General features: G+C 42.4%; 1 protein-coding gene across 2 annotated transcripts; it reads left to right on the top strand.

Moving 5' to 3' along the window:
* Positions 1 to 18,987: 18,987 nt before the first annotated feature.
* LOC6550937 (protein bunched, class 2/F/G isoform) lies at positions 18,988 to 48,638 on the top strand. Of its 2 annotated transcripts, none has more exons than XM_001976938.3 (6): positions 18,988 to 19,627; positions 25,078 to 25,128; positions 31,335 to 31,555; positions 46,256 to 46,430; positions 47,514 to 48,177; positions 48,335 to 48,638. In XM_001976938.3, exons 1-6 carry the CDS (start codon positions 19,060 to 19,062, stop codon positions 48,597 to 48,599), a joined length of 1,944 nt encoding a protein of 647 aa, XP_001976974.1. In that variant the 5' UTR covers positions 18,988 to 19,059; the 3' UTR covers positions 48,600 to 48,638. The 2 variants fall into 2 exon arrangements, with proteins under 2 accessions (XP_001976974.1, XP_026838587.1); XM_026982786.1 differs by having other exon boundaries at positions 46,256 to 46,445.
* Positions 48,639 to 60,948: the final 12,310 nt, after the last annotated feature.

The raw sequence follows: 60,948 nt of genomic DNA, 5'->3' as shown, positions 1-60,948 counted from the left end.
AGTTCTGAGGAACTCATTGGAAGCTTTAAAAATACTATAATTATTCATTTATTGAAACTCGCTCTTGTTTTTATTTAAAATTAGTGTGGTTCCACAATTGCGCTTCTAGGTAACACAAATTGAAATGTGTCTAGTTAAAGCATAAAAAATAAAGAAAATACATCGATCGGGGCTCGAAGCTCTTGGTAATGATACATGGCCTAAACACCCTCTTCACATAACTCCCACCCACTTCATTTCACCACCAATCAGTGCCATAGCCCCATACTGGATGTTCCGCTTCATTTGCTTTGCTGATTTCCAAGTTTTTCCCATATTTCAATGCAATTTTCGTTCTTAATTTCGGAGGAAGAATCCTGAGTTCGTCTTCGCCGTCAGTTGATTATGTCGCTGTGGGAATTGAGTTTATGATGGCAAACCACTCGCATCCATATGCAAATCTCGTTAGTTGAGTCCCATCCCTGCGCAAATCGTTAGCGTATCTCGAATGCGGGAAAATCGAGGTGGAAATTGAATTTCGCAACTTTTTATTTGGCCCTAAACACGCCTCCACAATGGCATATTAATTTCAGATGTGAAAACGCTTGCCAGCACGGCTTTTCAAAGCAGTGTATATCCAGCCAAGGGTCCTTTGGCCCCCACACTCACTCTCTATGTTTTATGGCCTAACGAGTTGCAGCATCTCATTCATTATACAACGATTTGCAGTATTATGGCCTCGTTTGCAGCCCCAACCCTTGGGGTTTCTACCGACCTTTACAGGGAGAAAAAATCTGGGTCCTTCTTCTCCAAAGAACAACGCCTCTTCATAGTTTGATAAGAAAGTGCTCCCAAACCAAGTTAGTAAACTAGAATTCTAATTTACCTTATTGATCAAAGTTATGACATGATTATTTTATATTCTGGCTTATGTGTTATGCATATGTATTTGTTTCTTTTGCTCTGTGTGGTGGAACTCATCAATTTAAACATTTTTTTTGCTTGTCCGGATGAAAATTTGCATTAAGTGAAGTAGTCATCAGTTATCAGCATCAGCAGCAAAATCGTCGTTATTATCATCGTCATCATCGTGATTATCATGATTATCGTGGGGCCACGCAGCGAATTTTGAATTGAATAGATGGGCGCAGTCTTGGGCTGCTCAAGGGGTTTTCCCAATAAGGGGCACTGGGTGGTTGAGTGGTTGGGTGGTGCGATGGTTGGGTGGTGCGGTGACGGCATTGTTTGCGCGAACGGATCTCAAAACCCAACCTCATTTGGAGCAGAAATATGCCAACCGTCCTCGAACATCCACCAGCACTCGGAATAATAGAACAAACTTTAGAATCGCGCAAAAAAACAAAAATGCAATGGAAATATATGGATAAAAAAAGGGGTTCGGCTTGGGGTTATGTTGTGCGCTTCAGTTGCCTGTTAGTTTCGACGCAAAATCAGCAACATTATAATCGTCCTCATTAACGGGCATCCTCGTTGGCGCTGTCGTTAATATCCTGGAAAACCTACCTCGTCAACTCATCAGCGTCATTAGCGAGGAGCAGCGGAAGGAAAGAAAAATCGGGCTAGAAACTGCGCTCGGACATAGTCGACTTGCGCATGCCCTATGGCGGCTCTGTAATTCGAATCCATAAAACAATTTAGAAAGACTAAAAAAAATATGCTGAAAACAGGAGCTGATAATGATTATTTCATTATAATGTATACATTTGGCATTGTATTTACATATTTCAGTTAGGGTTTCTCCATCACTGCTAAGTACTACACTCATGTGCATTGGCTGACAAATCAGTTCTTCTCAGCTTATATATATGTATATATAGGGTATACATCTAGCGTAGCCTATCACACAGCGATTTCTACAGCTCCCGATAACTTAACCGACCACGTCAAATCAATCCATTTCAATCCAATCCAATTCACTGCTACCTGGCAAGTTCGTTGAGTTTTCAATTGATAATACACTTGACTGAATCCAGCACATCGCCCATCCTCCATTCAGGATCCATTCCATCTTTCAGGATCCATTCAATGCCCGTTCAGACAACTGCACAGCCCAGCGAAAGCTCACTGAAAGAAATAAGGCATCCATGCTGCGTAAAACACTTTTGCTTGTGGATAAAATATTATGGAGAGATGACATAAGTTGGTGATTACTTTTCGATTTTTATTCGGTCTTATGTTATATCAATACTTAAGTAACTTCTTACTACTTACAAGTAGCTGATTAAATCTAATTTTATTAGATCTAACCATTAGTTGAATGGAACTAGGTAACTGATTAAATCTACTTTTAATATGTTGAATGGAACTTAGTAACTGATTAAATCTACTTTTAATATGTTGAATAGAACTCAGTAACTGATTAAATATACTTTTAACATGTTGAATGGAACTTTTTTCCGTGCAGCCGATTCGCAATTCCTCAGTCAGACAGTCAGTCGATTTGTCAATCAGTCAGTCAATTGGGGAACGCAATTTTCTATTGGCAGTCAGTGACAGGATGCCAGGATGCCAAAGGACGAAGCAGTTGGTGGGGAGGAGCGCTAGGGAATGGCGAAGGGAAAATAATATTTCAGCATTTTTACGCTTCCATTTATTATTATATTGTAGCTCTTAAGTGCACTTTCAAGGGGTTGTGTAAATTATTCAGCTTAATTCGGTGCTCGGTGTTCGGTGTTCGGTAACTTAACCCTCATGCAATCGGACAACCCACCCTAAGCATTTGTTGTATTTTTTTGCAATTTTTCCTTTGACTCGATGCGATTCGCTCTGGGTGCTCTTATTATATTTGCCATCGTTCTGTGTTTTCTCATATTTCGCTAATGGCTGCCTGCCAGGACTCTTTTTGTGGGCTGAGCGGTGCATTGCGCACAGGATGTCATTATGGCGCACAACTGCAATGGGGAATTATGTTGGCTGTTGTCCTCGACTTTCATCCTCCTCTCCTTTTTCCGCAAAAATTGAATGATATCGAATTTGTGATTTCGCCATTTCTGCAGGCCACATTTAATGGATTGCTCCGAACCAATTATCGTGATGTCAGTACTTGGCTGTACATCATTTAGAGGGAATCATGCTTAGAGGGACTTCAAGATGTTGAAAATGTTGATCTTTAATCGGCAACAGGCAACAGGTATTTTCCTGAGCTGCCGCGCTGCCTGGAAAATCAAATTTGGCATTTTCCATTATCGTGCCACAATGGCTTGCTGCAGCCAAATATTGGCAGCTCCAAAGGGTGCGAAAAGTTGGCCAAAAGCGGGTTGGGGTAGTTGTGTGTGGTGCCGTGTCAAAAGCAGTTAACGGGAAACGATTTAAGTGAGCCGTAGTTACACACTGGCATTTGTATGCGCTCGACACAAGTTATTAAATCGAATCAAGTCGCAGGTGCTGGCGTCATATTTATTGTGCAATCATCATAACAAAGGCGAATTCTCGATTTCGATTTCGATTCCAAATCCGAATCCGAATACGTCTCGGATTGGGAATTGCAATCGGATTTAACAGCCAACTCCTTCGACTGCCGCTGACAGTCGTTGGGAAATTGCAACCAAGCGAATATATATTTCTATTACTATTTCCATTTGGCATGTTGACACTTTAACTGTTGGCATTGCACTCGGCTTACTTGGACTGCGACGTTTTTCGGAAGTACAGTAGTGCCTGGCATTGGAATGGCGTTCGTTTTCAAACGTTCAATTAAGCGTTCAAAAGTTCAATTAAAAAGGTGGGAAATGCATATGATATTATGGTGCGCTTACACTTGGGTAAATTATTATGCTATACAATATTGAAATTATGCTTCAATAGATGCACTTACTTACAGCTGGAGATTGGCATTCGTTACGTTTAAAACCTAACCAGATGCCCCTAGAATTTGTATAGTAATGACGATGAATCGATGACAGACCGCAAACAGCGGTGCTACCCCCGAATTTGGAGTTTTCCCCGGGTTTTCCCACTTCAGAGGCGACTTGTCAGAATTGGTTGACATGTTTGTCCTTCGCCCTTCGTCGTTCCATCGGTGACGTGAAATGTTTGCACTTCATCCTTTTGTCAGCGCGATGGCAGCGATGATAAAAAGGCCCATTGTGCGCGGTATCTATCAGATACGCTTCTTTATGCCCCTTAATTTATTTGCTCACACGACAGATGTTGCATTCGATACATTTCCGCATAATATCTGCCTCGATTCGTGGAACAGCAAATTGCTTAATTTTATTTCTATTTCTACACCAGGTAGAGCACTTCCAGGTGCTCCAGACCCTTTGCTCCATCAGCAAAAATGTGAAAAAATATGCGTGGCGATGCTTCTCATTTGCATAGCAAAAGCATAGAGAGACCAAAGAAAAAATCGCCATCAAAGACATTTCCCATCGTAATCCGGCATTAATTCATTTACAAAATATGAAATTTCCATTTGTGCGTCGGAGGGTGAAAATTGCCGTTAAGCAATTTCTTTTCCTTTCATATGCAAAGAAATTGTATGCTTCTTTTTCGTTTTTTTTTAGGTGGAGCTTGGGTCGGAAGTGGGCGTGTTTGGGTCAGATAGTTGAAGTGAAGAGATACTCTGGAAATCGGAAATTCTTTGAAATGGTTTCTACGAAAGAAATCCCTCGGTCTTGGAAGCGATTGAGTCATTGCCAACTAATTGATTGAATAGAGCATTTGGCATCAACTGAAATAATTTAGCAGACAAAAGGCTGTAGCTACAACCACATGACAATCGACATTGCCACACATCCCCACAAGAAACCACAACTCCGCCAGCAGAAAATCCCCCTAATGCCCCACGTATAATCCGGGATATCCATTCTGGACAGCCTTGTTGACTGCGTTTGACTGGACCGCAATGAGTGTAAACAGAGCCGAAGGGAAAATGCTTTGGGTTTTTCCGAGCGTCCGCCGGGTTACACTGGGCAAAAGGAGAGGGAGAAGCGAAAGGACCATGGAGCAGGCGGGCAAGGATAACAACTTGGCCCATTGTCAAGAGGGCTCTAAAGCTTTTAGCTTAAATACACTTTGGGCCAACTACTTGGCGGTGATTTTTTTGTTGGGGGTGGCGGGTTGGAGTCCTGGTCGTCCTGCCATTGACATATTTGGCCGGCCTCGTCCTTTGCCGGCTGTAATTTAATTTATCGCTTTCATTGTGTATCGAGCAAATTGCAATGAACGACAATCGACATTAAATGCAACTTAACGAAATTGCCAACAAATCATTCGTCTTCCGCCCCCATTTTTGCTGGAAAGCAGCGTTTAATCGACGGAAATTAAATCAAATCGCTACGTGACGTGACGCATACGCAGCGTGGTCCAAAGGACATAGGCAGGCGCAATGGCCACACACACACACACACACCAGCAAGGTGACTCATTAGCACCAATACCGGCGAGGTAAATTAAACAACAGCAACCCTTTGCGAGTGTGCAAAAAGCTCCTCTTCCCTCCTTTCCTGTTGTACCTTAAAAGCTGCCAATTTGCGCAAACTTTGCAGTGTCCTTTTAGCCGGGACACGAACCTAGGGCTAGAGTATCCTCAAATTCGGGGACCTCCATTCTTATGGCTAAGCGATATTCCCTGAATGGCTATTTATCAAGAATGCGACAAAATTCTCTGCAGACTCAAAAATCTGCGCAAAGTGCTGACTAATAATGTTTAACTTTAGTTTGAACTAAAAAAATCTACTAGTTTTGTTTATGTATCTTTGTTTGCACATCCTTGATAAAATACGAACTAATCTATTTTAAATTAAGAAATGAAATACTCAGAAATAACCCAACAGAAATTGATTACATTTTCAATTGCCAAATGGCCATTTGCTAAGTGTTTCCTTGAGTTATTTATCTTTACCTTGCAAGACTTAAATATCATTATTTCATGCGCACAGATGCTGATATTTTATCAAACTGAAAATGTACGCGTAAAATAGGGTTTAAATTGATAACTAGCAATTTAAAGCGGATAAGAATCAGTCACCGACGCAGTTTCGTTAAAAGCAATTACAAAATAATGTGTTTTAGTTATAAAATGAAGTATTCCATTAAAATACTACGAGTTTTAACTATTCTCCCAGTATAGTATTCAATACGTTATCAAAAGGGCACTCACTATTAAGTTTCACAAGCAAGATTGCCTACATTGAATGCTTCAATCCAATTTTGGGTAGAACTAACCAGTTCTTAAAGGCAAAGCCCAGAGTTATTAGGCATTGCAGAAGGGCATTCAGTCAATCAGCCTGAGTGCGATTACCTTGATTGTCGCGAAAAAGGATAGGGATATGGCATAAGGATATGTTCGACTAGGTGTGGGGTCCTTTTCGTCTCGAGTGCTCAACCACTTCAAAGTGCAAATGCCGAGATGCACTCGAAGCCACCGAATCGCTTGATTACTTATTTAGCATTTACAATTTAGCATTTACACCAATTTCCATCGCGCCTTCGACAATTGTCTAATTGCAATCCGTGGATTCTGGAAATGCCTATTATGCAATCAGCGCTGCATCCGCATCTGCATCTGCAACCCAATCTGAATATGATTTTCCTTTCAGTCGGCTGTTCACGCCACTTGCGCATTATTCAAATTTTGCAATTTTCAAATGAAAAACAAAAGCAAAGGCGTTCTATTCAAAAATGCAAAAAAACACACAAAAAAATAAACAGCAAAGAAAAGGAAAAGAAATGAAAAGGATTGAAATGGTATGGCGAGCAGTCGCCGTTGCCGCAAATCCTTTTATGATAATTTCTCAAGAGTGTCGTCCTTTGATCAAGCAAGTGCCCATTCAAGCATGAATGTGAATATGATTTCCAACCACACACACCCATGAGGATTTAATAATTCGCTAAGCGAGATTAAAATTGCCAACTGCAGCCAACGTCCGCCGACCATGGGCGCAAATGCCTTTTCTGCTGAAAAATGCAGAAATTTACAAAAAATCCCTACTAAGATAGTGTGTACAACTGAACTTCCATATATAAGTTGACTTATTTAGTTTTAAGTGCTTATCCGTGAATTGGCCATTCAAAACTGAACTCATTACATGTAGCATCCACATGCACCTTCCAAATATCCTTTATATGCCTGATAAATCGATGCCATTTCTATCCACTGTTCCGCGAAATCACCTGCCCATATCGAGGACTCGTTAGTAGTAGGATTTTCTTTTTGCACAAATATGCAAGACCGCCTGAGAAAACCCCACCCGATTGCCCCGCACCACGTGGCCCTCAATTTCCGCTGGCTCTTTTTGTATTTATTTTATTTTATTATATTTTGTTTTATATATGTACATTTTTTCGTTTTTGCACCGTGTCCGTGGCTCGTTTCCTGGGAAATCACTGCAATTAAAGCGTAATTGTTTTTACGCATTTGTCCACTCCACTCCAAGCCCCATCCCATTCTGCACCGACTGCTTAGCCCGGCTCGTGTCTTTTGAAGAGGCCTCCGGGGCATGGGGCTTTAGGGGGTTTTTTTTTGGGGGGGGACAGGGCAAGTATATGGCAGAAATTAATTTACAACATTCATAATGCACCGCCTGCGCTTAATTTTCGCGCATTTGGTGGGAGTGGCGCTGAAGGAGCAAAGTCTCCTCGCAATTTCCCAGCGAATGCGAACGTACGAATTCATTTGCATAATTTTTTAATACTCCATTTCGCCATTTCGGGCGGAGCATCGTTAGCTAACGAGGTGAGGATGTGGTGAGTCCTGGGTACTTTGCACTGGCTCCTCGGCTACCAGAGTCCTGGCGTGCTGGCTTCCTGGCGTTCTGGAGTCCTACTCGTAGAGTCCTAGAGACCTGGTGGGTGTCCTCATTATTATATTTCCCCGCCTCGTCGAGCACACACGTTTTGTAATGCCTCCATTTCCATTCCCATTCCCATACCCATTTCCAGTCGCATTCTCTCACTCTCCTCTCGGGATTTTTAACTCGTTTTGCGTTTCTGCGAGAACAAAAACCAGACCATCCAAATTAATGCAAAAATATGTTGATTTCCTTTGAGAAAAGCCCTTTCCCGCTCTGCTTGCCCGCATTATTTTTCCATTCTTTTTTTACCCATGTTAGCTACCAATTAGAATGCAGGAGGTGTGGATGCGCCGCAGCAAGGTGTGCATTCAAATTTGTGGAAATATTTAAAACGAATTCTATCACGCGTTCTAAGTAGGACACCCTCTCTAAATGTGACTTGTTCAGCTTTGATCGTTGGCTAACATTCTGAATAGATATTACCAACGTTTTGACTGCGGTGCGAGCAATTAGCCAGCGGACTTGAAGCTCGTTGGTTCGCTAATCCATTGCGCCCAATATCCAATAAATCAAACGCAACCAACTACAGCTTACACATCATTATGGACAATTATCCAATCAAAGAGGCGTGTGCAAATTGCTACCCAAAACGCATCAAATGAATTAATTCGATTGAGACCCATCATCTCACCAGCGGGGCGTATCACCCATGGCATATTCTAAAAATTTAATTGGTTCCAACGAAGGAGAACAAAATATAAGGGGGCAGACCCTCGAGAGGCACTTTCGCCCATCGTCGCTGCCTCGTTAAAAAAGGTGAAAAACTGTTGTAATTGTTTTTACAGAAGCGGCGGAAAACGCGGCCATAAGTGTGAATATGGGTGCGAGTGTGAATGTGAGTGTGAATGTGAGTGTGGCATGTAATTGGTTCGGACGGCTAAATGAACCATTTACCAATTAAACCCGATTGCCAGCCAAAGAACTGAGAACTCGAGAGCTTGAGAGCCATGTGCGAGTTTTCACCTGGCCTAGAGATGAGATGGCTTTGGGCCAGGTCCACATGCCGATAGTCGTGAATGGCCAGAAGCATACATAAGCATAGCTATGTGTATGAATAAACTTAGAAATGAGTTATAAAATGTGCAGAGCAACTTAATACCCGATGAGCCAATAGAAGGCTTAGAAGAATCACGTTACCTTCTCTGAAAATTGCGCTCGTTAGCAGCCGTTGGGAGAAATGCTTTAGTCACGCTTGAAAACGCGGCAGGGGAGGGGGGAAAAAGTAGAATTGGTTCAGAAATGTAGGAAAAAACAAGGCTCTTTGAGGAGTTGTGTGTAAACGTTGCCAGTTTGCTGGAAAATCGCTGGGAAAAGGCGGAAAGCATTCGCAAAAGTTGCTGAGCCATCGGACGAGTGGAAAAGCACCTGTGCCTTCTGCTCCTGCTGGCTGTCTATTTTTTTTCCCCTTTTTTTTTGAGTTCGCCGAGAGGAGGAACTCAAGTGGCCGAGGATCCTTTGTGTTGAATGGCAGATTGGCGTTAATCATGCAATTAATTGGGCTATAAGTCAGCCTCCGATAGCCCGGGATAATGGATAATGTATAATGGATAATGACGGGCAGGTTGGTTTCAAGTGAAAAATGTGTCTAAGTGGCGTAGTTCTTGGCAAGTCATTACACATTGTGGGAAGGCAATGCAAATGCAATTTGGAACACAATTGGTCTGCAAAGTAAAAATGTTGCAACATTGTAAACTATTTGTGCAGTGAAATGCCATAGGAAATCACAAGAAAGCTCAATCATTTAAATAGATCAACAATTAATGGATAGAATATCGGAGAATCAATGTAGATTACTTTCCTTTGTGTTAATAATGTGACATATTTTAATTGGGTGTGTTGCTTCCCATTCCTAGAAAGTCTTAAACATCTCTTCACCCACAATACAATTCAATTCCACACACGAATTCCTCTTGAAACGCCTTCAGCTGTGGCTGCCTGATTTTCGGTGGCCAAAATCAATGTCATGGCCATTGTTTGTCCTGGCCAACTGTTGCTACCAAGGATTGTTGTGTTTTGCACCTCGGTGCCCAGGATGCTCGATCACACCTTCGCCGGAGAAAGGTCAATGCCTAATCCCTAATCCCGTTCCAACCTCCTCGCACCTCTCCTGCCGAAGGGCCCTATTTACATTGGCACTTCTCTGGATGGATTATTATCATAATTACTCGGCATCCTGGCGTGTTTGTTCTGCAGATAATATAATTACAAGTAATTTCTGCTGCCCATCGCTGCTGGCGATGTGATCACGATGAGCCCATTCTGCGGCAGGACAATGGCGCACTGGAATGTCCTGCCAAGTCCTGCCAAGCGACCTGACAGCCCGACAACTGTTGTGTCAATATTTTGACAGAAGAATGCCAAATGGAGAGTGCTTCTTTTTTGCACAAAGCAGGAAGAGCCGACGGAAGATGGGGAACAGGTCTCAAGGATCAAGGATCAAGGATCGCTCGCTGGATGAGTCAGCTGGGAAATATGCAGACTGTGAGTATTGCAAATAACTGTGGGGATAACAGTGTGAAATCTTCAGGACACTCAAATCAAGTCAAGTTTCGAAATAATATGTTTTAAGCAGTGGCATTAAATCATGTGTATAAGCATATGATTTATTTGTTAATAACTGAATGAAAGGATGTTGAGGAGTATACTTAAATGTTAATGGAAGAACCCCTTTGGGACCATATTTCACTGTACCATCGCATTCTTCCACTGAAAACAATCGGAGCACACACTCACACACACACATGCATTTATAAAGTGTCCAGGCACACAAACACAGACATTTGCATGAAAAGGCGATATAAGCAGCAAACTAAAATAGAAATTAAGAGAAACGGCGAGAGGGATGGGGAAAAATACGAAAAAAACATAAACACAAAGTGCAACTCAGATGGCGGAAATGAAAAGAAATTGCATATACATAAGTGTGCCTGTGTCTCTGTGTGTGTGATGCATTTTCCAGCGTATGTGTGTGTGTGTGTGTACATAATGAAAAAGTACTTCATTAAAAATCAAGTATGTGTTGATTTCCATACGAAAAACAACAACAGAGACATAAACCGACCGAGGAAATGCTAAGTACACGTACGTAATGCACTAGTGGGAGGTGGGCTGTGGGCGGTTGGTGCCACTCCCATCGACGAAGGGGCGGTGGCCATTGTCACAGGAAATGAGTTGAGCCATAATGCAGGAAAGGAACGGAGGGACGGGGCAACGGAAGAGAGGGAGAACTGGGGAAAGCCCTAGACTTTGGCTCAGAATTGAAATTAAAAATGTGTAAATGAAAAAATGAATAAATATGCACGATGGTGTGATGATGATGATGATGGTGGATGCAAGAATATAATTGCTACATTTCGTATTAAGCGCCCACTCCCGAACATGGAACCAACCCATCAACCACCCACTTCCGCTGCTGGGCAAATGGCAACAATTGAAAACTTTCTTTGATCTTTCGCATGGAAATTAATTTCTTGCGCCTTTTTGTTGTTGCTCAGCAATTATTATTCGTATTATTCGCAATGAGCCAGGCCAAACGCTTTCGTGGGGAAAGGGCTTTCGATAATGGAAGATTGGAGCACTCGATGGTCTTTCCAAATGGCGATGTGGATCAGAAATGGATATGGATCAGAAATAAGAGCAAGTACTTGTAGTGTGGCTTATATGTACATATATCATTTATTTTATACATGGCATATTGCGAATTTGAGAAAAATGTATCCAATTCCACTTGTCTTCCAGCGTTTCCATAATGATAATGATGAGGCTGATTTGCCCAGACCACATGCAACTTTTCTATAGACAGCCGCTCGTCGGGTGTGTGAGTTTTCATTACAATTATGCCTTGCTTTTCTTCGTGGCCTAAACCACGCCATTTTGTGAAACAATGGAAAATGCAGCCAGAAACCGCAGCAATTTGTGGCTTCAACTGAAGCCAGTGATACGGGGAAAATCTCGCATGCGGATTCGTATGAAATCCCCCTGAGCTGCACTGAAAAAAGGGCCAAGTATTTTAAATGCCCTAAACTATGCACACCTAATTATCTTGTCTTATCGAATTATCTTCAAGCTTATAAATTGTAGTTGTACAGAAGGTTTTTGTTCCTTACTTACAACAAAGTAAGTAAGTGTTTTCTAGCAGTGTTGCTCCTTGTTCTGCAGCCGCGAAATTTTGCAATTTGCGCATAATAATCATGATAATAATAATCGCACCCACACATGGTATTTTTTACCTCGGGCCAGGGCGTTGGCGCTTGCCGGAGAAATTCCACAAAAAATGTGGAAAAAGCACGGAAAAGGGGAAAATAATTCTAATGGGGGCGTGGTAGGCGTGGCATAGCCTGCATGCATGTGTGCGGTTGTGTGGGAGTGTCATTCGCCTGGTTAATTGTGGTGGAAATGGAGGGGGAGGAGGAGCATGGGGCATGTGCTCTGCTTCCCACTTGTGAGAATTGCGCAATTTTCAATTATTTCCTGGGGAAAAAGTGGGGGGAAAATGTGGAAAATGTGGGGTGGCTGCCGAGGGGCGGGCATGCATAGGTGGGCGTGTCATTGCAGACTTTTGCATAATTATAAGCTGCGATTCACCCGCAGCCTGCAAATTATAATTAATGTAAGCCATAGTGTGAGTGCCGCCTTTTTCAAATGCCCACCTATGGGGGGCAAAAATTATGCAATGGTCTGATTATGCAACTGTGAGAAAAGTGCTCAAAACCATTCGTATTAAAGCCTTCTTCAAGGATAAGTGCTCAAAATAAAAAGTATTTATGGCAAACCGAAAGTAACGCACAGCAACACATCCTATCTCATCTAATTTTATCTCAAAAATGTTCCACTTATGTCATTATGGTTGCCAAACTTGTTTCTATAACGAATTCCCATTTTGATCTACAGAATTTCATATAGTTTCATATATTTTTGCAGCTATAATTCCCTGCATTTTGGCATTCAGATTTATTCATTGTCCTTCGCCCTTGAAATCCGCACAGGTTCCTTTTCGATTGGGTTTCCCATGAATTCAATTCAGTTCCTTTGATTGCGAATGCGTGAATATTGAACAAACGAAGGCAACAAACAAAAAAGGCGGCAGAAACAGAAAATTAATCAAAATCGTGTCGAAAATTGTGAGTTGCATTCGGAGGCAGGTTGATTGAAAGCGCCTAGTGGGTGGTTTTTAATCTCTGGACTTTAGAATGCGATTCGTGCACTTTCTGCGCAAACAATCAAAACGCATTGCATTTTTGGTTTTGTTTGCATTGGGCTCGTTGCTGTCAATTGCCAACTGATTTCCTTTTTGTCTCTCGCCAGATGGTATAAAACCGAAAGAAATCCAAATCAAGAAATAATGTACACTTCTTTGTTTTATTACTCATTTCAATTAAAAGGCGAAAAGGTTCGCGGTTCCCTGTCGCATTTGGTAATTCCTTCTTTTGAAAACATTTAACTTTTATTCGCTTACAAATAGGCAAATTTCCAATTTGCAAATACCAATTACTGGACACTTGAAGTTTCCATTTTCTGTGCCTCTTTCTCTTACTTCAAATCCGGAATATTTCATTACTTGCATTCAATTTCGGTTCGCTCGTCCCGTATGCAAATCGCACTTTCAATGGCTCATTAGCAGCCAGCAGCGACAACTTCTAACAAAAGAATTTTCTCTCTCGAAAAGAAAAAAACAAAAAAAAAAAAAAATAAAAAACCAAAATGTTAAAGAAATAAGCAATGGACAGAAACGTTGGCAACTCTTGCCAAACTCCATGGGTCACAGCTTGAAGGCGAAATAATCAAATTTGCACGCGACTCTGATTTAAGAATTAACAAATAAAATGCCAGCAAAAATATTCAGAGTGAGGGCAGAGCTCGAATAATAAGTAATGATGGCAGCGGCGGAAACGCCTGCAATTTGCCACAATTGAAAGTGGCTGCCTTCCCCTTTTTTTTCCATACCATTCCGTTCCGTTCTGTTTTTTTTTACGCCCAGCAAGCTGCCATGTTTTCTGTGCTCGGAACTTTTTTCTCTGGTTTGCATTATAACACCGTGTTGTACACCCATTTTCAGGCGAATTGCGCCCCTTTTGGTTGGCTGCCAAGTACCGCCACCATCGAGGAACATCAAAAACCAGGCGTCTAATTGAAGTCATTCCCACTTCCACTTCCACATCCACATCCACATCCACAACCCACTTCCACAGCCCAGTCCACTCCCATTTAACACTCCCTTGCCCCCGGCGGCTGCTTTGCATAGCTGAAATGCTGAAGTCCCGCTCATACAATTTGATTAACCCATAAACGAGACGCGGGACCTTCCATCATCATTAGCGACCCGTCGACAGCGAGCTACACTGAGCCAATTGAGGGCCAAGTGCGATTTGCTTACCTATTTTCACCCATTTTTCAATCTCAGCGAGTTTTTATTCATATTTTTACACTGCGAATTTATGGTTCAATCTTACGGCCACCTATTAAAAGCCCATCAAAACAAAGTATCTGTATTCAGAACATGGTGTTTTATATACGCTCTTTATTAAGACAATTAGTATTAAACAAGGTGTGTATTTCTGATTGATGTTTGAGCAGGCAAATGCATTCTTCGTTTCACCACTGGTTTTCTCTCAGTGCGGCGGCCATCGGGGGTACGCGTACATTTTTGAATGCCACTGTAAACTCAGCGGCCAGCCACTTCTTCTGTTACACTTCAATTGAAATTCGGCCATTTTGGTTTTCGAATTTCACACCCCTCGCTCCCTTATTTTCGTTATTATTATTGTGTTTTTTTGTGTGCCGCTACTAATTTGCTTGGGCTCTGCGTATTTCTGTGTTGCCTATCTTCCAATTTGAGGCTACAACCACCGTCGATGGACAGAGTTGCCAGCACCCCTAATCACACCCCCTACCCCCTCCCCCCTCAGTCCGGTTGGGTTGTGTGTAGTGCAGTGTTTGCCTTTCGGTTTACTCAAGTGCCAACTCGAAGGCCTGTCCCATAAATTGGTTCGTCGTCATTGTCGAGCACACACTTCGGCCACTTCGGTAGCTCGCATAGCCAGATACAGGGCGGTACACTGAGAGAAACGGTTTCTGGGGCTCAAACGGGTGCCATTTGGAGTTTAAATGCCGAGTTTCATGCTTTCAAGCGCACAAAAATGCTTTAAAAAATAACCAATTTTTTACACCAGTTGGTGACGCCTAACGAGGGCTTGCGTTTTTCTTGATGTACCTCAAGAACATAAGCCCAGCCCAGTCGAAGAACTAGCGCCTGTCAGCGAGCATCCTCACGCTCGAGTGCCCTCGAATGATAAATCATTTTTCCCGTCGCTCACACAAATGATGATCGAGTATTTTCAACTTCAGCTCGTCTGTTACTTTTCGCTGGGCGGAAATTAGTGCAGATAATCCCATTAAAGGACTTGCATATCGTTTTGTTCATATGAGAGGATCGAGTGGCGGCGGTATTTATAAAACGGATATGTGTAATGATGGCTCTGAAAGTAGATTCATTTAGCCTATTTCGAATGTATAGTTTTGTATTATATAGAGCATAAAATAAACGAGGTAAAAGCCGTGGCATTCGACTAATTAAATAATTGGCGAAAACTTTCATTAATTAGCGAAGACACGAACCGACCGCAAAGCAAGGATTCGCTGATTGGCTTTGTGCAAAATTAGCCATAAACGCAACAGAGGCGCCCTCTGTGGGCAGCGCCCGCAAACTTTGTCTTTTCCCAAAGGCAGAAATTAATTTTCTCACGTTACCCATGCGAAATAAACAATTAAATAATTGAAAACTAAACTCGAAATAAGCAGCCCGAGCAACAATGGCCAGAGCCACAGAAATAGCAGCCACAATAACAATAATAAATAATAGTAATATGATAATGACGATTATAATTCACGGCTAATACCAAATGCCTCCACTTGTACGGTAAATGCAATTAGTATGCTCTATAAATTATTTGGTATCAACGAAAATATTCAAAACGCATAATTATGCAAGGGTCACTTTTTCTTATTTTTAAATATTTGTATATTTCTTCACTTATTGATAGCATTCATTTTCTCTTTGCATAAAAAATAAGTTCTCCTGTTTAGAAAAGGAAGTGAACATTTTTCTGATAAATATAACTTATAGGTATATTTAAAGGTATATTTTAAAACTTTTCAGAGTATTTAGACTTCGCCTTAATGCCAAAGTCAAAAACCCTCGGTCCGAAATTTTTCTCTGCTTTTTGGGCCATTATCGTTGTTATTATGCCATTGTGGCGCAATTAAAGTTTCAACTAATCACACGGCAACAATTGTGTGACAATAATATTGTCTAAAGCCCCTTGAAAAAACACCCCCGTTTCCCCGCGAAGATTTACCGAGATTTGTTCACACTTAACAACTTAATTACACAACAATGTGCTTGTTGTTATTTATGCCATTTGATTTATTATTATTTATTATTGCTTTTTTTATTCGACCAGCTTTTTTTTTGTTTTGTTTTGGCAAGCCTTATAGCGCCTGTCAGTCGGCCATCACTCCAAAAATAATCGAGAAACTCGCTGGGGGGAAGCCTACACAAAAAGTAACTGAACTTTAATTGTTCATAATTAAGTTTGTCCGATTCCGATTGTGTGCCGTGCATTGTGTGTGTGCCAAGACAATAATAGTTAAGTAAATAAATCTCGACACATAATTGACAATCGATTTTGGTAAACTTTCGCACTTGAGATCATAATTAAATCATTTGGCGGGCCACGTCAACTACCAGAAATGTGAAGAGCAACTCGAGACGAAATAAGGCACCCGGTATCAAAGTATTCAAATTTATATGTGAACATCTGAGTATATTTATATATGTAAATACATATAGCCTGGCTATGGCCAGGTAGTCGGGTTGTCAGTCCTTCGTTGGCACGTCAAAATATTTGCAAAACAAAAGCACACAGGTCCGAGTTCCTGGAAACTTGAAGGACATGCCAGAGGACCCAGTAAAAAAAGTAGAAGTAAAACATGACATCGCCAACATTGAACTGTAACCAATGGATAATGGCCAGGTGAAAACTATATGGTTCTCAGCGAAATAGAGACGAACTATATCTTCAATATCGGATTACCCATAATCAGCGGCGAAACTCAATACTTATTTTGACAGGATCGCCGGCGATTGTAATTGCAAGTTAATTAACAATCAAATTCCAGTAAATATACGAATTTCGCCTTAAGAACTCGCATACCCACTGAATGAATCATAATCATTCGGGGGCAACCTGCTTAAGAAAATATCGAATTACCCGCGAAATTCTTCTAGCACGCACTCCTCGCTCGCTGCCTTCCTTTCTTCTGCCTGCCGCCGTCTCTTTCTCACGGCCGTGCTGCCTCTCTTTCTTTCATTTCTAAATGCCAGACTGCGTGGCCCGACGGATATGCACACGTATGTATGTATGTACATACAAATGTACACATAATGTGATCGGTGCTATAGCGTTCCGTTGCGATCCGCTCCGATTTCGCTGCGATGGCCGTGTGAGCGTTGGCATTTCAATTGTCTAATTGCCGCGTGGGTTTCTCCATAGGGGGAGCCCACTGTGGGGGCGTGAGAAAAGCCCCAGAAGATCCGTTCGGATGCCATCGATCGTGGCTTTCTATTGTCCACTGCTTAATTTGTTTTTAAATAGAAATTAGTGTGCCTAAGCAGAATGTAATCAATGTGTATCAATACGTAAAAATTTTCTTAAAAGCTAAATACCAGATTAGTATTATGCATGGCAAACGAGTTTTCTATCTGTGTATGAGCTTTGTAGGCGATCCCTTTCGGGACCCAGATAATTGCAAGTCCCTCAATTGCCTGGCAGTAATTTGCAAGTCCATTACAAGCTCTACTTTTCCACTGCCGAAATCAAGCCGAACCATTTTCCGAATTTCGGGACAACAACTACTGCCGTGGAAGGCCGAGTTCCCTGAGAACAATAACCCACATACGACCCCAAAAAATCTCTTGAAATTCTGCAATGCTGCGCAGCAAGGACTCTCCCACTGGCACAAACACACACGCACACGACGTGGTGTAAATGCTAATTTACGCATTTCAATAGGACAAGTTTTTGGCGAAAATTTTAATTAGACTGCTTTTTTTTGGGAAGGGAAGGGCATTGTTAGGCGGCCGACAAGTGAGTAGTTTCTACGGCTGGAAACCGAATGGTGGCTCGTTTTTTGGGCCATAAATTGGCGTCCTTCATTGAACGGAGAGCAGTTGGAGTTCCGAGTTCGAGTTCGAGTTCGGGTCTGCGAAATAAATATATTTTTGTTTTTGCCTTTTTTACCGCCACCCCACCCCTGCTGCCGTCGCCCTCTCCCGCTCTTTGGCTCTCTGGCTCTCTGTCACTCACACAAAATGGGCGCCGCACACTCTGGCAATCGGGCACTAACACAACGAAAGGCAGCGCACCAATACACATATGTTTCGGCCAGAACTGGAAGTTTGTGGGAAAACTGGAAGGCAACGCGTGCGCGAGAGGAGCACGGCTAGCTGCTGCTTGGAAGGCACTTGCTGCACTGCTCACTCTCGCGCTGAATGGATGTTGCACATGCGCCATGTTGCCGAGGGGAAGGCCCACATGCTGCTGACTCTCTCGCACTCGCTGAGCGGCGAAGAGTGCGGCTAGCGTGCGACAGAGACCGCCCCTGAATATTTACCGTTGCGGGGCAGCGCAGTCGACGCGAGCTTCGCTGCCGGCGCTCTGCTGTTGCTGCCGTTGCCGCCGTTGCTGCTGTTGCTGCTGTTGCTGCTGCTGCTGCTGCTGCAGATGTTGCTGCTGCGTTTGCCATGATTTGAGGTCCTCGGAAGAGCAAAGCTCCGCTGGCCGTTTACCGTTTGTTAGCTGAATGCCTCCTTGGCCAAATCCAAAGCGAAATGCAAAGCCAAGTCGAAAGCCAACCACCAGCAGCAACATAACGGCAGCAACAGCAACAGCAACAGCTACAGCAAACAGAAACAGCAACTGCGACGACAAAACTCCTGGTGCACATTAACGCAGGCAACAGTTTAACGTGGAAATTATTGCGAATTTGTTGTGTGTTTTTCTGCGACGCGTGCCAGCGACAAAATCTCAAATCGCAAATCGCACTTCGCGTAGTCTTACAACATTGCCAACTTGCCACTGTTTCCACATACATATATTTTGTTGTGTTTTTTTTGTTTTTTTTTCGTCTTTGGGCTAGCATGTTGTTTTCAATCACTTTATTTTGACAACGGTCTAGACGCAAATCGAAATATTAGCAATTGAAAATGCCGCAGCGCTCGCCGTTCGCCATTCAGGAGCTGCTGGGCTTGGCGGTGGCAGCGGCCACGGAAGCGCCAACCGATCTGACAACAACTGCCGGTGCAACAGTGGCAAAAGAGCGTCAAACGCCGACGCCGCCAAAGACAACAAATGCCACAATGGCAGCAGCAACAGCAGCAACAGCAACAAATGCGGCCGAGGCCAATTTACCGAGTGGCTTGGAGCCACAGCCGCAGCAGCAACACCAGCAGCAGCAGCAGCAACAGCAGCAACAGCAGCAACAGCAGCAACAGCAGCAGCAGCAGCAGCCGCACCACCATCAGTACAGGGAGCACCACCAAATGACCATGGCGGCCGCCTCGCGAATGGCCTACTTCAATGCCCATGCGGCGGTGGCAGCCGCCTTTATGCCCCACCAACTGGCCGCGGCGGTGCACCACCATCATCAGCACCAGCACCACCCCCACCACCATCCGCACCACCCACACGGCGCCGTTGGGGGGCCACCGCCGCCGCCGCCGCTGCAGCACAACCACCCCCACCATCCGCACCACCCGCTGTTGCACGCGCAGGGTAAGCCACTGTCCCCACCCAACCACTCAAATTGCCTTTAATAGGTTGCAAATCGCAGAGCTTAATTGAATTTATGCATATACTGGCCGCAGGAAAGTTAATATTCTTTATTGAAAAGTGCCTTCGCTCACAAATATTTCCCAATAGCGATTTGAAAAGCGTTCTGTTCGCTGTGTGCCGTGCACATTTACAATGACAATCAAAGCTTAAGCGCAATTAGCAATCGCAACTGGTTTTGTCACCTGCCAGACGAACCAGCACTCGCGCACAGATACTTACACAGATTCGGATACAGATACAAATACACACATTCAATTCACACGCACACGCACACAGTGGGGCGAATCGGTGTCTGAAGTGCCGCCTAGTTAGCATAAAAAAGGAATTAATCAGCGGTCCATCGTCCGCCAAATCAGCTTTGCCCCACTGGAAACTGCGACACACCGCCCTCAGCAGATCCGCCGCACCACCGATCCGCCAATCCGCCTCCGAAACCACTCCACTCCAGAGCACCACCACTCAGCTTGAGCTGCTAATTGCACTGTGTGTGTGTGGTGCGAAGTGGTGCACTTTGGTCTGAACATCGCAGAAACGGGACACACTAATCTAATATTGTTTCTTTTCTGATATTATTGGAAAAGTGTGTTGGTTTCTTTTAAGAGGCAGCGGAAATTTGATTTGCTATATAATAAGCGTGAGGCGCTTTTTGAGTAGGCTTCAAGCGATTGGTGCCACTGTGCGCTGCGCCTTTGTTTGGCGATCAGCACAGGCAATGACACACGCACACTGAAAGAAAAGCCCGCACACTCGCAGCGAACTCGAGTCGACCTGCTGTCTCCCGACTCAAAGCCCATTTGCAAGTGGCAATATCATCCGAAGTCGGAGCGACGACAGGGAACGCAGATAAACACAAGTGAAACAGGCATGAAAAGCTGTGCAGGGACTGCTACACGGTAAAAAACTGGGAGCTTTCGCTTTCATACTGCATTTGACAACGAGCTTGAATGTTGTTACATTTCAGCGGTGGTAAATTTAAATTTATGTATGAAAATATCAATTTATTTATGAATATATTATGTATAGCTTGGATCCCATTGATAACAGAACCAAATTTGTTTTCTCTGTGAAAAGAGCGAGGGCCTCCGATAATCCTGCAGATTCAAGTGGCAGCTGTTATTATTGTTATTATTATTTTAATTAGCGCTGAAATATCATCGTCACCACCGATTTCCAATGCTCTGCATTCTGATTCACTGTGCCAATTTCACTGCGCACTCACGCAACTTTTGCACCATACGAGTATATATACTTATATCGAATCTGACTTCTTGATTTCAAATCTGTGTGTTTACCCCACACTTCCGGACCTTTTCGTGGGTTTTATTATTTTTATTTCGCATGTTGTGCGGCTTTCTTTTCCGTGTTATTTTAATTACAATACTCCTTTCCGTTTATCGCCCATTTCCACAGCTTCGTCGTAATTTGCGTGTAATAAATGTGGGAAAGAGCACTTGGCTGGTGCTAAATGCTTGTGGGTAGCATGGACTAGCGGATTGGTATGGCAATTTAAACTATACCCAATTGGTTAAGGTTGGCATGCCCTGCGATGGTAGTAAAAGTGGAAAGCCACTGGTAGAGGGTATGTAATAGTCGTGCTTATTAGTTCAGCGCCCATATTCTTAGCACTGCGTTCTGTTGTGTTAAGCGTTAAGCTTTCTGCTTTTCATTCGCGTCATCCTATTTAATTTTGCATATTTTCAACTCGTTCCGCATGTCGTACGAATATTTCGGGTATCCGTTGTTGATTTTATACCCATTTGCGTGGCCAGCTTGTCAATTAAAAAATCGCATCAGGTTTGCTCGGATTTCGGGCGGATTTCTGTGCGGATTTCCTGTCCAGTGCTGAGTATTTGGCGCCTTCCATTAAGTGCCTTTGATCTTTTACCAGAAGGGAAACCCAAATCGGAAAATTGGTTGCCCAACGACAATAAGAAAAGCGATTTTTCTTCGCTTTCGCTTTTCCCCCACATTTAATTGACAATTTTCACTTTGGCTCCGCGCGTCGCTTTGTTGTGACATTCGTTTTGATGTGTTTGCACACCGCCACACACACACACACGCACACACACACTCACACAGCGAGGCTACATTGCACATGTGTGGGTGCACTCGAAATTAACCATTTAGGATTTTCCACTTTTCAGCTCGGCATGCCAAAAACGTATGCAGATAATAAGTAAGTAACTTGGTACGGGTTCAACATTAAAGCTAGCTGAATTCATTAAGGCACTGCCTAATGAGTGCCTATTGGTTTACATTTAGTTACGAATATGCCACAGTAATATCGCAATATTCTTGCGCTTGATTATCGCATAAGTTGCACGCAATGATCGTTTCCAGGGGCAACGGATGTGTTGCAATCAATGACTCCAGAACTGCTAATTGCTGGCTGTCAGTCATGTCCATTGAAGAGCCAAGTATCCGAATGCGCCGCCCTTTGATATTTGAGCCACTTTGCTAATAGCCAGCCCCATTATATACATTATATATATGTGTATGCACGTCTCCTTGGCTGATAAAAATATTCTTAATTGTAGTTTCGCCTCGGACATTGTGTGCGGTCGTCTTTTGACTTTGCTTTGATTTTGCGTTGACGTAAATTAGAAAAAAGAGCGGGTTGAGAATGTGGCAGAAGTTCGGGAAAGTGTCGACAAACGCCCTTCGCTTTTTTGTGAGTATTTCTGTTTTTCTTCTTTTTTCGCCCTCTACTTTTTGAGCGGTGCACCCCCTGCTTAACCCCTTGACGGCCCGCAATTTGTGCAGTCTGCATTGTCCGAGGTGTGAAAATGTTCGGCGTCAGCGTTCCACGAGTGCAGTTATTGTTTCAGTTGTTGTTGGCTGCACTTTACCGCCTCCCCGCCCAACGCCACTTACATATTTCCTTCACATTCTTGTTTTTGGCACTTTGTCACACTTTTTCGCTTTGATTTTTTGCGAATTTAAAAGTCAATTAAAGCAACTTGACGAACGAAGTGCCGAGTGCCACTCAAGGGTTAATTTGTCCGTGCCCGTGCGAGTGTGAGTGTGAATGTGGGTGTGGGTGTGAGTGTGAGTGTGAGTGCAAGGGTGAGCTGTTGTGCGGGTGTGAGTGCCAGTTGATTCGCAGCAGTTCGCATCGAGCGGAATTAGCCGCAATAATTTCGAATTTTCTCAAACAGAACGCCATGCAATTCATGCACGATAATCAGCAATTACACTCGCAATAAATGCGATAGCTATGTGTTGGTGAATAGTAGTTTATAATTTATATAGACTTAGCCCGTTCGCAGCGCTGCGAGACGCATGTAAATGAATGCCTAATCGCCCGCTAATTTCCCAAACTTAAATAGCAAACACTCATATTCGAGTCCAGTTGCCCAGTGTATTCGCATTCGTATTCATGTATTCATAAGCTGGATTTTGTGCCCCGTCACATGGCAATCAGAGCCGGGCAATTCGTGCCCCAAAAGCTCAACTCACTTAGACTGCACAGCCAGCGACTTGCAGGGGCGCCATTTGTGGCCATTTTGGGGGGATTTTGGGGGGATTGGTGGACCCCTTGGCGGACGCCCCTGCACTGCGCTAATTTTATAACGCAAATAAACACGATTTGGCACTTGAGTTTCCTCGGCGGCCGCTTTGCTTCTTCAGCGGCTCGAAAGTGGGATTCCGCTACGGATTTGGCTTTGGATTTGAGTTTGGATTTGGATTTGAATTCGAATTCGTATTCGTATTTGAGCTCGGAATTTGGCCGCTTTCACTGTCCAACAGCAGCAACTCAAACAGCAACAATCAACAGCTACGACTGCTAATTATTCATGGCATGGCCATCTATCTGGCTATTTGGAGTGGCTACTCAGCACTTTTTCGTCTCGAAATTGTTTCAATTGTGGCCACGAAGTGATTCACCTGGCGAACCACTGGACTCACACAGCCGGATGCCCGAACGTTGCCCATTCACTTGTAGCTGCTGGGCTAATTGAGCTTACAGCTTTTCAACAGAAACGACATTTGATGGTTAACTGCACTTTTTTGGCTCATTACTGAAATTCGATAGTATTCCATGCGCCTAATTAATTCACTTGATTTTCACTCACGACATTCGAGTTGCATGGCGGCGAGTATACAGCTTGGAACTCCCAATCGGCTGCTGTGCATCATGACCTCCGGCGGATGGCGGCGGATGCTCACGACCCACACGCTCCACGATCGCCTTGTGCGGTCCGCCGTTGGCTCCCGATTCCCCGATTCCCTGAATCCCCTTTATCCCCGGTATTTTCCCATATTTTTCCCATATTTACCCCAAGTTGCAGTTCGCTATGCGACCCATATCAGCTATTGTCGTGCGTTAATCAGTTTATAAATACTTCGTCACTTGCAGTTTCCCACTTTTTCTTGTTTTTGCCTTGTTTTGTTTCAGCAATTCCTCAGCGCAGTAATATCGAATTTCAGCGACAACTGCTATTTCTCAACTGGCAGAGAGCTAATAAATGCGGCTGATTACCGCCGTAATAATCACCATCGCCATCACCATCATCGTTATTATTGTTGGCATATGTCGAGGTCTGGAGCGCTCATTGTGTTCTCGAATGCGAATGCGAATGCGTCACCGTAAAAAACAATTGACGTACTCAGTTAGCGTCCCAATTTCAGTTCCAAGCTCGCCAACCAAATCCCTATCCCTATCCCCATTCCAATCCCAATCCCCGTCCCAATTCCGATACCGATTCCCCTTCTGGAGCCCCGAAACAAAGCCAAAAGCGAACCACAACGAACTCGAACGAGACGAACGCCTTGAAACAATGAAACATCGAGCAGAAATTAGCGCGGTTGTCTGTCAAATTTGATTTTGCTTTGATATGTCACTCGCTCGCCGAAGGGCGGCTGGAGGGGGGTGTGTGGGGTCCGGAGGGTTGGCAGGGCCAGATAGGGGTTAAGACTGCAAGGAGTGCCTGCCGCGTTTTCGACAGCGAGGTCGCCGATTTGCATTTCTGAGTGCCAGCAGCACAGAGAGAAAAGTCCGCCAGTTCTCAGCGATCCAAAGCTTACACACTTTCCATCTAGAAATGAGTGCCTGTGGTCTTGCTAAATAATTAATAACATAGATGTACAAACCATTTCGTACTGTATAATTGTGATTTATCTTGGTTTTTTTCGCTGTGCATGTGCACAAACTCAAAATGCCATGTGCTTGCAACGCTGCGCCTCTCAGTTCTTTAAGTGTTAATTCGAAGGCTCTCGTCGGGCTAATAAATGCAAAAATACCAACGCGAATGCTGCTTGTACAGTATGCACTCGCTTTGAAGGCCCCAATCGACATGGAAAGCCATTAGCCATTAACATGGAAACTAATAAACAGCATTAACATTGTATAGTCCCATACTCATGTGTGACTCTCCGTTTCGTTGCAGGATTTCCGCAGCTTAAAAGCTTCGCCGCAGGAGCCGCAACTTGTTTGCCCGGTAAGTTCGCATGCTTAATTGCCATTCCAGGGGATAATCGAATTCGGGGGTAGCCTAAAGGTAGGCCATATATCCTGGACTCCTCGGACTGCAATCCTCTGGCGCAATCCCACAAAACGAAGGCCAAAAAAGCTGAATATCCTTTGACCAACAGAGGGCGTCAGCCTCGCGCTTCGCCCTAATTAATGGGCATTCCTGCGCTTCAATTTGAGTCATGGATGCTGCCGCCTTCAGGTCCTGCGGCCGGGGGCGTGGCCAAGGGGCAGAGGGCAAAGGGTGAAGCGCAAATTTCACATGTCGCGCACATAAATTCTCCAAATTGCTAATAAAATAAACAATTTAGCTAACGAAAAAACGAGGATAACACACACACACACACGCGCACACACACGCACACATGCGAGAGACAAAAGTCAAATAATGAAATTTCCATTTTCATTTTGTTGCATTCGTAACGGGCAATAAATATTTCCAACATACGCTTTTATACGCAATTTGCACGCGCATACATCTCTCCACACATCCTCGCAACCTCGCAACCTCACACATCCTGTCGTCCTGTCAGCCCTCTCTTTCGCTCCCTGGTCGTGCCATCTCTTTCCGCCTTAACCCTTTCGACGACGGCACACACGAACACAACTACAGGGGAATCGCAGAACAAAAGGCGAAAGAAATGCGAGGCGCACACATAAACTTGTCTAATAAGAAAGGATCTGCAAACTGGTTGAAAGGATGGGACAAGCGGAATGGGCAGGAATTCGAAGGGGGGTCGAAATGGCTTAGGGAAGCCTTAGAAAAGGGCTTCCAATCAATTGCAAGACGCTAAAAGTTGGCACAAATTGATCAAGTGCCTAAACCGAAAGCTGCTTTTAAACTGTCTTCCAAACTAAAACCCAAAATGGAAGGCTTAGTCTCGGCTTAAATGTAAGGCATCCTTTGATTGTTTTATCCGAGGCCCCACTTGGCGGCACTTAACTCTTTTTGCCGAGGTCTTGGGCCTACTTAATTGCCCTTTTGTCGCTGTTGTTGCTGCAACTGAAGTTGAAGTTGATGTGTCTTCCACTGCTGCTGCTGCTGCTGTTGCTGCTGCTGTTGCATGTTGCTGCCGACGATGTTGCTGCCGTGTAGTGGGCTCTTCTAAGACTCTAATCTCTGACTGGGCCAGGCAACACGAACTTGGCCACTTGGCCGCGCATTCTTTCCATTCTGTTTTTATGGGCGAAGTGCCCTGCTTAAGTCTTCCACTCGACGCCTGCATTCTTCCAGAGGAAAAGCGGTCGGGGGGCAGGGGGCGGCGGAAAATGCGGTGGAAAGCGGGCCGGCGGGGGCAGGCACTTTTGAGCCATTTGCTGCGAGCAGATTGCAAGACAAGATTACACAAAAGCCAAGGAAGAAGCGAAGCAGCCGAGAGACTGACAAGTAGGGCAATTTGCCTTGAAAAACGGGAGGTTGGGCTGGAAAAGTGTGGAGTGGAAAGTGGAGAGAGGGAAAGTGGAGAGCGGGGGCTGTTGCACCATCGTGTTGCACTTGTCATGGCTAAGATTTTAATTGGCATTTTTTCCCCCTTTCGTGGCATTGCCTTACCCCCCTAGAATCCTTTTTGTTCGAGCGTGTCTAAGTTTTATTTGCTGGCCATGTCGAAAGCAAGGCCCCCGAGAAAATTCTACGGCTTAATTGAAACACGCAAGACAAACACACACACCACACACACACAGCTCGCATGTGTGAGGCAAAACCAATCGCAATTCACATCGCACCAGTTGACTGAATACGTGAATATGTCAGGGTGATAAAACGCGCAAGATGGGTTAACACATGTGCATGTGGATGGGCTGGGGTGGCAAAGGGTTAAGATACAGCCGGTGAATCGGCCACAGAACAAAGTGAATTAGTCACAGAATCGATGAAGATATCTGCCCGCTCGGAAAATAGGTAGTAAGTTTTAGCAATACCAATTTGGAACAGCCAGATATTCATTTCAACTAAAAATACCCCAATTATTGTATTATTCGCAATTCCATCTTTATGTGCACTTGCCGTTTCTTATGCAAATTTCGGCGCTCGTGACCCCATCGACTTTGTCCGGCATTTACACCAAAAACCCGCTCCGAAATTGTCCGGCATTCGTGGCCGTCTAATTGCTGCTGTCTGCGTGCCGGCTCCCCCTGCGACCCTGGTGCTGTCTCTTTCGGCCAGGCTAGTGGCGTCTCTTTCGGTGCCGTCGGCCTTCTGTGCCTGTTCCTCGTAATTTGCGCACTCAATGGAAAATTGTTAATTAGATTCCTTGCTTGTCGAGTGACTGCTGCTTCTTCGGCACTGCATTGTTTCGCCACCAGTGGGAAAATCCACCCACTGGGCATCCTCGATGCCACCATTTAAAAGGCAGCGCACTGGTAGTTACCAGCCCCTTTGGGCGGCAGCGTTTTAGCCAGCTTTGTGTCAAAGTTGGTTAACGTGACGGGTGCTGCCACCAGCACCTCTGTGCTGTGCCCCCATTTTTCGCATTTTTGGGGTTGTCCGCTTTGGCTGAAACTTGGCATGGGAAGTAACCGAAAACACCTGCAAAGTTGTCTTAAGGTATGCAATTCCGTATCTGTATAAGTCATTCTTCGAATAAAAAGTGATAAAAAAAAATCTTGAAAAAGCTCAAAGACGCTCGCTAAAATAGGCGTGAAAATTGGCTTCGAAATAGCCAAGTTGGCGGCACAGCCTCTTAACCCTTTCCTCGTCTTTGGGCGCACTTTAGGCCACCTTTCCTTTCCTTTCCGCTTCGCTAACCCAAGCGAACTCAACGAACTTTAAGTGCAAGCGCTTTTCCTCCAGCAGCAGCAACAACAGCAATAAACAGTAACAACAATGTGGGAAAACAACAGCAACCATACTGCCACTAAAACTTTTCGCTCTTTCACTTTTCCGCGGAGCACGTGAAAATTGTGTTTTTTATTTTTGCTGGCCAGAGAAATCTGGCAGCATTAACGAAGTGCAGGAAACTCAGCGGATGTGATGATAGCGAAAAAGTTAGATATGGGTTAATAGAAGGCGACTGCAAGGTCCGCGTACTATTTGCATTATTTGCCCTACAATCAACGCGTTGGTAATACGATATTCTTGGAAAATCACACCGAAAAGAGGGAAACCCATTAGCAATGAGCTCATGCAAATATGCAATGATAATGAGTTGTATTTATTTGCATAGCATTTTGTGTGACACTCGGGCGTGATTTAATTAGTAGGCATATGTTGCCTATTTAATAAGTGGAATGATAATGGGGATGATGATCGAGTAGCTTTTGCTCCGGCAGCTGAAATTAACCCAGCGGCATCAAAAAGCAAGTTATCAAAGGTGTTAATTGGAGCATTTACTGGTCCACTCACCGTAGCCTCTTTCTGATTTTTTGCGTTTGTGGCTTCTGTTTGATTCCTCAAGCAAATAATTCAATTTCATTTCTAATTAGTACGAAAAAAGCGTACGAAAATAAGCGAATATCCGAATGGCAGTGCACAGGACTCACATCCACACTCACACTCCCACAGAAGTCCACACACACATGCACAAAAACGCAGCCACTTTGGGTGCTAATGCAAATTGCGAATTGCGAATGCCCCTTCAACGATGACGTCGTCGACGCCGCTGCCGCTGTCGCTGCCATCGCCTCTGCCGGCAGCGACTGCGCAGCTGCGCCGCTGCCGCGTTGCCAACAACTCAGCCACTTTATTAGCGTATTTTGCCATGCAACTGTTTATGCGACACACACGCACACACACTGGCACACACGCAACCGCTGCACACCAACACAGAGACGAGGAATTAGTCATTTTGTTGGTTACTTGATGCATGGCGCGGAAATGGGGAAAGTGGGCGGGAAAGTGGGCGGCCAGCGGGGCGAAAATTGGGCGGAAGGCACAGGAGCAGAGGAAAAGCCACACCGGAAACATTGTTGGGCACTTTTCCGGCAGTCCTTCGATCACTACGCCTTGCAAACGACCTAAGAAAGTGTCGAAAAGTATGCAGCATTATCTCAACCCATACGTATCTCAATATGCAAGCACTTTTCCTAGTTTCAAAACGAATGCCATTTCAAGTGAAAAATAATACTTCAAATGAGCATGTTTTTCTCCCAGTAACTTTGGATAGCCAACGAAAAGGAGGCAGCTCACAAAATGAACAAGTCAGAGGAACGCCGTGGAATGAAACGGAAAGGGAAATGGGGATAGAGATGGTGGAATTTCGGCGGCATTGGGGGCGAAAGTCAACCGAACCCTCACCCTCCGCCTTCCCCTTCAGAAGCGACAACATTTTTTATGCGCTTTTGAGCAAATTAGATTTCCTAATTAAATTTTCTAGTGAAATGCGCATAAATTTCATAAAACTCACTTGCCTGCCACGCAAGAAAGAGAAGGCGCTACTTTCTTTGTGCGGGTAAGTGAGTGGGCAAGAAGGAGAGGGCACCAACGGAAGCGGGAGCGAGAGAGATGGAAGAATGTTGTCGCCTTTCATTTGGATGGCGACATTTTTTGCTCTGGCAGCTGACGTCGCCGACATCCTTTCGTCCTTCATCCTGCGTCGTCGTCTGCTTAAAGTAATTAACTAAGAAAATTTTAATTGCTAATATGTTGTGATGCATGTGAGTGTGTGTGCATGTTGGCATTCCAGTCTGTGCGTGTGTGTGTGTGCTCATTAAAAGCGAGCAAAAAATTCAACGTTGCCTACTTTTGTGCGCTTCCAAATTAACTTGTTTCCAACATTTGTCTTGGATATGCATGCATACGTATACTATTTAAAATTATTAAAGCTAATTATCATATCGCTGGTTATTTTTAATTTTGCATTTCTACACATTTGTATATATTGAGAGCAGGTGCTGTGGATCAATTAAGTGCTGACCGTGAAATACACACTCGATAATTGTGAGGGGCCTCGAATCGATTTCCTTGCCCAAACAGCCACTACAATTAAATTTCCCTCAGCACACCTTGAATTCTTCTAGTGAATTGCATTTTTGCGCGGTAATTCAAGATGCAATTTTCAGCATTCATTACACGCATTTTCACCAGCAGCACAGCGCAGATATTTTTCACGCACATTTAGTGGGAAAAACGGGCGGGAAGTGGAATGTTAATGGGGATGGGAATGGGTATGGGAATGGCAATGGGAATGAGGATGAGGCTTCACTTGAACAACTCGTCAGCCGCCACAACAGTCTGCTTCTACTTCATTCTTCATATCGAATTTCAATGCAAAATGTTTTTTTCCCTGCTTTTTTGTTTTTCTTTTCCTTTTCGGGCTGCACGATGCGCCGCTGGTCGTGTGTGTTTTGTTTTCCATACTTTTCCGTACTTTCCAAACTGCCGAGTGGTCCAGACCACTCGATCATCGAACTGTGCATTTATGTATGTTTTCCGGGTGCTTCGGGCTCCAAGTTCGATTTGGCCAAAACAAGGCTGCTTGGCAGCCCTCGAAGTACTCGGTTTCTCAATCCGCCAAGTGGCTTCGATCCCCAGTCTTTGGCTCATCTTCAATCCCCAGACTCATCAGCATCCTCATCCTCATCCCCATCCTCATCCTCCACTCAGCTGCAGGCCGCTCAACTTTGTGTGCATACAAGGAAATGTATACTATAAAATCGATGGTAATACTTGTTGTTTGTATGGCGAGACATTGGCTTACCTCTCGGTTTGTTATTGTTTTTTAACTGCAGTATTTAAATCGCTAACGAATGTTGCTCACTTTTCCACTGTGCAAAAACTCCACTGCCACTCACTCGTCGAAAACTCAAATCGCGCCTGTCAACGGCTGTCAGCTCCTTCCTTCGATCCGAATCCGCATCCGAATCCGAATAGGAATCGGGATCCCCAGCCAGTGTCATCCTCCTTCGACGCTTTCACTTTTCCCCGCTTTTCACAGCCTTCTCAAGTGGGATTTTCCTAGGAAGAAAAGATGATGTGTGACACACAAAAAAAAAAACAGGAGATAAACTGCAGACAAGTGGGAAACTAGATACAATTATTAAATATTAAAATAACAAACCACTAAAACTACTTCAAGTCGCGCTTCAGCGCCACATGTTTTCCGGCATCGGGTCGTGGGATTCTTGTCAACTAATTTGACAAGAGTATATTAAGATGTTTGGGAAAAAGGGGGGCGCATATTGAAAGTAGTTTTTGGGAGAGTGAAAGACAAATTCTAATTCCCCGAATCCTTGCAGGCTCCCTGGCGCCCAAGGACTTTGGCATGGAGGGCTTGAACGGCTTCGGCGTGAACCCGAACAGCAAAAAGAAGAAAAAGAAGCGACGACACAGCCGCACCATATTCACCAGCTACCAACTGGAGAAACTGGAGGAGGCCTTCAAGGAAGCCCATTATCCCGATGTCTATGCCCGCGAAATGCTGTCTCTGAAGACAGAATTGCCCGAGGATCGCATACAGGTGAGTCAGCATCGGTTGCCCACGTAATCCGATATGGGGGCATTGTCTGTCGTCTGATAATTCAGTCCTTCCACTCCACGCTCGCATTATTCCCCTAATGAATTAACAAACTAATTACATCCGCCGAGTAGGTGTTTGCTGTTGGCAAAACAGAAAGGCGGCCAAGCAATTTGCATTTCCTTTTGTCTCTTCAATTCACATACGTTTGTTTGGATGTCTCCGCCCTGATTTTTCACACCTCCTTCAGTTTCTGTGTGTGCAGCGTCATCATGGCCATCCGCCTAAGGCCGGCAATCACGAGGGGAATCTAAAGTGCAGCTCCTCCACTGTTCTGTACTCTATATTATGCCCAAGGGTATAGTTGGCCTGCTTGAAAGCCCATTTGGCGCTGGGGCTTAGCTCTATCGATAGTTCTTGCTGTGCAGGCACATCGATAGTATTTCGATCATTTCGATAATATGCGTTTTGTTGCTCAACAGTTCGGTGTGAGACTAGTCAAAAGCCAATACAAAAATTGCATTTTACGGCACATTGTGGTATGTGCATAGGTAGAAGTGTGCGCAGCTTTGCGAACAACGCAAAATCCGGAAATCATTTAACGTCCGCTTCACGCTGGGCAAGTGAGACGGCGATAAGGGTGTGAGGGAGACGGATGGCGGCGTGGTGTGGTGTGGCGTGGGGAAAAAACGTAGAAATTTTCAGCAACGTTTGCGAATTTATAATTAAGCATTTTAATGGCCGTTATTGTTCTAAGTCCCTTGCCCGCGCGAGTGAGCGAGACGGGCACACTGTCTGTATGTGTGCGTGCATCGAGTGAGCCTCAGTTGAGCCAAATTGCCACCCTTAAAAGGCGAACCCCAAAAGGACTATGAGTGTGTGTGTGTACGTGTGTTTAATTAGCAAAAAAAAAAGAAGAGTAATTATGGCGCGATTTCTTGACGAATTTGCCCTTTTTTAACCACTCACCTCGCTCACTCAATTGCTTTAAGTTCGGGATCGTCGAACGGATGGGTTGGAAATCGGGTTTTTTCGCGCATTTTCGCCGGTTTGCTAATGGCAGTCACTTCAAGGTTCCGTTCCATTAAGTATTAGCAAAAAGCATCGTTCTGGCTTCACGGAAAACAAGTGCAATGTAGGGGAAGAAAGTGTTAAAAGTGAACGATTTGTTGCTATTTGAGATATTTAAAAAGTGACCTAGAATCCTCATTGGTAGCATCTAAATTAAATAGTACTCGGCATAGAGAAGCTGCAAGCTAAATTATTATGATCGCTGCCAATTAACCCACTGATGCCCCCGGCCTATTATCCGCATATCGACTAGCGTTTCAACATTTCAACTGGCATGCTGCATGCCGCTGTTGAAATTGATGTTCGAGTGTGTAAAATTTTCCAATTATAGACTTTCGAGAAGTACACCCACACCCACACCCATACCATCAGCCACACGCACACTAGCACTGTGTATGTATATATGTGTGTTGAGCACTTTGAAGGAGCTCAGGCTCTGGCTTTGGGATTGGGATTGGGTCCTCGGGATCGAGATTGCTTGGGGGCACATGAAGCGTTGCTAAAAGCGAGTCCAATTAGTAGCATTACTACTAACACTTCAATTCTGGCCACTGGAGCTTCCCGACCTCCTGCCCCTCCCCTCCTCCTGCTTCGCTGCTTTGGGGTTTTCCGTCTCTCTCCAACTTGGCAATAACGGCAATAGTCAACAAGAACAACAAGGAGTCAGGAGCGAAGGACAACTGGAGTGAAGCAATGGCGCCAAAGCACGGCCATTTTGTGTGCACAGCTGTGTGTTGGTGGGGAAAATGGGCGGAAAATCCAAGAAAAGGGGGGGGAGGAGAGGAGGGCGTAGGGTGGATACCCAGAAAGGGGTGTGGGCGCTACGCTAGTTGTACGCCAGTTTGTGGCAGGAGTGGCAGGAGCGTAAATTTGCATTTAACGTTTTTTGCGGTGCCCACAAATGGAGTCTATCCTTGTCTGTCCCTCTCGCTCTCTCCACAGCCACATCCACAAGCACAGTGTGTGTGTGAGTGTGAGTGTGGGTGAGTGAGTGAGTGAGTATGTGTGCAAGGGGCAAGGACTCAACAGTTAGACGGCCAAAAAATACTGGGGCAGACCGAAACAACCGCAAAACGATGCACAAGTACAAGAACGATGAGGGGAGTCAGCAACACCGAGAGAAAATCTGCTAATTTATATCTCTTCTACATCTAAGCTGTCTGTCGAATTTAAAACTTATTTTCGCATGCATGTATACACCTCTTGCTATTTTCGCAGTGCAACGAACACACAGACAGTGTCAGTGAAAATAACAGCACTATTTGAAGCAAAAAAGCTTTAGAATTTTACTCCAGCGTGATGACAGCAGCGGCGCCCGAAAAACTAACATCACATACATAAACAAACATAAACACACACCCTTACAAGCACACACACACACATGCTGCTTTTATCCTGCACACACACACAAGCAACCAAAGTTGGCTCGTCGAATACGTTGCATATTTTCAGGCACTTAAGCTATTTTCATGAAGTGCACACACACACACACACAGGCGCATATGCAGATTACCCTGACAGCAGAACCACGCCCACTTGGGCGCCCCTTAACCCCACAATGCCCACCTTAACCCTGCCCGGCTAAAAAGGAAACTACGGCTACAAGTACACACTCCGTATTGATTTTAATTGAAAAATTGTTAATTTTCCATGCCAGTAGCAGCAGTCCCGCCTGCCACGCCCACCCCTATTCCACCGCCCACTTTTGCCAGGCTTGCCGCCCGCTCTTTCCGCCTTCGCCCCGAACTTTTCCTCAACTTTTCCTCGCTCGCAGCAAACAGAGACGAACTTGAAGTGAACTTTTTGTGCTGCCAATTTTCGAGGTATTGGTGTGTGTGTGTGCGTACGTGTTTGGCCCTGTGTTGGTGAGTGTCTGAGTGTGCTGGCCTGTGTGTGTGAGCGAGTGTGTGCATTGCTGATTCTGCTATGTTTTGTGTCTGGGTAATTACACGTTTCTGTGTGAATAAATTTCCAACCCCGCAAGAATTTCGAGGCGAAATTATACATTCGCTTTTTGAGTTGACTTTGAAAGCCCCTGATGGGTTCTTGCCGCATACATATAGCCAGTGGTTCGGATGGCAGCCGACGGTTTTCGGATCGAGCAACTGTAATTGGCAGCAGATTGAAAGCTTCGATTTTTCTCCAAGTGTTCTGTGGAAATGCCGCTTAGTGTGGGCCGTCTTGAAAGTTCTACGAAACTAATTTACTGAAGTGTCGACGCTTCCAAGTGAAGAATGTCTGAATAGAGAGGCCGCCGCATGGAAATGGATGCGAATGGCTGGTGAGTCGGTCCCATTCCCGTATTGTGGAGTCATCGGAGTAGCCGCAGTCCTCCGATTGGCACATACACACAGCACACACAGGCAGACACATGATCGCCGTGCCCCAAGCCTGGGAACCCGAAAAAGTGGGGCCCAAAGAGCTGGCAACTCGGCAGACTTGTGGCAGACAAGTCGACTGGCCGATGCTGCCACTTGACGCAACGCCGTCCGCGTTGCCGACGACTGAGATGCCCGGCCAGATCTGGCGAGCGATCAGCGAAAGTAGCCAAATCCACTGCAGCACCTCAGGAAATGTAAATCAACAAGAGCTACTGCTGCTCGAATAGCCAAACTCTAAACTGACTCGGAACATGTGTGCTGAAATAGCTGAGTGCATACTTTCAGCGACTTTATAAGCATTTCGAAATATCTCAAACTGGCGTTTAAAATCCAACTCAGCAGCTCTGATTACCTACCTCAGCTCTCATTTGGCCGCATTCCCGTACTGCATCTTTGCCTCTTTCCCATGATCTTCATTTTGTTGACTCTGTGCCGAGTACCAATTCGTTTAAAATGGTATCAGTTCCAAGAAAAATATTATTTTTTCATAATTTCTGGAGTGCCTTAATCTGTTCCCTGCAGTTCGATGTGCATAATCACGACGATCGGGTTCTGGATACTCGATTCTGGGTGCTGGATGTTGGATGTTGGATTCTGGTCTGCTTGGCTTTCTTGAGTGAAAACAGGCGGTCTGGAGATGAGTTGGTGAGTCGATGAGTTGGATCGCGTTGCCCGTGGCCCCTTAACCCCTCGATGGGCAGCGGGGTGTTGACGCGCCCCGCCGCACAAAATGAAACGTCAATTTCAAGCGTTTTTCCTGGTAATAATTAGTAGCTGAGGTGGGCATTTAAATACTCGTCGTCCCCGTCGTCTTCCAATTTTCTCCAGCGATTCTCGCCGGCCCCCATACCATCGGCATATTCCGCGTATTCGTGTACAAAAATACTCGCCCGGCAGCCGAATAATAATGCATATAATTGCATTTTAAGTAGTTGCTGCCTGGAGTATTGTGTTACCTTCGAGCTCATGTCAACCCTGACATGGTGTGTGCGTATGCCTGGTATTTTTTATTTTTATTTTATTTTTTCATATTTTTTATATTGTTTCTCCCTTACTTCTTGCGGCCCTCGGCTGGGCGAGTGGATTTAATTTTCCACACTCGAGGTTTCCAGGAAAATGCAGCGGAAACGCAGCCAGCCAGTGGGTGGCGAATGCAGCGCTGGAGTGACCTATTAAAGGGTTTTTAGCTGCTTGGCATTAAATATTCAAATCGGAGTAATTAGTAAGTGTACGCGCGCCAATCAATTACTACCCGTTTCCGCCAGCAAACAATTGATAAACGGCTGGTAATCCCAGGATAACTTCACTGGGCTTACGTGTGTCCTTCTGAGGGTTTGCTTTCCTTTTTTTCCTTTTTTGGCTTGCTGTTTGCCCTTACCCTTGCCCTAAAGTCAATGGCAACAATGTGCCATTGTGGTTAGTCCGAAGGTCCTGCCGCATACACCCGCAATCCCCTGGGAGGACCGGTTTGGGCCAGCGTTTCCGGGGTGAAAATCCTGGGAGCAAGTGCGTAGCAAGTTCCCGCGATTTCGGATGGCCAGCGATGACACGTGTAAGTGCAGCCACATTGTCGCAATTACACTTATTTCTGTGTCGGATGCGCTGGTGGGGGAGGGGGTGCGGGGTGCGGTGCCCTTTTTGCGCTTTGTTTGTTGTTTATTCCGGGCGGAGCCCCACCCACCGAACACCACCCACGGCGCGAAAACGTGACCTTCGCCGGTTTTCCCACTTCAACGGCGGATGGTAATGATTCGTCCTGCACGCACTCACCATTACCATCCGCATTATAGATATCATCGAACTTATTAGTGCGAAATGAGCACGCTGCTCGCTCCGAAGAAGCCCAGATTTTCCAGCCCATTCAACCGTTACTATCCACTCGATCTTCTAATTGGCATTGGGACATCACTAATTGGGTGACTAATTTTCTATTTCTATTACTTTTTATGGTAAACTATTGCAAATAAGTATCCATGAGGTATTTGTGGTAAAACTACCGCAGGGAGTCCCTCCAAAAGTGAATAACCACTTGATTTTATCACGAGCCCAATTGAATCACCGAATTAAACGGGCGCAAGATAATTGAAACACTTCTCCACATTAACTGGAGCCAAATCAAAACTCATCCAACAATTAGGCGCAGTCCAACGATTTTCTGGTACTGTCATCGGCCGAAGCAGACCAGTTGGATCCCAAAACAAAAATAGAAGAAAAAAGCAACCCAATCCAAATCGAAATCCAAATCCAAGGAAGAGGGCAATCTGTTGGAGCTCTCGATCGCCTCGATCGCCCGATTGAATGAGGCCTATTATCGCGTTTTGAAAGGCGTAATTATCGCATGACAATTCAAACGGAATGTGTTAACTCGCATTTGTATTTACTCAATAAACATTATCGTCGATCGTCCAGATTGGGCAACCAGTCTAATTTCCAGCTCCCACACATAAAACTCGTTATTACAGTCCGATGATTGGACTCATCGAGAAGTGTATGTACATATATAAATTTGAGCGAAGAGTGAGTGTGAGAACGGCTGTTTGTACATCGGAAAATTAGTCATTTGGAAATTGTTTTCATTTGCGGTGATTTCCTGTTTGCCCCAAGTAAGGTGGGGATATGTAACAAGGCCAAATTATGCTCTCCTTTATATTATACAACTTGCAGTTGTTGGGTGTATGAATACCTCTTAAATAATTAGGAAACTCAATCCTAACATATATGTTTCAATAAATTGTCTAATATCTCACGCTGCCAAAGGTGCGCAACTTCCCCAAAAAAGGGGAGGCGTACGAATCGTAATTGGCGGCTCTATAAATACCCGCAGGCGAAATCCATAAGCAAACAGTTGCCATATGAGGCTGAGCCACTCGGCAGTGCATTCAACTCGAAAAAAAGGCGAGAAAAAGGCGAAAAAGCGGCGAAAAAACGGCGTAACTCAGGTGGAAAGAGCGGCTGTGGTGTGAGTCACAAGGCCTGGTCACACTAATCATCATCGTAGATTGCCCTGATCACTCTAATTCCGCAACTATGGCAAATTTTGGTTAATTTGCGCTGCGCCTGAAATGCCTTTCACTTTTTTTTGTTTTTTTTTTCGAGCTCTGTCTGGGGACCGCACAATGGGCACAAAGAAGTGGGGAGTGAAGGGAAGACAAATATAATTAAAAAGGTGTTATTATATTTTCACGCCTCGACTGCGCGGAAAAGTTAACAGACTAAGTCCGTTGGGGCAGCGAGTGGTTAAAGTTAAACAAAAAACGTCAACGACTCCTACGAATTATTTGCAGAATCATCAAATTAAAGGTTTGATGTTGATTTCAACAAGCCCCACAGCACGAGGATGAAGACGACGTTGCATACGCGGCCACAGCTCCATGTCTACATATGTACATACATGTACCTATATGTACATACTTATGTGCTGAGAAACTGAACAGTCATGGCCTGCAACTGGGCCCCCTTGCGATCGAGTGTCTGTATAATTTTCGTTCGTTCTCTCGAATTGGCTGTCATAAGTTTTGAGTAGAAAATTGGTGTGCAACAGGCAACAACAAATCCGATTTCATCTGGCAGAGCAAACAATAATATGTTGTTGCTGTGGCTGTGGCTGGCAAAGGATTTCTTGATTTCTGGGTTTCTTGATTGCGATAATGAGTTATACTTAATTTCCTCGCACCGCAAGTACCGCCGGCCACTTGAGAGGCCAAAAAAGAAAGAAAAACGAGTGAATCCCTGCCAAGGCTAAGGAGTTCTATAGGCTGGTATGTCTTGATTGAGAGTTTCGAAATGATGGATTTCAGCGCCAGAACGCCAGCTAACAAGTTGCTTTTTGTCTAGATTGTTTAGCTAGCACCAAATTAGTATTCCACATTAGTTCTGCCCAAAAAAGAGCCAACTAATTTCCTTCCTGCCGCCACTGCCACCGAGTCCATTTGTTAAAAAAGCAAAGCGAAGTTTTGACACTTTCATTGTTTGTCGTGCAGCAGTCGAAAAGCTGCCAAAAGAAAAAAGGGTTGCTACCTGGCTGGAAAATTAGGCGCGGCTCCGTGCAATTAGGGCAAATAGTTTTCACGGACCTTCAGAACTCGTTCCTTGATTGATGGGCATTCACAACTGGCACTCGCAACTGGCTGCCATTGATGGATGTTGGAGAGTCCGAAGGACTCTGTAGAATGCTGCCCTCCATCCGCCGCCTGGCATTTTCCATTTTCCATTTGCGGCCCACTAATCCGCACTTTCATCTGCTTTGGCAGCGAATATTTTCCTATTTTTCAATTTTCCAAGCCGAACATGAAAATGAAACTGAAACCGAAACCGAAACGAGATACAACACACAATTGACAATATTAATCGCGTTTCACGCTAATTTGCAACAACAAGTGGCTTAAACGGCAAAATATTTTACAATTCGAGCTTCGCATGCCCCTGGGGACCTGCGACCGTCGATTGGCGAGTGGCAAACAAAAAACACTTGCAGAACGGGAGATTTTGAGAAAATTAATTTTATAGATTGAAAACATGCCCTGCTCGGCGCTCCCGAGGGTGTAAAATGCGGGGCAATGAGCCTCGTCATCCCCCGACTTACCAATTTGTTAACTTACCAGTTTACCAGTGTACCAGTGCACCAGGAACCCACCTTTCCACGTAATTGAGGAATTGTCGGCGAATTATGGTCGCATAATGGACGTGGACCTGTGGGGCTGCGCAGCATGATCCAGACTATTTATATGGCCATGGCGCAACTTAACCCGCACAAGTTGTGCACTTTATCAACTGTTGCAATTCAGGGGGGCGTGGCGTGGCGTGGCGCCACGCGGCGATTTCTTCTGCCGCTGACACTCCAATTGGTTTGACGCAATGCAAAATAAATTCACAAAAAATTACTAGAGCCACTGGAGCCACTGGGCATAGGCGAACTCGTACTGCTCTTCAGCTTTCCAATGCGATGATATAATACAATACTATATATAATAGTTCGACGTCCTAAGTACTGCACCGATTATTCAGGGTAATATATTGTTAAAGGAATAATATAATAATTTAATGCGAACGCAGCTTACAGATATTGTATCTACAGGGTAGCCGTTAGTTGGTAGGCGCAGGGCGGTTGGGCTGTTTCCCGTGGGTGGTGCGTGGGTGGTGCGTGAGGTGTGCGCTAAAACAACAAATAATATAGGGTGCGAAGAGGGGGGGGAGCTCCAGAGGGGGCGTGGCGTGGCATGGCGCCTGCCACGATTCAACTTTGGTTTGGCACACGCAAATCAGACAATTTGTATCCAGCGGCGAATATAATTGAAAAATGATTGGTTTACCATTAATGAAAATGATGATGACAACGGCAACAACAGCAACAGCAACAACAGCAACGTCGACTGCTGTCATCGACAGACACCTGCAGTTGCGTCTTCGATTGTTGGGTCAATCGGCCATCGAGCGCCTTGATTATCGAGTTGGCAGCGATAATGGCGACGATAATCGCGATAATGGCGATAATAGCGATTAAGTACCACGCGAACTTAATGCGCTGTGTATTCAATGCATTCATGTATCGCATTAGCTGACAGAAAACAATGTGCAGGGTATTTCTGATTTGGGAATTTCACAGCCAAGCAAATCCAGCGCGGGCAACTTTAAGGCCAAAGGAAAATGCCGAGCAAAAGGAAATGGAAAAGCTAACCCGCTCGGTCGCCTCGTAATCTGTGTCACAGGACTCAGTCGCATTGCCGCACGTCCGGCGAGGAATTCCTATTTTGAGGAACTCGAGGAACGCGGCACTTATTAACATTAAATCGCCGGCAGCTGCCTGTCGCCGCAAATTTCGCAAATTGGAAATTCCATCATTAATTCTAATAAGATTATTAGTTCCCCGATCGAGTGATTCGGGCGGTGGACTTGTATCCCGACACCTCGAAGTCAAGTCCAATCAGCCCGCCGCAAACACGGCATTTCCGCACCCACGGTTAATGATTGCGGTCGCCGGTCGTGTGAACTCAGGACTCGTCCTGCAGATACCTACTTGGCTGGCCCACCCCGCATCCAGCAGCCAGAAACCACCACCCATTTCCGGCGATCTCCCGGACAACGACGCTCGAGTAAATCCAATAAGCATAAGTGTGCACCGAAATCCCAGGAGAGGGACGAGGCCATTGAGTGCGAAATGAATGAAATTAGCGCGCGTTAATCATAAACAAACGAGCGAGCAAGGGCTTTTCCGGGGCAGGCGGGTTGATTTTCCTCCCCACCCCTCCCCTGCCCCGCCAGCAACCCTTTGTCGGGGATGGAGGCAAGCATTGGAAAAACAAACAAACAAATTGCTACAGTTCTCACAGCACAGCGAAGGGCAACCTGCTGCGATGACACGCGGTCCACGTGCACTTGCCAATTTGCGAGGATGATAACTACTCAACTGGGAAACCGAAGCTTGTGGCAGCACGTTTTAGTTCGCTTCCGGATGGGATTCCCTGTGGCAGAGATTTATGCGTAGCTTCGCCCCAAAATGACAGCGGAAGCAAAGAGTATTTTATGTTTTATTTCAGCAACATGTTTGTTTTGGGAAATATTCCACAGCAATGGCAGTTACTTTAGTGGGGATTTCCCCACTAAAACAACCACTTGGCCGATTCGATGAGTGAATTACTCAATGCATACCCTAATTGTTTGGTAATCGCTCGAGTCGCCTTTTGGCATTGCACCACCCACAAAACGCCCCCTGCGCATTAGAAACGTCTAACGTAATTAGAAAATCGGTCCATTAATCATTGGGCATTTAAAACATCGTTTTGCCCGTAATTAATAGTTCGACGGCAAGCTCAATGTCGAGCAAAGGTCATTAATACGAGTCCGACTCACATGTGCGGCTTTTCCACTGGACCTCGCTTGGCACCCCCTTCCCCGCCCCTTTTACCACCCCCTTGGAACGCCAAAGTCAAGCCTTTAGTTCCGTGTGCGCAAATTAATACTCGACCTTACGAAACGAGAATAAACCAAAAAACAACATCGTTTCGCATTTACATTTCTTAATCCGGTTCCGTATCCGGAAAACTGAAAAGCCCACTGCCCCGCCCCTTGCTTTCATCCTTCTTTTTCCAGCGCACGAAAAGCGAAAAGTGCGCGACCGTTAAACTCATATGAAAGTGGAAATTGAAGTTCCGGCGGAAAAAATGGGAAGATGCTAGAGACAAAAGGCGCTGAAAAGCGGGGAAAACTGGGGAAAACTCAAAGCACTCCTCGGATACTCTGCCAAGCAAGAAAACTGAGAATATGCCAGGGAATATATTTTATTTCCTTTTTTTTTATTGGTGAACTAGCATGAATTTGTACATTGCACTTATTAGCTATTTGTATATATATACGTATGTGTGGTTACATTTATTTCCCCGGGTTTCCAACTTTGTCGGAAAACTAAAGCACCCTTTTTTGCACGCAGTTTGAAAACCAAATTCCGCGAATGTCAATTGAATATTGCATATAAACTGCGGACTGTCGTTATGAAATTTCCACACGCCTCGCCGGGCTGACTGACTGGCAACCACTTGGCAGTAGTAGTAGTCATTCCACACCCACTCCCACTCCCACTCCACTCCCACTCCACTCCGCTCCACCCATCGATGCCCCAGCGAACCACTCGTAAGCCACCCAACCACTCAGTCGTTCGAGTTGATGAAGTAAACCAATAAAGGCCGCACACGAACTCAAAGGCAAATTCCCGCCCGAGTGCAGGCAAAATCGAATGCACAGGTGCACAGGTGCACAGGTGCACATGTCACCTGAAAAGGACGACGAGTCCTGCGACCCGCTGCATATGCAATTTGCAATTCGCAATTTTGCAGCCCCAGTGAGTAAATATTCGCCACCCACCCACCACCCACCACACAGCACCCACCACACACAGGCACCACGGAAATCCCTTTCATTCTGATTTCGATCGGCTGGCAGGCGAAAGCCCAGCCCAACATGAATCCCTGATTGGTTATCAATATTTTAATTATGCCGACAACGACCAGCAGCCTGTGTCCTTTCACCTTTGTGCGAGTGCAGTGGCCCAGTGGATTTTCGGCAATTGGTTTGACAATTGCGTGTGTCCAAGGATTGCACACCAAGTGCCATCGACTTTGGGAACACTCTCTCAAAATGGAGAATGTAATAATACAAATAAATTAAATATATAAACAGGGAGCCCGAGCCCGGGGAATCACTTTTGCCATCGCTCAATTTCGGTTGGGCGGCCAGCAGCAGAATGTTCGATAAATCAAAAGCCATGTCCAGCAGCCGGACAAAGGGGCGTGGCCCCTTCGGTTGCGCCCCATAAAAATGTCCTGCGAACTACTCACCATTCACCCCTTCCAGGGACAATAATAAATTTTCAATCAGCAAATTGATGTCGTGATTCGCAGCGTATTGCAAGCCAAGTGGAGATGGGAATGGTCAAGTAATCATTCGGCGGCAGATTGTCCAAGCTGTTATCTATATTAAAGTGGAAAGTGGTGGGCATTATCTGCCCTTCTTCGGTGGCTGCTTTGCGTTCGCATCCAGTGATTAATTCCCATTTCCCGACTCCCAGTTGGCTTGCTGTTCCACTACCATTAAAAACGCCTTTCGGTTTGGACACATTTAAAACATTTATTGATTTTTAATAGCACTTAAAATACGTACATGGGTTGCAGCTTAGAGCTGCCGCTGCCGCTGCCAACGGTATTGGATTTTCCCGGGCGTCTTTGTAGGCTCCAACACATCGCATTTCCGTTTTGGAAATTTGTGGCATTTCCCTCTTTGATTTCCGCACTCAAAGAGCCCTACCTGCGCTGCGGCTCCGCTTTTCCGGTCGCCAATCCGGTATCGTAATGGCCGAATGATTGGGCTTGTATCTGGATCTGGAACTGGAACTGGATCGGGGTCTGGGTCTGGGTCTGCAGGATGGGATGTTGATGTTGCCGGGCCTCCAAATTGCAAAATGATATAATTCAATGAGAGTTGATTAAATTATCAGACGAGCCACTGGCCTCCGGAGCTGCAAGTTGCTGTTGCTGCTGTTGCTGTTGCTGCTGCTGCTGCTGCTGCCTGTGTGCCTTGTTAATGAAATTTTCCGCTCCTTTGGCAGAGGCTCCCGTGTCTGTGTGTGCGTATTGTTTACACCCGGCGTGCCGCTGTGTGTGTGCTGCCATTTATTATGGCAAAATGCTGCTGGAGCCGCTGCTGCAGCAGCCCTTTGTCTGTTGTTGTAGCTGATGATGGTGACGTTGACGTTGCATGATGAAATAACAAACCGGATTAATTTGATTTTGCAGCCAGGAAGGGCCAAGATCCCGATTCCCAAGGCTTCCGAGTACCCGAGCTCTCGAGCTCCCAAGCTCCCGAGCCGCAGGCCCCAAATTCGGAGGCTGATCCTTGCCAGGAGCAAAGTATGCGGGTGTGTGGAAATTAATTTGACATCCGGAGCAGAGTGGGTAATTTCAGAGAGCGGCTATCGGATTTATTTGCAGCTCCACGCCTGAGTAATCCAACTGAGTCGCACGCTGAGTCACACTCGGTACAGTGCGAGTCGCAGCTGTAAGGCTAGCGACACAAGTAGCCGGATCTCTCTTAAAAGGAATAAACACGGACCAATTCCATTAGAAAGGAAATGGAAAGAGGTTCCTTACCGCAGGAACCTAAACTGCTGAAACGCAGCTTACCAAGTGAGCGGCACTTTGCCAAAAAGGAATCCGCGACGAGCTGCACATTTTCCGGGCTGCAACGCAACGCACTGAGTGGCTGCCTGGAAAATATATGCATTTAGTTTCGGAAGTCAGAACTCGGGTCTGCCAATTTCTCAGAAAGTGGAAGTCCAAGATTTATGGGGCTCCTGGTAGGCAACCAAGACTTGGTGACAGAGCCCCAAGCCAAACCACTTTGTCTTCGTTCCGCGCCGAACTTGTTTTTCATGTTTTTTATTTATTTTTCTTGTGCTTTGGTTTCTGCTGGGCGAACTGCCACGCCCAGCTGCCCACTTAACCCGCGATTTGCTCAATCTGTGAGGTTAAGGTTGGGATTTGGAACTTGGCTGGGCTCGTGGCGTGTCCTTTCGGTGCCTGATTCTTGGCCAACGAATTCCTGGCCAAGAGAAGTCGCCGGCTTTTAGCGCCCCTTTTATATTTGCATTTCGCCCGCTCTGCCTGCCTTGCCTACTTTGCATATATTGCTTTTTTATTATAAATCTTCCTGCTGCTGCTGCTGCTGCCACTTCCAAGAGCCACTTCAGTTCGGGGCTCTTTGCTTCGTCCTCGTCGATTTCACATTGCTGCCGGGCAATCTTTGGTGTCCTTTTCCCCCCGCCAGCCCGCCGTCACCCCCCTGGTAAGTCCTGCCCCTGAACCTCCCCCTTTGCGTACATGACTAATAGCAGAACTAAACGATTTGATGGACCAGAAAAATGATGACTTCTTTTTCAGTGCAGAGGGTCCGGATTCCGGGATTCCGAGGGTGGTTCGAGCTGAATTTGAATCCTTTGGCCGCTCGTCTGTGTGGCAAATCCTTTTATTGTGACAGTTGTTGTTGCTGGTCTGGTTGTCTGGTTGTCTGGTTGCCTTTTGTGAACAACATTTAATGTTTTCATATTATTATCTTTGTTGTTGCTGCCGCCAGAGAATCGGTTTAATGTTTCGGAAGATAATCTAATTTGGTCACTTATATGCGAATATGTATATCATTTGCCATTATGTGTGGAGTGGCAGCGAGTGGGATGTGGCAAGTCGATGGTGTCGCATTGATGGCTCCTGATTTCGGGGAGCCGCTTCCAAGGGGATCTGCTGCTAATATATATTTAATTTACAAAGTTCCAATCCTTTTCAAGGCATCTGAAAGCAGCAACACCTAGCAAGAGCGAAATAAAAGCTCAAGCGGCTAGAAAATGGTACCCTTTTTTTGTTAGCCACACCACTGCCCCAAAGGTTGGACTTCAATGGTCTTCGTATGTATGCATGTATATAAAAGTATTTGGGGCAGCTGAGCGGCTTATGGTCCATGTATTAGCATTTAAAAAACATTCCATTTGCATTTTTTCAATTTGAATGAGCTCTTTATTTAATAATTCGCAATTTGCATTGCATTTTCCCAACGAGCGGAGTTGATAGCCATTGGCCACTGAGGAGGTCGGTGTCCATATGGCGAAACGCTTATGCGGAAGAGTTTGCGAATTAATGTTCCAAAAAAGTGCATTAATTCCACCAGCAACATGTTTACTTGGAGTAATAACTGCGTTTGTACCTTGCCCTTTCAGGTGTGGTTCCAAAATCGACGCGCCAAGTGGCGCAAGACGGAGAAAGTCTGGGGCGGCAGCACGATCATGGCCGAGTACGGACTCTACGGGGCCATGGTGCGGCACTCCCTGCCCCTGCCGGACACGATCCTCAAGTCGGCCAAGGACAACGACGCGGTGGCGCCCTGGCTACTAGGTATGGAGCAGAAATGTAAATGCAACAATCATATCGAAACTACCAAACTATCAAGCTAAGACCCGTCGCACAGCTATGTCTCGTAGCTTTCCCCATTTGGCTTTGCTTTTATGATTTATTTGATACTTTCATTTGGTTTCAATGCGGATTCTCCTGTGCGCATTGATAGACGGCTCTTTATGCGCCAGACTTTTCACTGCGATTCAGTGTCCTATAGATCGCATGTATCTGCGAGCCTTGAGGAGGTTTAATTAAATTTCGAGCCGCACAAAGGAGCACGGTTCGGGGATTATAAACTCGGATAGATAGCGGACGGGTCGAGAATTGTGAGCATATTTGGCGAGCATGTCCAACGATGCTTTTCCGCTATTGCCGTCATATGTTGCGCACATTTCCCGGGAATGACTTTGCGGATTATCCGGGATTCTCCGGCACAAGTGTCGCTGGTTCGGGGTGACTGGGCGCCTTTATTCGTTAATAATCGCTTAATAAATGCAAAATGCACACGCGACAAGGACGAAGGACGAGGACGCCGAACGCAGGAAGAGGGTTCGCCACCGAATTCCCATTTTATTTGGCATTTATCGTTTATCTATTTCCATTGCTGGGGTGCTGACGACTGGGTGGTTTTGCGTGCTCCGGCGAACTTTACGAACCGGCTGACTCGATAATTAATTCCCAAGTAGCCGTGGCCAAAGGTTTGCTCGAACTTAAGTGGCTTATCGAGGACTTAGCGGGTCCTTCGCCGGGGGAATCAGCGCAATTGGAATAGCAATAGTTTTTAATTAAGTCGATATGTCAAATTAGTCGGCAATTGATGGGGCCGCAAGCGTGCGACTGTGAGCCCTAAACTGGTATTAAATCCAATATTTTGGCAGCATATGCATTTTGATTTACCGGTAGCGACTTAAACATTTATGTTTTTCCCTCTAGCAGTTCCAACGCATCCACATTCCACAGATACGTAGGCTTTTATTTCGATCCAACCAGCATTTATTTTTATTTATGAGACAATCCCAACTTTCCCTGGAACCTGAAGGTGCACACCATTGACCTATGTCCCTACTTCCTCTTCCTCGACAGGCATGCACCGCAAGTCGATCGAGGCGCAGTCGGCGCTCAAGGACGACTCGGGGGTGAGCGACCACGAGGACTCGGCGGGCTCGAAGTCGGCTCACTCGGAGGACCTCTCCCGCTCCCGTTGCCGCGCCCTCAGCTCCTCCACCGAGTCGCTGAACGTCGTCAGTCCTGCGCCCAGCAGCTGCCCCACCTCCACGTCCACCTCGGCGCCGCCCACCTCGACGAGCGGCTACGCGGGCGCAGCCTCCTCGGCGGCCACCACGCCCACCGGGGCGTCCACCACCAACAGCTCCGGCAGTCCCCACATCGAGCTGGGCTCCCCCTCGCCCCAGCAGCAGCAGCAGCAGCAGCAGCAGCAGCTGCAACTGCAGCAGCAACAGGCGTCGCTCTACTTGGGCAGCGGGGCGGGCGTTAGTGGCTGTGCCCCGCCCAGCTATCATCCGCTGCTGGACGCCGCCAATGCCGCTGGTGCCGGCGCGGCCGCCTCCAGCAAGGACTTCCACATGATCATGAACACCGCCGTGGCAGCGGCGGCAGCAGCTGCTCAGCAGCAGCATCAGCAACAGCAGCAGCAGCAGCATCAGCAGCAGGTCACGGCGGCAGCACCTGGATTGCATGCCCACAACTTGGCCGCCGCCCTAATGGAGCACGATCCGGATGCCTTCAGGTGACACAAAGTGCTCGACACAAGGGTGTCCCTGTAGCAGGAGTATGCTATTTAATTATGTGTTTTTTAAGTGCACTGCATACTCTTACTTCACTCCCACTTCACCTAACAAAAAAGCGTGTGAATTGCTACTGAAATACGGACTTATTTCTTGCAGAAACAACTCAATCGCCTGTCTGAGGGCCAAGGCGCAGGAGCACCAGGCACGACTCCTGAACAACGGTGGACTCTTCCTGCAGGTGCGCCGGTTCGCCCAGGGTCAGGCGCAGATCCAGGACCCAAGTGATATGCTCAAGCTCAGCGAGGAGCACAACAACAACAGTCCGATACCCATTCCCATTGCGCCTCTTAATCCGCAAGCCAATGTCAAAATGGAGCTGACCACCAGTGGAGGATCAATGAAGAGCTGCGAGGAGGCCTAACAGAGGGCCCAACAAGTTCACTTAATCTAAGCTGCCCAATTGCAAATGCTATGATCCCAAAACTCACCAAACCAAAAATGAGAAGAAAACCTTTTTTTTACTATACCTAAGGAGTATTACATCTGTAGATCTGTAATCGAAATAGTAATTTTAAACAGCAGCATTGGCTGCTTTAAGCTGTAAAAATACGAAATCTGAATATTTTAATAAACTCATTGGCGAAAATATTTTTTTATTTTACAACATAAATTTGGGCACCAACAAAGATATAAGATAGTTAACAGCAATGGCTGAAATAAAAGTACGAATATGTGACAAGTAACAGGTGTCTTTTACTTGGACGATTTGGTTGTTTTTACAAAATACATTGTGCATTCACGTTAAATTATCTGGTAATAAGTAGCATGTAAAATTGAAATGTAATATGTAAGAAGACTGTCGAATGTATAATACATGTAGAGTGAACGATTCGTACAGGGCTAGGAAAATTGTCGAACACTCACGATTCTTGTAGAATGAATACTGTGTGTAGAATGTATGCGACATGTAAATTTGAGTACAAACGTAGGTCTCTCTACATCGCTCAAAATCGACATTATAGTTACATGACAGTATGTAACTCAAATGTATGTTTAAAATAAATACGCCTTGCGGATAAAGCGCCATCTAGCGCTGGTGGGAGTCGTCGGTAAGGCAGTGCATCCATCCGAGTGGGACTAGCGTCGGCAAGGAAGTGTCGCCAATCTGTTTCACTCAATTCGGAAGAGTTGAATGGCTCAGGGCGCTAAGCCGCCGTTCCATGTCATCTTTACATAGATCCAGTGAAGTACCAGGTTCGAGTCCACCTTGAAACTTCAGGAATCTTCCACTTTTCCCCTTCTCACTCCGCCATACGTTGACGTCCATATTAAAATGACAGTTATACGTGCCAAATAAGGGGAAGATTAAGTTCTCTGATTAGGAAGCTGGTCAGTCGATTGAGTGAAAATTCTAGACATCAGTGCCAAAGACGAGAAACAATCTTTTTATTTTATACAAACCAACCCACATTATGAATATATAAAAATATCCAATGGTCATTTCAAAAATTTAACATTCTTAATATTCACCTTTTTTTGAATAAAAATAATCAGTTTTTTTTCGATAGCAATAAAAATAGTTGTCCAAGAGTAAAATGCCATACCTCGTTGAATTTGTAACAAAATTCCCTATCCACATGTGTTCAAAGCCGGATGTTTTAGGAGGTTTCAATTTTTCACAAATTTTGATGGGGGTACCCCTTATCGAAAATGTGAAAATTTGTTAAAATTTATTTTTTCGAAAATCATAAAAGTAGGGATGAGCATAGTTAGCATTGTTTATTAGCAACACAAAACAGTCTTCATTTTAACTGTGTCTCCTTTTTTGGCCAAGTTATGGCGAAATTTCCGTTTGAAAATATCACATTTTTGAAAAAAAAAAAATTGTATATTTTTTTTGAATAAAAATAATCAGTTTTTTTTCGATAGCAATAAAAATAGTTGTCCAAGAGTAAAATGCCATACCTCGTTGAATTTGTAACAAAATTCCCTATCCACATGTGTTTAAGGCCGGATGTTTTAGGAGGTTTCAATTTTTCACAAATTTTGATGGGGGTACCCCTTATCGAAAATGTGAAAATTTGTTAAAATTTATTTTTTCGAAAATCATAAAAGTAGGGATGAGCATAGTTAGCATTGTTTATTAGCAACACAAAACAGTCTTCATTTTAACTGTGTCTCCTTTTTTGGCCAAGTTATGGCGAAATTTCCGTTTGAAAATATCACATTTTTGAAAAAAAAAAAATTGTATATTTTTTTTGAATAAAAATAATCAGTTTTTTTTCGATAGCAATAAAAATAGTTGTCCAAGAGTAAAATGCCATACCTCGTTGAATTTGTAACAAAATTCCCTATCCACATGTGTTTAAAGCCGGATGTTTTAGGAGGTTTCAATTTTTCACAAATTTTGATGGGGGTACCCCTTATCGAAAATGTGAAAATTTGTTAAAATTTATTTTTTCGAAAATCATAAAAGTAGGGATGAGCATAGTTAGCATTGTTTATTAGCAACACAAAACAGTCTTCATTTTAACTGTGTCTCCTTTTTTGGCCAAGTTATGGCGAAATTTCCGTTTGAAAATATCACATTTTTGAAAAAAAAAAAATTGTATATTTTTTTTGAATAAAAATAATCAGTTTTTTTTCGATAGCAATAAAAATAGTTGTCCAAGAGTAAAATGCCATACCTCGTTGAATTTGTAACAAAATTCCCTATCCACATGTGTTCAAAGCCGGATGTTTTAGGAGGTTTCAATTTTTCACAAATTTTGATGGGGGTACCCCTTATCGAAAATGTGAAAATTTGTTAAAATTTATTTTTTCGAAAATCATAAAAGTAGGGATGAGCATAGTTAGCATTGTTTATTAGCAACACAAAACAGTCTTCATTTTAACCGTGTCTCATTTTTTGACCAAGTTATGGCGAAATTTCCGTTTGAAAATATCACATTTTTGAAAAAAAAAAATTTTATATTTTTTTTTGAATAAAAATAATCAGTTTTTTTTCGATAGCAATAAAAATAGTTGTCCAAGAGTAAAATGCCATACCTCGTTGAATTTGTAACAAAATTCCCTATCCACATGTGTTCAAAGCCGGATGTTTTAGGAGGTTTCAATTTTTCACAAATTTTGATGGGGGTACCCCTTATCGAAAATGTGAAAATTTGTTAAAATTTATTTTTTCGAAAATCATAAAAGTAGGGATGAGCATAGTTAGCATTGTTTATTAGCAACACAAAACAGTCTTCATTTTAACTGTGTCTCCTTTTTTGGCCAAGTTATGGCGAAATTTCCGTTTGAAAATATCACATTTTTGAAAAAAAAAAAATTGTATATTTTTTTTGAATAAAAATAATCAGTTTTTTTTCGATAGCAATAAAAATAGTTGTCCAAGAGTAAAATGCCATACCTCGTTGAATTTTTAACAAAATTCCCTATCCACATGTGTTTAAGCCGGATGTTTTAGGAGGTTTCAATTTTTCACAAATTTTGATGGGGGTACCCCTTATCGAAAATGTGAAAATTTGTTAAAATTTATTTTTTCGAAAATCATAAAAGTAGGGATGAGCATAGTTAGCATTGTTTATTAGCAACACAAAACAGTCTTCATTTTAACTGTGTCTCCTTTTTTGGCCAAGTTATGGCGAAATTTCCGTTTGAAAATATCACATTTTTGAAAAAAAAAAAATTGTATATTTTTTTTGAATAAAAATAATCAGTTTTTTTTCGATAGCAATAAAAATAGTTGTCCAAGAGTAAAATGCCATACCTCGTTGAATTTGTAACAAAATTCCCTATCCACATGTGTTCAAAGCCGGATGTTTTAGGAGGTTTCAATTTTTCACAAATTTTGATGGGGGTACCCCTTATCGAAAATGTGAAAATTTGTTAAAATTTATTTTTTCGAAAATCATAAAAGTAGGGATGAGCATAGTTAGCATTGTTTATTAGCAACACAAAACAGTCTTCATTTTAACTGTGTCTCCTTTTTTGGCCAAGTTATGGCGAAATTTCCGTTTGAAAATATCACATTTTTGAAAAAAAAAAAATTGTATATTTTTTTTGAATAAAAATAATCAGTTTTTTTTCGATAGCAATAAAAATAGTTGTCCAAGAGTAAAATGCCATACCTCGTTGAATTTGTAACAAAATTCCCTATCCACATGTGTTCAAAGCCGGATGTTTTAGGAGGTTTCAATTTTTCACAAATTTTGATGGGGGTACCCCTTATCGAAAATGTGAAAATTTGTTAAAATTTATTTTTTCGAAAATCATAAAAGTAGGGATGAGCATAGTTAGCATTGTTTATTAGCAACACAAAACAGTCTTCATTTTAACCGTGTCTCATTTTTTGACCAAGTTATGGCGAAATTTCCGTTTGAAAATATCACATTTTTGAAAAAAAAAAAATTGTATATTTTTTTTTGAATAAAAATAATCAGTTTTTTTTCGATAGCAATAAAAATAGTTGTCCAAGAGTAAAATGCCATACCTCGTTGAATTTGTAACAAAATTCCCTATCCACATGTGTTCAAAGCCGGATGTTTTAGGAGGTTTCAATTTTTCACAAATTTTGATGGGGGTACCCCTTATCGAAAATGTGAAAATTTGTTAAAATTTATTTTTTCGAAAATCATAAAAGTAGGGATGAGCATAGTTAGCATTGTTTATTAGCAACACAAAACAGTCTTCATTTTAACTGTGTCTCCTTTTTTGACCAAGTTATGGCGAAATTTCCGTTTGAAAATATCACATTTTTGAAAAAAAAAAAATTGTATATTTTTTTTGAATAAAAATAATCAGTTTTTTTTCGATAGCAATAAAAATAGTTGTCCAAGAGTAAAATGCCATACCTCGTTGAATTTGTAACAAAATTCCCTATCCACATGTGTTCAAAGCCGGATGTTTTAGGAGGTTTCAATTTTTCACAAATTTTGATGGGGGTACCCCTTATCGAAAATGTGAAAATTTGTTAAAATTTATTTTTTCGAAAATCATAAAAGTAGGGATGAGCATAGTTAGCATTGTTTATTAGCAACACAAAACAGTCTTCATTTTAACTGTGTCTCCTTTTTTGGCCAAGTTATGGCGAAATTTCCGTTTGAAAATATCACATTTTTGAAAAAAAAAAAATTGTATATTTTTTTTGAATAAAAATAATCAGTTTTTTTTCGATAGCAATAAAAATAGTTGTCCAAGAGTAAAATGCCATACCTCGTTGAATTTGTAACAAAATTCCCTATCCACATGTGTTCAAAGCCGGATGTTTTAGGAGGTTTCAATTTTTCACAAATTTTGATGGGGGTACCCCTTATCGAAAATGTGAAAATTTGTTAAAATTTATTTTTTCGAAAATCATAAAAGTAGGGATGAGCATAGTTAGCATTGTTTATTAGCAACACAAAACAGTCTTCATTTTAACTGTGTCTCCTTTTTTGGCCAAGTTATGGCGAAATTTCCGTTTGAAAATATCACATTTTTGAAAAAAAAAAAATTGTATATTTTTTTTGAATAAAAATAATCAGTTTTTTTTCGATAGCAATAAAAATAGTTGTCCAAGAGTAAAATGCCATACCTCGTTGAATTTGTAACAAAATTCCCTATCCACATGTGTTCAAAGCCGGATGTTTTAGGAGGTTTCGATTTTTCACAAATTTTGATGGGGGTACCCCTTATCGAAAATGTGAAAATTTGTTAAAATTTATTTTTTCGAAAATCATAAAAGTAGGGATGAGCATAGTTAGCATTGTTTATTAGCAACACAAAACAGTCTTCATTTTAACTGTGTCTCCTTTTTTGGCCAAGTTATGGCGAAATTTCCGTTTGAAAATATCACATTTTTGAAAAAAAAAAAATTGTATATTTTTTTTGAATAAAAATAATCAGTTTTTTTTCGATAGCAATAAAAATAGTTGTCCAAGAGTAAAATGCCATACCTCGTTGAATTTGTAACAAAATTCCCTATCCACATGTGTTCAAAGCCGGATGTTTTAGGAGGTTTCAATTTTTCACAAATTTTGATGGGGGTACCCCTTATCGAAAATGTGAAAATTTGTTAAAATTTATTTTTTCGAAAATCATAAAAGTAGGGATGAGCATAGTTAGCATTGTTTATTAGCAACACAAAACAGTCTTCATTTTAACTGTGTCTCCTTTTTTGACCAAGTTATGGCGAAATTTCCGTTTGAAAATATCACATTTTTGAAAAAAAAAAAAATTGTATATTTTTTTTGAATAAAAATAATCAGTTTTTTTTCGATAGCAATAAAAATAGTTGTCCAAGAGTAAAATGCCATACCTCGTTGAATTTGTAACAAAATTCCCTATCCACATGTGTTCAAAGCCGGATGTTTTAGGAGGTTTCAATTTTTCACAAATTTTGATGGGGGTACCCCTTATCGAAAATGTGAAAATTTGTTAAAATTTATTTTTTCGAAAATCATAAAAGTAGGGATGAGCATAGTTAGCATTGTTTATTAGCAACACAAAACAGTCTTCATTTTAACTGTGTCTCCTTTTTTGGCCAAGTTATGGCGAAATTTCCGTTTGAAAATATCACATTTTTGAAAAAAAAAAATTGTATATTTTTTTTGAATAAAAATAATCAGTTTTTTTTCGATAGCAATAAAAATAGTTGTCCAATAGTAAAATGCCATACCTCGTTGAATTTGTAACAAAATTCCCTATCCACATGTGTTCAAAGCCGGATGTTTTAGGAGGTTTCAATTTTTCACAAATTTTGATGGGGGTACCCCTTATCGAAAATGTGAAAATTTGTTAAAATTTATTTTTTCGAAAATCATAAAAGTAGGGATGAGCATAGTTAGCATTGTTTATTAGCAACACAAAACAGTCTTCATTTTAACCGTGTCTCATTTTTTGGCCAAGTTATGGCGAAATTTCCGTTTGAAAATATCACATTTTTGAAAAAAAAAAAATTGTATATTTTTTTTGAATAAAAATAATCAGTTTTTTTTCGATAGCAATAAAAATAGTTGTCCAAGAGTAAAATGCCATACCTCGTTGAATTTGTAACAAAATTCCCTATCCACATGTGTTCAAAGCCGGATGTTTTAGGAGGTTTCAATTTTTCACAAATTTTGATGGAGGTACCCCTTATCGAAAATGTGAAAATTTGTTAAAATTTATTTTTTCGAAAATCATAAAAGTAGGGATGAGCATAGTTAGCATTGTTTATTAGCAACACAAAACAGTCTTCATTTTAACTGTGTCTCCTTTTTTGGCCAAGTTATGGCGAAATTTCCGTTTGAAAATATCACATTTTTGAAAAAAAAAAAATTGTATATTTTTTTTGAATAAAAATAATCAGTTTTTTTTCGATAGCAATAAAAATAGTTGTCCAAGAGTAAAATGCCATACCTCGTTGAATTTGTAACAAAATTCCCTATCCACATGTGTTCAAAGCCGGATGTTTTAGGAGGTTTCAATTTTTCACAAATTTTGATGGGGGTACCCCTTATCGAAAATGTGAAAATTTGTTAAAATTTATTTTTTCGAAAATCATAAAAGTAGGGATGAGCATAGTTAGCATTGTTTATTAGCAACACAAAACAGTCTTCATTTTAACCGTGTCTCATTTTTTGACCAAGTTATGGCGAAATTTCCGTTTGAAAATATCACATTTTTGAAAAAAAAAAAATTGTATATTTTTTTTTGAATAAAAATAATCAGTTTTTTTTCGATAGCAATAAAAATAGTTGTCCAAGAGTAAAATGCCATACCTCGTTGAATTTGTAACAAAATTCCCTATCCACATGTGTTCAAAGCCGGATGTTTTAGGAGGTTTCAATTTTTCACAAATTTTGATGGGGGTACCCCTTATCGAAAATGTGAAAATTTGTTAAAATTTATTTTTTCGAAAATCATAAAAGTAGGGATGAGCATAGTTAGCATTGTTTATTAGCAACACAAAACAGTCTTCATTTTAACTGTGTCTCATTTTTTGGCCAAGTTATGGCGAAATTTCCGTTTGAAAATATCACATTTTTGAAAAAAAAAAAATTGTATATTTTTTTTGAATAAAAATAATCAGTTTTTTTTCGATAGCAATAAAAATAGTTGTCCAAGAGTAAAATGCCATACCTCGTTGAATTTGTAACAAAATTCCCTATCCACATGTGTTCAAAGCCGGATGTTTTAGGAGGTTTCAATTTTTCACAAATTTTGATGGGGGTACCCCTTATCGAAAATGTGAAAATTTGTTAAAATTTATTTTTTCGAAAATCATAAAAGTAGGGATGAGCATAGTTAGCATTGTTTATTAGCAACACAAAACAGTCTTCATTTTAACAGTGTCTCCTTTTTTGGCCAAGTTATGGCGAAATTTCCGTTTGAAAATATCACATTTTTGAAAAAAAAAAAATTGTATATTTTTTTTGAATAAAAATAATCAGTTTTTTTTCGATAGCAATAAAAATAGTTGTCCAAGAGTAAAATGCCATACCTCGTTGAATTTGTAACAAAATTCCCTATCCACATGTGTTCAAAGCCGGATGTTTTAGGAGGTTTCAATTTTTCACAAATTTTGATGGGGGTACCCCTTATCGAAAATGTGAAAATTTGTTAAAATTTATTTTTTCGAAAATCATAAAAGTAGGGATGAGCATAGTTAGCATTGTTTATTAGCAACACAAAACAGTCTTCATTTTAACCGTGTCTCATTTTTTGGCCAAGTTATGGCGAAATTTCCGTTTGAAAATATCACATTTTTGAAAAAAAAAAAAATTGTATATTTTTTTGAATAAAAATAATCAGTTTTTTTTCGATAGCAATAAAAATAGTTGTCCAAGAGTAAAATGCCATACCTCGTTGAATTTGTAACAAAATTCCCTATCCACATGTGTTCAAAGCCGGATGTTTTAGGAGGTTTCAATTTTTCACAAATTTTGATGGGGGTACCCCTTATCGAAAATGTGAAAATTTGTTAAAATTTATTTTTTCGAAAATCATAAAAGTAGGGATGAGCATAGTTAGCATTGTTTATTAGCAACACAAAACAGTCTTCATTTTAACTGTGTCTCCTTTTTTGGCCAAGTTATGGCGAAATTTCCGTTTGAAAATATCACATTTTTGAAAAAAAAAAAATTGTATATTTTTTTTGAATAAAAATAATCAGTTTTTTTTCGATAGCAATAAAAATAGTTGTCCAAGAGTAAAATGCCATACCTCGTTGAATTTGTAACAAAATTCCCTATCCACATGTGTTTAAAGCCGGATGTTTTAGGAGGTTTCAATTTTTCACAAATTTTGATGGGGGTACCCCTTATCGAAAATGTGAAAATTTGTTAAAATTTATTTTTTCGAAAATCATAAAAGTAGGGATGAGCATAGTTAGCATTGTTTATTAGCAACACAAAACAGTCTTCATTTTAACTGTGTCTCCTTTTTTGGCCAAGTTATGGCGAAATTTCCGTTTGAAAATATCACATTTTTGAAAAAAAAAAAATTGTATATTTTTTTTGAATAAAAATAATCAGTTTTTTTTCGATAGCAATAAAAATAGTTGTCCAAGAGTAAAATGCCATACCTCGTTGAATTTGTAACAAAATTCCCTATCCACATGTGTTCAAAGCCGGATGTTTTAGGAGGTTTCAATTTTTCACAAATTTTGATGGGGGTACCCCTTATCGAAAATGTGAAAATTTGTTAAAATTTATTTTTTCGAAAATCATAAAAGTAGGGATGAGCATAGTTAGCATTGTTTATTAGCAACACAAAACAGTCTTCATTTTAACTGTGTCTCCTTTTTTGGCCAAGTTATGGCGAAATTTCCGTTTGAAAATATCACATTTTTGAAAAAAAAAAAATTGTATATTTTTTTTGAATAAAAATAATCAGTTTTTTTTCGATAGCAATAAAAATAGTTGTCCAAGAGTAAAATGCCATACCTCGTTGAATTTGTAACAAAATTCCCTATCCACATGTGTTCAAAGCCGGATGTTTTAGGAGGTTTCAATTTTTCACAAATTTTGATGGGGGTACCCCTTATCGAAAATGTGAAAATTTGTTAAAATTTATTTTTTCGAAAATCATAAAAGTAGGGATGAGCATAGTTAGCATTGTTTATTAGCAACACAAAACAGTCTTCATTTTAACCGTGTCTCATTTTTTGACCAAGTTATGGCGAAATTTCCGTTTGAAAATATCACATTTTTGAAAAAAAAAAATTTTATATTTTTTTTGAATAAAAATAATCAGTTTTTTTTCGATAGCAATAAAAATAGTTGTCCAAGAGTAAAATGCCATACCTCGTTGAATTTGTAACAAAATTCCCTATCCACATGTGTTCAAAGCCGGATGTTTTAGGAGGTTTCAATTTTTCACAAATTTTGATGGGGGTACCCCTTATCGAAAATGTGAAAATTTGTTAAAATTTATTTTTTCGAAAATCATAAAAGTAGGGATGAGCATAGTTAGCATTGTTTATTAGCAACACAAAACAGTCTTCATTTTAACTGTGTCTCCTTTTTTGGCCAAGTTATGGCGAAATTTCCGTTTGAAAATATCACATTTTTGAAAAAAAAAAATTGTATATTTTTTTTGAATAAAAATAATCAGTTTTTTTTCGATAGCAATAAAAATAGTTGTCCAAGAGTAAAATGCCATACCTCGTTGAATTTGTAACAAAATTCCCTATCCACATGTGTTCAAAGCCGGATGTTTTAGGAGGTTTCAATTTTTCACAAATTTTGATGGGGGTACCCCTTATCGAAAATGTGAAAATTTGTTAAAATTTATTTTTTCGAAAATCATAAAAGTAGGGATGAGCATAGTTAGCATTGTTTATTAGCAACACAAAACAGTCTTCATTTTAACCGTGTCTCATTTTTTGACCAAGTTATGGCGAAATTTCCGTTTGAAAATATCACATTTTTGAAAAAAAAAAATTGTATATTTTTTTTGAATAAAAATAATCAGTTTTTTTTCGATAGCAATAAAAATAGTTGTCCAAGAGTAAAATGCCATACCTCGTTGAATTTGTAACAAAATTCCCTATCCACATGTGTTCAAAGCCGGATGTTTTAGGAGGTTTCAATTTTTCACAAATTTTGATGGGGGTACCCCTTATCGAAAATGCGAAAATTTGTTAAAATTTATTTTTTCGAAAATCATAAAAGTAGGGATGAGCATAGTTAGCATTGTTTATTAGCAACACAAAACAGTCTTCATTTTAACTGTGTCTCCTTTTTTGGCCAAGTTATGGCGAAATTTCCGTTTGAAAATATCACATTTTTAAAAAAAAAAATTTTACATTTTTTTTTTAATAAAAATAATCCGTTTTTTTTCGATAGCAATAAAAATAGTTGTCCAAGAGTGGAATGCCATACCTCGTTGAATTTGTAACAAAATTCCCTATCCACATGTGTTCAAAGCCGGATGTTTTAGGAGGTTTCAATTTTTCACAAATTTTGATGGGGGTACCCCTTATCGAAAATGCGAAAATTTGTTAAAATTTATTTTTTCGAAAATCATAAAAGTAGGGATGAGCATAGTTAGCATTGTTTATTAGCAACACAAAACAGTCTTCATTTTAGCTGTGTCTCCTTTTTTGGCCAAGTTATGGCGAAATTTCCGTTTGAAAATATCACATTTTTGAAAAAAACAAATTTTACATTTTTTTTGAATAAAAATAATCCGTTTTTTTTTCGATAGCAATAAAAATAGTTGTCCAAGAGTGGAATGCCATACCTCGTTGAATTTGTAACAAAATTCCCTATCCACATGTGTTCAAAGCCGGATGTTTTAGGAGGTTTCAATTTTTCACAAATTTTGATGGGGGTACCCCTTATCGAAAATGCGAAAATTTGTTAAAATTTATTTTTTCGAAAATCATAAAAGTAGGGATGAGCATAGTTAGCATTGTTTATTAGCAACACAAAACAGTCTTCATTTTAGCTGTGTCTCCTTTTTTGGCCAAGTTATGGCGAAATTTCCGTTTGAAAATATCACATTTTTGAAAAAAAAAAATTTTACATTTTTTTTGAATAAAAATAATCAGTTTTTTTTCGATAGCAATAAAAATAGTTGTCCAAGAGTAAAATGCCATACCTCGTTGAATTTGTAACAAAATTCCCTATCCACATGTGTTCAAAGCCGGATGTTTTAGGAGGTTTCAATTTTTCACAAATTTTGATGGGGGTACCCCTTATCGAAAATGCGAAAATTTGTTAAAATTTATTTTTTCGAAAATCATAAAAGTAGGGATGAGCATAGTTAGCATTGTTTATTAGCAACACAAAACAGTCTTCATTTTAACCGTGTCTCATTTTTTGACCAAGTTATGGCGAAATTTCCGTTTGAAAATATCACATTTTTGAAAAAAAAAAATTGTATATTTTTTTTTGAATAAAAATAATCAGTTTTTTTTCGATAGCAATAAAAATAGTTGTCCAAGAGTAAAATGCCATACCTCGTTGAATTTGTAACAAAATTCCCTATCCACATGTGTTCAAAGCCGGATGTTTTAGGAGGTTTCAATTTTTCACAAATTTTGATGGGGGTACCCCTTATCGAAAATGCGAAAATTTGTTAAAATTTATTTTTTCGAAAATCATAAAAGTAGGGATGAGCATAGTTAGCATTGTTTATTAGCAACACAAAACAGTCTTCATTTTAACTGTGTCTCCTTTTTTGGCCAAGTTATGGCGAAATTTCCGTTTGAAAATATCACATTTTTAAAAAAAAAAAATTTTACATTTTTTTTTTAATAAAAATAATCCGTTTTTTTTCGATAGCAATAAAAATAGTTG

Source organism: Drosophila erecta, unplaced genomic scaffold (assembly GCF_003286155.1).
Source record: "Drosophila erecta strain 14021-0224.00,06,07 unplaced genomic scaffold, DereRS2 tig00000218-arrow-arrow-pilon, whole genome shotgun sequence".
Lineage (NCBI taxonomy): Eukaryota > Metazoa > Arthropoda > Insecta > Diptera > Drosophilidae > Drosophila > Drosophila erecta.
This window is presented reverse-complemented; position numbering and strand designations above follow the sequence as displayed.

What these genes read in the sequence shown, in the direction of transcription:
- LOC6550937 (XM_026982786.1), top strand. Translation starts at nt 19,060, where the DNA reads ATGCCGCAGCGCTCGCCGTTCGCCATTCAGGAGCTGCTGGGCTTGGCG. An exon ending in AGCCGCAACTTGTTTGCCCG is followed by an intron (nt 25,129 to 31,334) that starts GTAAGTTCGCAT and finishes GAATCCTTGCAG; the next exon opens with GCTCCCTGGCGCCCAAGGAC. An exon ending in TGCCCGAGGATCGCATACAG is followed by an intron (nt 31,556 to 46,255) that starts GTGAGTCAGCAT and finishes TTGCCCTTTCAG; the next exon opens with GTGTGGTTCCAAAATCGACG.